The following is a 72089-nucleotide window of genomic DNA, read 5'->3' as shown; positions in this document are numbered from 1 at the left end:
CGTGGGACAAGCCCATCACTAATGTGAAACCCCCACAGAGGAATTTAGTCACCTTGAAAACCAAAGGGTATTGGTTTCCAAATTCATCTTCCGAAGGAAAATCGATAGCAAAATGTTTTCCGATTTCGACGTCGTTGCAATCTAGGTAATGAATAGATGAGAGGCTGCAGTTACAAATAGCCTCTATGAATGGAACTCCTTCGGAGTTGCAGTTGATTCTGAATTTTCCATCAGCGTGTCTTACTAACTTTCCTGCAAGAGGATAATAGTAAAAGAGAGCCTCCGAGAGTGCCACTTTGATCAATTTTGCAGGGCCAAGTTTTGGAGTATTAGGGGAATTGTGATTTTCCCATCGGTATACATGAAGGCTTTGCATGAAGAAATCGTTATCGGGAGCATTGTCAATGCTAGACAGTGAAAGAATGGTGGTAGGAGTGGGCTTTGAAGGTTTGATGAATGTAACATCTTTGTTTTCAACAGTTAGGATTGCATTCTGGTGTGCCATGGATGTAATTGAAGAAACAGTGCACAGAAATGTGAGCTTCCCTTGTTATCAATCACTTTGAACTTCTTTTTCTTCTCTCGTCACTTTCCCAACTAATTCCTCTTTTGTTCTTTCAACTCTCTGCTGTTCTACCTGAGTTCAAAAAATGAAATAACATAATACACATTTGTCATACATATAAATTAAAAAAAAAATACAAAAAGAAGAAAAAACTTGTTTGTGCCTTTCCGGGTAAGTTTTTTGGACGCTATTATAGAAATTACAGAATTTTAAAGTACGATATGAGAAATATGCTGACCAAGATCTCTATAATATAACTCTTTGTATTGTTTTTTATCAACAACAACCCTAATTGTTTGATTCGAAATTTAGTCACACATTACGCTCTTCAGTCCTCTCCACAAGTATATTATTTAGAAAACCCATATTTTATTCCACTTATGTTTTTACCAATAATTATGTGACAAGATAACTTAACATTTTAATTTGATTAAGATGAAAAAATAATACTCTTAATTTTGTTAGGAAGTTAATATATCTTTAATACATGTCACATAATTATTAGTGGAAACCAATGTGGTAGTCCTATAAGATTTAATAATTTTATTGAATGACTTTTATTGGTCTAATATAGATCGAACGTGTAGTTTCGGTTTTAGATTTTATGAACATTTAAAAGGTATATTATTATTATTATTATTAATTAATTAAAAACTTTTGATGGCCTTGTACGAAACTCAAATGCTATAATTAGGTGCCTTACATTATGGTGCAAAAGCTTTTATGGCCTGCGCGTGTTTTGAAATGACATATGTAATATAATATATTTTATAACATAACATTCTCTATTTAGTTTGGAAGATATTTATTTATTCATGTTTTAAAATTTTATAAACAATAACATACATATTTAATTTCATTGAGATCATTGTTATTAGATTTGTTGTTAACATATTATTTAAAAAGACTAAATTGTAAATTAAAAATCTAAAATTATTAACATATTGAAATACATTTGTGATAACTATATTGAAAAATAATTACAAGACTAATTTAGAACATCAACTTGACAATGTCATATGATAAATAATTTAATAATAACATGAGAATAAATCAAAGTATTTTTTTAAAATTTAGAAAACAAAATTAAACCCAAAAAGTAAAATAAAAATTAATCTTATGTAATATACAATTATTTTTAAAGAAAACATAAATGATGGTTAAGATAAGCATGACAATAGAACAGCACCAGATGATATGTTATTTATTATTCTTGTTTCCAGACATCATCTTCATCCCATCCCTCATTCTCGATCGTATAATAAACAAATATAGAAGAGAGTAAACAACTGTTAATAACAATAATAGTTACCATAGATACTTGTATACTAATATGATTGAAATATATAATATACTTTATAAAAATAACAACACCGTCTACATAGCTGTGATGATATACATGATTATTCATGTTTTAAAATTTTAAAAATAATGAAATGCATATTTAATTTTGTTGGAGTTATTGTTGTTAGATATGTTGTTAGTAAATATATAGTATAATTTTATATATCTAATTGTAATTATGTAAAATTTATCAAATGAGAATGAAAACTAATATGATAGAAACATATAATATATTTTATAAGATAGTAGTGTCTATTTAACTTCAATGATATCCTTGGTTATTCATGTTTTAAAATTTTAGATACAATAAAATTTAATTTTATTGAGATTATTGTTGTTAGTATATTATTTACAAAATACTAATTTATGAAGTATAAATCTAAAAGTGTCACATATTAAAATGCATTCATGATAACTAAAGAGTAATTACAAAACTAATTTGGAGCGTCGGTTTCACAATGTTATATGATAAATGATTTAATAAAAACATGAGAACAAATCAAAATATTTTTTTAAAATTTAGAAACCAAAATGAAACCCAAAAATTAAAAAATAATAAAAAATTAATCTTATGTTTATATATAATTATTTTTAAAAAAATATATAAATGATAGCTATGATAAACATGACAATGGAGTACCATGAGATTGTATGTTATTTCTTATACTTATTTTCTAACATAGTCTCCACACATGTTATTATTCTTGAGGGCCATAACAAAAAAAATATAGAAGAGAGAAAATGAAGATTAATAACAATGATAATTATCATAGATACTTACATAGTATAATTGTAAACTATTCAATAAAAACTAAAACTAATATGATTAAAATATATAATATATTATTATAAATTAAATAATTAATTTCTATTTTTAAATAGTGTTTGAGAATAAATAAAAAAGTAACTTTTATGTAAAATAGAGCAAAAATATATGAAAATATTAAAAATAAATATATTTTATGTCTTACACATAAAATCAATTTTTATTATTCAAAATTAATTTTTTATCATGAAGTTCTTTAACCGTTTGAGATTTTTTTTTTATCATTACTCCTACTCCTCAAAGTCAATAATCATTTATCATCTTACTCTTTTTTATTTTGGGTATTTAACCCTTCTGATAAAAATTTATTTAAATGTGTTGATGGCATCATCGAATGACGACTTTTTGACAGCTTCCTCTTTGCTAATTCCATCCAATCAAAATTTTAAGAATGTAATATTGTTATGAATTTGTCATTTTTAAATAAAAATGTTAAATACAAGTCTATATTTCTACTAATCCTCCTGCTCACGAGACAAAAGAAATATTGAATGCTTTCGAAGGTTTCGAGAAATTAAATATTTTTACCCTTCTCAGTTAAAATCATATTTTAAAATGCTCCCTTATCCCATTATAATTGTTATATAAGAAAAAAAAATCTTAAAATAATTATCATTTTAAAAAATAAAATCTATAAATAAATTAATGATAATATAAAATTAATTTTATAAAATTATTATTTTTTATCTATTTATTGATTTTTTCATGATTTGTGTAAAATAGACTATGACAACTATTATTTTAGAGATCAAGAATTTATAGAAAAATGTATTGTTCCTAACAAAAATGGCTTCAAATTCTTTAATTAATTACTCTTTATATATTATTATTTATAAAAATTAAATTTAAAGTAATATCTTTTTTATAAAACTCGATCTAGGACGATCCTATATAAAAGGATTTGACTAGAGAATTATCTCAAAAGTGAGTCACTTGTGAACCACTCATCTTTAATAGTAGATTACTCTCTTTTTTTAACATGTAAAATCAAGTTAATCACTTTTTTTGTTTTTCAGGATCATTTTCTCTCTCCGTTCTCAGCCTCTCTCACCTTTTCTTCAATGGGTTTCAGATCCAAGCATTCCTCTTCTTCCTTTCTCATGTGCTGGAAAAGTTGGTAAACTTATCCTTGTATACATTAGACTTGGGTAAATATAAAGATCGTTTAACTTGTTAAAGACTCATTTGTATTGATATGTATTTTTCTTGTGGTGAAAAGTATTGACATAAATTAAAGATAAAAAATAAAAATATGAAAAAAATGTTAATTATTATTTTAGGATAGAATATTTTTAGTGCGTGATAAAATAGAATTTGAGAAAATAAATATAGATAACAATATTGAAGAGGACACTAAAACATATATAATTCTCAAGTTTCATTCAGTTTATTTAAAATAAAGTGTTTCATTGGGAAGCTTCTGGAAAAAAAAAAAAAGTGATTACCCCGCTACTACGTGTTAAAAAGAAGCGAATAATCTGCTACTACAGATAAAGAGGAGTGGTTCATCCATACAGCACTTAATAGTTCATCATAGCTACACAAAATAAAATCACTTCAAATTCTTTAAGTATTGTTCTTATTTATAATAATTAAGTTTGAGATGGTATTTATTTATTTTTATAAGACTTATGATGTATCTTGTATTGATTATTTTTAGACTATAATATCTCTAATTAAAAGAAGAAGAAAAATATATTGATTAAAAAATAATTAATAACAAGAATAATTTAAAAAAAATTATAAATTCAAGATAAATTTTTAATCATTAATTAAATTAATTATTTTTCTTAATATTAATGAATTGAATAATTATATCTTATAAATAGAAATCGAAAAAATAACATTTTTTTTAGTCTTTAACTATTACCTTACTAAAACCTAAATTGTTATAATCTGGCCTGCATGGTCCTAAATTATAAGTTTATGCACACAAAAACAAAAATGAATTGAGTAATGATATTCATACAACGATATTTACAATAAATTATACAACGACCGCACATTAACAAAAAGTTCAAATTTTAGTTAAAAAAACAAATTCTTTATCTTAATCAACAGGTTATAAAAAAATGAGTCAAATCTTAATTTATCTTAATTAAAAAAAAGCAAATCTAGCACCAACAAAAAATCAAAAGATGGTGATAAAACTTCAGAATATGGTTAAATGGTTTTCTCTATCACATTTACATTAAGTCAAATTTACATTGACCCTTTAAACAGTTTGGATTATCAAGTTTCTGACTAAAGCTAACGAGTTAACATCAAGAAAAGAAAAAAGATTATTATTGTGCAGTTGCTGAGTTAACACCCTTCTATTCCTCCTTTCTCAACTAAGTTTCTAATGGTCACTTACTAATATTCAATGAAAGGTCCTTTACTGTAAGCCTTTCCTGTGTGATTTTGAGGTTTAATATTCATTAATACTGATTGCCACGAGATCAGTTTTCTTTCTTCTTCCTTTTTTTTTATCAGATTGTTTTTGGCTAACCTTATTAATTAAGATTAGGATTTTGTTTGTTTTTTTATTATTAAAATTTCAAATTTTTGTTGATGTGTTGTATGATTATCATTACTCAAAGGGATTTGATGAGCTTTTGTAAAAAAAAAAAAAAAAAAGAAAAAGAGAGGATATTCTTCAAACTTCAATAGATGCGGTATTTGCTTATAAAAGGTATTTAATTACTACATTTATTATTTCTCCAATTAATATAGGGAAAAGAGTCAAATTTCCAATCGAATACTGTTGGCAACATATATAATTTGTCTACCATAGTTCATCTATAAATAACACAACATGCCAATGTTATAATCTGCCTAAACAAATAATTCAAGAATTGAAGCTTGCCTTTGTGTTCAGTGTGATTCTCTTCCTTATCCTCATTTCTCAAGGTAATATGCTTCCTCCCACACTACAAGAAAATTGACTTTTAACTATTTACAAAATTTGTCACAGGAAGTTAATAATATGTAGGTAAAAGCATAATTGACATTTATCTACGAATGCTTTCCTTGTCAACTTTGAGGGATCATATTGTAACAATTTTTAGAATAGGCACTTGATAGACTATGGAAAGATGACTTATGAAAACAATATTGTTAAAGCTGCACAAAATTGAGTGTAAATTATTTTTAATTATTAAATTAATGACAAACTAGGAAAGATGACTTATGAAAACAATACACTTTTTTAGTAGACATAACCTTAACATGATTGCTCTAATAGTAACTAAGATGTTCAAAAAATAATTCCAGTGAGTATTGACTAACACAACAACCTTCTTTTTAATTAACAACATAGTTTTTTAGATAAGGCAAAGATTTTATAAAAGGCCTACATTGCACACAAGAAGTGATGCCAGAGCGGCAGAACAAGAAACAAGGAAAGGCCTAACGGAATGACACTTTGAATCATCAGCCCAAAAAAGGAGAATAGGCCAAAGCACCAAACATGTAGCTTTGAACAAACAACATAGTAGAAATCCTAAAAGAAAAAACAACATAGTAGAAGTTTACTATATACCAATTGGAATCAAGTACACAGTTACATTCATATACAAGTTACTATATATGAACTGGAATGGACTGGTCTGGTCAAGGCTAACAGGCTCAACTCAAATTCTTTCATCACTCATCACTTGACCAGTAAATTTAAGAAAAATATAATTGTTGTAATAGAGAGCTTATTTTTTAGAGACGACACACATGAACATGAGAGAAGGATGTGTGAGGGTTTTGGCGAAGGCAAGTTTGGGATTATCCACGGGTCTCAAGTTTGGGATCCTCTATTAACAGAAACAGAGATATTAGCTGGGAAGGGAAGAAGATCCGAGTATGAATAAATATTTGAGAACTTGGTTTTCTCTGCTAAAGACAAAAATAAATTATATAAAGAAATCCAAGATGATCATGAGTCAATATTTCAAAGAAACCTACAAGAATAACCAAAATATAATACCTTATTATACAGCAAAAGATTACGACCCTCTATAACTATATTTGAATCTGCACTTGATGTAATGCAACCTGCACAAATTTAGAACATATTTAATCAAGTGACTGAGAGCTTTAGCTACTATATTGGGGATTATGGAATTTTAGAAGTTGCATTCAATTTAAAAGCTTGTGTCATATGTAATATAAACTGAGTTGCATTAAATAATATATTTAAAAGTTAGTTTATATTCAAAATAATATATACATTAAGTGAATATTGATCCTGAAGAATTATAAAAGGAAAATCTCTTGGAAAAAATATATTGGAGGCTAGCTAGGAGTTTATTGAGGATTTCGAATGTTGCAGTAAATTTGCACTAGCACTGAACTTTAATTTTTTCAACCCACATCTTAGCTTGACCTGTTAAAAACACACAACAATTAAATCACAGAGGGTCCACAAATTGAAACCTTTCAAGTTCTTATTACCACGTGCAACTAAACTAACTACTAGAATTAAGTTCTACTTCAGTTTATTCAAGCCAATTTCATAACTCATTTATACAACACAAATGCTATGATGGTGACAGATGTTACTAGCAGCATACTAACCAAAATGATGTTTTAGCTTCTGCATGAAACTTGCTATTATAGATTGTACTTTAGACACCTTGGCACTATTGTCTAGAGTGATACCTGCAAATGAAATATTTTAAAATGAAAAAATAAATATAATATCTGATGTTATTGATCGACCTATAAAGGACTTTGGAAGTTGTAGCATTAGACATGAATGGGGCAAAACTAAAATCTAAACACAAGTATGCTCCTAGCTCTTTGTAATAACATTTTGTATAACTACGTTTTCCCTTCTTAGCTAAGGACTGCATAATAATAATTATTTGAAATTGGAGAGAAAGAGATAACTCAGATAACTATGCAGTTTGGATTCAGATTATTTCAATTTTCCTCTCTTCTTTTTTCTATTCTTGTCTTTTCCACTTTCTATTTGTATTAAGAAAAATCCACTTTCAAAATTTCACTTTCTATGATTGAAGGACTGCATTTATGTCTTTTTAAATTATTGATAAAGTAAACTTATACACAATATATATTTAATGTACTTTTATACATTTATTTTGAAATCATAATTAACACAACAAATACTCAATGTAAGGGCCTCGAAGAAGTTTCCTGGACTTGCCTGAAAAGCACAAGCACCTTGTACACCTAAAATTTAGCAAAAGTGTCAGAACTTTGAAGAATTCCTTGTGGAGGTTTTGTAGCTTCTCTAGTGAGAAACCATATCTTAAATTTTAAGCACTCCTTTGCCTATAATAAAAGACACATAATGAAATACAAGCCAGATAGTAACATAAATGAAGAAACCAAGTCATATTAAGCACAAATAAGAAACCACACCTTGAGATATTTCTAGGTTATCTTGCCGGTATATATCTAAATAGACTTGATTAAAGTTGATTTATAGACCAGAAAATCAACAAGTCAGATTAATAGAATCATAGAACTGGACTAGAAGATTAAGGAAAAAAGGAGAAAGAAATTGATAATATCAATTCACTGGTAATATACAATTTATAAGATCAATGAAAAATGTTATCAATTTACTGATGAGGTTTATATAAAATACTTGTTTGAAAACACATCTACCATTATTCACACACAATTTTAAGGGGATTCTAAACTGACTATAATATTTGAGCTATTATGATTATTTACAGCAGTATCAATTTCTGCCACTTTTTCTTCATGTTTAGAAAGGTCAGGGTTGTTTTTGCCAGAATCATCACCAGAAGAAATTTTAACAAATTTGTTCCAACAAAAAAATCAAATGAATAGGACTTTCAATCACAAATGCTATAATTTTTAAGTCAGATACTCAATTAATATTAATGCCAACCTAAGAATCAAGTAAACTACAATTTTCTTTATTAGTTGAGAAAGAAAATAAATAGAAAAAGGAAAAACCAGTAAAGGCATGTGGGAAGAAGAAGAAGAAAAAAATTCAATATCCAGATCTAGAAACGAGGTGATTCAATTAATTTATCCATAAGACTCACTGAACCCCACATTTAAATTTAGAAACTTGAAACCAAACGCAGAATTGGAATGTTTTGTGAAATTTTCCCTTTGATCTAGTGAGGCGCAATTAGGAATATGATGAAGAAGAAAAGCCCTCGCAAAGAGAAAATCAATGAAAGTAAGTTTAAAATTGAAACGAAGTTAAATGAAATTGACCAATCAAAGAGAATCTGGATTGCAAATGGAAGCTAGGAGAGAGGAATCTACTGCCAGTGGAGTGGTTGATGAAAAGAAGAGGATGATGAAGAACTCTGAGTTGTGAAATGTGTTGACATTAACAAAACAAATGTATCTAAGAAAGTGGAGAAAGAGAAATGGAAACCCTAGATTTGAGGGGGGAAAAAAGTGAGAAGACCTTGTGTGTTTTTTTTTAGAAGACCTTGTGTTGTTAAGTATCTAAGGGACTTTTTTAAAATAATTATTTTACTTTAATGTGTGAAGTTTTCAATCATGGTTAAATGAAATGTGTATAAGGGATACATTTAGACGTGCCACCCGTAAAAGATGGATTCATGACACGAGTTTTGCCGCAGTTACATTAGTTGTCAAAAAATTGTTCATTTGTTTTAAGAGAGTTTGACCTACACTAAAGAATTATAGGTAGAAGACTTTTGAGGTTTAACCTACAACATCTTATTGCATGTATAAATTTTATGAAATTTTATCTACACCAAGTGAAATTAGGTATAAGTTTTATAAAATTTTATTTATACTAAGTAATTGTAGATATAAATTTTTTGAAATTTTATTAATACTAAATATTTATAGATAGAAGTTATTTTAAATTTTCTTTACATGATGAATTTTAGCTACATTAAATAATTGTAGGTAGAAGTATTATTTAGTTTTATCTATAGTAATTTATGTCTGTTTATAGATAAAACCTTATCGTAGATATATATTATTTTTCTTGTAGTGTCAATATGTGAAACATTACAAAATTTATAAATAGTTGTTTATAACTCCACCCATGCATAATGATTTTAGGCTCTAGCAAATGCTTCTTGAGTGATCTCTCAATCAGTTAAATTGAAATGGGAGTTGTAGTGGAAGAAAAGTCAAAGTGGAGTGTGACTAATATTGAATTGCCTTGGATTTCAAACCGTTGAGTACATAGACCCTTTACTTTTAACTGTCTCAATTAATCGATACCGGTTATTGTCTTGTAAAATCTGGTCAAATAATTTATAAACATGTTGTCAAATTTAAAAATGCATGGGACCATTCAATTCCATTGAACCCCATTTCTTCACAGAGTTCTTGTTCTTAAATTGTAGAAAGTAACACAATGTGGTGAGACCACAGTGCTTCCAAAATACCTACATTAAAATCACCCCAAAGATGTGACGACCCCAAAAGTAGAAATACCTACATTAAATTGGCTACATGAAAAATATAACTTTTTTGCTAATATTTATAGGTTTGTAATAAATATTTTTGTACGATTTAATAACTTTCTATTAACGTTTAATAAAATTATTTTCAAAAGTAGAAATATTAAAAGTATACTAATATTTAAAAAATTAATTAAAGTTTTTATGTTTATTTTTAAACTTTACTTGACTATAAATGAAAAAGTATTGATTTTTTATGTAAAAAAATAGAGTAAAAAGATTTTAAAAATAAATATATTTTCTGTCTCATGCAGAAATAATCAATAACAGAATTATATTCACATATGCTCTTGATACAATCGATCGATGTAAAAAGTATTGTCTTAAAAGAAAAAAACTGACACTCTAACAACGATTCTACTCAAAACCGATGAAAGGTCATTTATTAAAAAAAAAATTAACATCTTTTTGAAGTTTTCCATGTCCTCTGCATCTGCCACACACTGGACTCAATCTTCGTATAACATAAAACTCAACTACAAAATAAGATAACATAATTTATCTATATAGTATTATTATGAAACAAGAAAAAAATTATCAATGGATTTTGCTTCTAGGAAATGTCACCAATTATTCCAAAAATCCAATACTTAGGAATCAAATATGAAGCAACTAATTGCATGGCAATAATCTTTAGGAATTAGGAAGCACATACAAATTATAGCAACAGCATCATAAAATACATTTTCTGAAACTCGTACTAGATATATCTTGTGATAAAAAAATATAACACAAATCTGCTTCTTCAAAAGTCATGTAGCTAAATAAATGAACTTAATTGTAACAATAAAAAGAAATAGGAATCCATTTGTCCAGAATAGCATGACGTACCATCTATATTTTCTGGTCATGAGAAGTCCATGCCAAACTCGAATTCTTCAAGCAATTGTCTTTAGGAGGTTAAAAAACCACATACCCATATCGTGTTTCCTATTCAAATCCTTCACAATTTTCTTAGGAGAGCCTCCTCAGAATGCCCTATGCAATTAAACTAAGTAGACAATGATTCAATTAAACTACAGGAGTAAATGGCCTAATATTCATCAAGAGAGGTATTGGTGTCAAAGTTACTTACAGTCAATGCTATCATGCCATCCACGATGCCAATTTTAAAAGCTTTTCCATTTCTCCTGTAAAATAAAGTTATTTACAGATGACAGATTGATGCTTTTTTTTTCTTCTATTTTTCTTACCTTCACATATCAATTGACAAAAACTTTAGTTTTGCGGTAACGAATATTATGACTCTTACGGCCACTATTTCATAAAATACATAATAGTCTACAATATTTACAATGAAAATGGAAATCTCTATACTAACAATTTCAAGTAGTCAAACTTAAAACAGATCGAAGGTTCAGTCACTCAAAAGTATAGGCTAAATATAAAGTATTAATGTATTAATCATTCAATAGAAAATTTCAGATAAAAACAATTCAAATTCCACTTTTTAAGGTCGGCAAAAGAAATAACAAGGAACCTTGAAAATACTGAATAGTCCTCAAAAACTTTTCCAGTTAGATTGTCATTCCAGACCTAATTCAACAACAAAAGGCAAACTCATGTGAGATCAAAAGTTTTCAATATATGCAATTTATCTTCTCTAGTGCTGCCTATATGAACAATGGAATGGAATAGTCTGTCAACCTTTGCTGCCTCTTTCTTCGACAGGTCATGCTTATCTAGTGCATGTAAGCTTTCCACAGTTTTAAACCTGATAGTTCAGTTCTAGGAGATACGTACAATATTTTTCATTAATTTCAATACCCTGGCTGTGTTGCTGCTTAACTTGTCATTAATTATGTTTTCTTTGTCCAATTTTCTCAAAATATTGTTTCATGAATGTAAAGATTTCACGAAAACATGATATAAACTGTTTATCCAAAAGCTGATTTTGAGAAAAATAAACTAGCTAAGACGTGAGATAGAAAGTATTTCAATAAACTAAAGACAATCTAACAACCTCAAGCACCCATCCAATATACGTGACATTGTTAACATGCTATATATTCATGTTCAGATCTGCTCTTGGCTGCAAAATTAAAAGTATGGTGAGCGGTGACGGATCCAAGACTCTAAGACAGTGGGTAAAATTATAAAAAATAAAATAAATGGATTTAATTATATAAATATAAATAAAATAAAATATAAAAATATAAAATTTTATTTATAAATTTAATAAATTTTATTTACATCCTTACACCTATGTAGGTCCACGACTGATGGTGAGAAGGCCAGGTTCTTGAAAATTGAAATATGATGGATTCGCCAACTATTTTCTCACCAACAATAAAATCCTTCCCTTGTGCCAGTTAAAAAGGTTAAAAAATAACACAAAGGTTCTTTTAGCCAAATGATCATACCACAAGTCCAAGTCTGGAATACTGAGGAGGGTCTTCCAATTTTGGTATTTTCTTCTAGCTATTACTATTCTCCTTGGGAATTGCTACATGCACTTCTGACAATCCAACCATCAACAACACCGTCAACCTACGGAGGATAAAGGTCACGTTAATGATTTTTTTTAGCTTAGATGGATTACATATTAGTTTTCTTTTCTTTTTGCAAGACATGTATTGACCAGTTTGATTTTGCAAGACAATGAGTAGTTTGATTTTGTAAGATATTTTGTCACTTCTAAGTTTTATTTTAAATGAAGTTTTAGTATATTCAACATTTTATTTAATTTAGCTGATGAATTTCTTTGAATACACAAGAAATAATTGAATTAAAATTGTTAGGAAAAATTGACAGATAGGATAGAATTTATTAATCGCCCAATTGTATCTTGCAAGGGATTGGTGAGGAACCGAATAGATATATTGCATGCTATTTGCGAAGGAAAGCAATGGATATACTGTGAGGGATTCCGGAAGGATTTGTGAGGGAATGCAGATAGATAGTTGCAACGGATTCACAAAGGATTGCTGAGTACCTTTTGCGAGCAATTAGCGAAGGATTAATTCAAGGGATTAGCAACAAATTACCGGGAACTAATAAAACACTAATTTTCGACCCAATAGTGATTAGCGACACAGTAACAAGGGATATCTTGCGAGGGTGAGGAATTAACAAGGGACAAATGGTACTTCCTCTGCGAGGCAATAGCAATTAATTGACCAAGGCTAACTGCAGCAGATTAGCGACGTATTTTATGACGGAATAGCGAGGGATCTTCCTCCGCCACCAATTAGCGACTTGGTTTTAAGAATCTGTCCTTGCTAATCCATCGTTATTCTATTTAGAAAGGAAACGTTCCATCCCTAATCTGTGATTTTCTTAAGAATTGAGTATTTTTATGGATCTAATTTGTATTTAAGTTGAGAATATGATTTCATATTTCGATTAAATGTGACGAGTCTTCTATAAAGTTCGAGTTCAACAACACTTTCTTTCATTGAATAACCTCTATTTCTCTATGCAGTCCAACTATTTGATAAAATTACATAAACAAGTGCCATCAATATAATATGACCTTCTTCCATACAAAACATATAATATGATCCTCGTGAAATTGATAATTTGATAAAGATATAGAATGCATTTCCTTTCTTTTCTTTTTCTCATTTTAAAATCAAAACGAGGAATATGGGAGTGTTTTTTTTTTTTTTTTGGTGCATTGGAATATGGGAGTCAAAATAAGATCGTGTCGCCAATGTAACTAATAGTTATCATATATATACTATACTTTAATATTCTTTTCATTAAAATAAGATTTCGAAAGATCATTTTCTAGATATCATTTCCTTCTCTTCTCAAATAATCATCGCCGCTCATATTCTTAACATAGTACTTCACAACCAAGTTTTGGTTCGTTAGATATTTTACAAGTTATATGTATTGCCGCAGATTTCGTGATTTCAGCCTGCTTATATCTTCCCACATTCAAGCATAGACAACAACGTTGTGCTTCCTTTCTCTCTCTCTCTCTCTCTCTATATATATATATATATATAAATGATTCTATGATAGAATAATTATGTTTTGTTTTTCATACTTTGCTAAGGCTTATAGGCAAGAGAGTTACAACAAAAACTTCTAAAATTGGACTAAACAAATTGATTCTTCAAGCAAAACCCCTAAAATTACGTCTAGACTAAATAAATTGATTTATATGATCACATGTTAATAATATAGGATGATAATTGCACATAGATTGTGTTATCTCATCATGATCTCATTATTCCCCTCAAGTTGGAGCATGTAAATTATATATCCCCAACTTGCATAGCAAAGAAGTGAACTGAGTGAGACCTAGAGTCTTAGTAAAAACGTCAGCTAATTGTACATGTGTAGGAACATAAGTAGGTGCAATATTGCTAATGAGATACTCGTCGCGAATGAAGTAGCAGTCCACTTCAATGTGCTTGGTGCACTCATGAAAAATTGAGTTCTTGTCAATATGAAGCGCTGCTTGACTGTCATAATAAAGTCATATAGGTTGAGAATGAGAGATACCAAGACTATGGAGAAGACCTTTTAACCATTTCAATTCTCCTGTTACAGTTGTCATGGATCGATACTCAGCATCAGCAGAGGAGCGAGATACCGTTTGTTGTTTCTTAGTTTTCCATGAAATTAGAGAGGATCCAAGTAGAATAAACCATCCATTAAGGAACCTACGAGTTAAAGGACGTCCAACCCAATCAGAGTCAGACCAACCAGGTAGTTGCAGGTCACAATCCTTACGCAACAAAACACCCTGTCCTGGATTCCCTTTCAGGTATCGAACAACACGGAGAGCAGCCTCCCAATGGGCTTCTTTAGACGCCTGCATAAATTGAGACATCACATCCACACAATATGAAAGCTTGGGTCTGGTAAAACAGAGATAAATGAGATGACCTACTAACCGCCTATACTGATCAGGATGAGGAAAAAGGAAGTCTGCAGTAAGTGCCAGACAATGATTATGTTCAATTGGTACATTTGATGGCTTAGCTCCCAGAAGTTTAGCTTCGGCTATAAATGTCCAAAGCATATTTACGTTGACAAAGAAAGATATCCCTTGAAGATCGCACCACTTCAACACTCAAGAAATATTTGAGGATCCCCAAGTCTTTCATGTGAAAGCAATTATGTAAATAGGCTTTAAATTCAGTGATAGCTTCATGATTATCACCCGAAATGATTAGGTCATCAACATAAACCAACACTACAATATGTACCTCCAGCCTTTGCAAGACGAAAAAAGAATAATCAGAAAGAGATTGCTGAAATCCGTAGTGTTTTTGTGTAGTGGACAGTTTTGTAAACCAACAACAAGGAGCCTGTTTGAGTCCATATAAGGACTTGTTAAATTTACACACCATGTCATATTGCTGAGGAAGAAAGCTCGGAGGTGGCTTCATGTAAACAACCTCCTCAAGGTCCTCATGTAAAAATGCATTGTGTACATCCATCTGATATAATTCCCAAGCTCGTAAGGCTGTTACGGCTAACATTGTGTGTACGGTTACCATTTTCACAATGGGTGCAAAAGTCTTTGTGTAATCGATCCCCTCCTTTTGACGATTGTCAAGGATTACTAACCATGCTTTGAATTGTTCTACACTTCCATCAAATTTATGCTTTATTTTGTACACCCACTTACAGGCAAGTGCTTTCTTTTCTGGAGGTAATTGTGTGACTGATCCAAGTTCCATTGGTCTCAAGTGCATGTATTTCACTTTTCATTGCGTCTCTCCACCAATTGTCTTTCACCACGTCAGTATAAGTGACATGCTCCTTTTCCTATGAAATGGATTCAAGAAAAGCACAATGTGCAAGAGAAAAATGGTTATAATTCACATAATCAGTTATGGGATAGAGTGCACCTGAGTCTGCCTTTGGAGAGGGTGAACAATTAGATGGATTTAATCTTCTGGCAGTATTTGTCACGTAATCTTGCAAGTGAGTAAAAGGTTGTTTGATTCTATGTCCTCTACCCAATAATGGCTCTATTGGTGATATAGATGGAAGCAATGTATCTTGTGTGTCCATATTTTGTAGAGTAATAACTTGTTCATCGAATCCCGCATCTAGCTCACCCCATCTATCATCCATTGTCATATCACCACTTTCTTCAATACCTCCTGTGTGATTCGTTTCTTCTATACCATCAGTCATATCATCAACAATTTCTTTACAACTCCAATTTTTAGGAGGAACATCTTTTCTGGTAATAACATCAATAGAAAACGGATACTTGGTCTCAACAAACTCAACATCTCGAGAGACAAAAATCTCTTTTGTTTCTAAGTCAAACAACTTCCACCCTTTCTTGCCATATGGGTAGCCAATAAATACACACTTCTTACTCCTACTTGCAAATTTATCACCATTCCTTCTTTGATTATGGGCATAACATAAGGAGCCAAATATTCTCAAATGTTCATATGCAGATTGTTGCCATGTAGCATCTCATATGGAGTTTTTCCATTCAAAACAGTGGAAGAAGTTTGGCTGATCAAATATGATGCAGTTAAAATACATTCCCCCATAGAACTTAATAGGAAGATTACCTTGAAATCGCAGTGCTCAAGCCACATTTAAAATATGTCTATATTTTCGTTCCACTTTCCCATTTTGTTGGGGTGTTCCAGTGCAAGATGTCTGAAAAATTATTTCACAATCAAGAAAATATCTTTTCATGCATGTGAATTTTGTCCCAATATCACTTCTGAATATTTTGACTTGTTTATGAAACTGCCTTTTAAGTAGAGCAAAAAAATTATGAAACATTGTCGACACTTCTCGTTTATCAACTAATAGATATACACATACAACACGTGAATAATCATCAACTATTGTCAGAAAATAAAATGCAAATTTGGTTCAATGGTATTTAGAATCCATGACACCAACATAGATTGTATAGTCCACCAGTCTTCCATCTCAAGTGAGCCCTCCTTTGGTGCTCCAATGCTGCCTTCTATAAAACCCCATTTTCTGGGAGCACGTAGATATATTTTCATGGCACACACTCATTTTTCATAATTCTCCCCTTAAAGTTGCACTTGAGTAATCAAATTTCTCGGGTTTCGTTGGAATTCAATTCATATGGTGATGAAGTCTTCTCATGTTCTTCTTGCTTATGAGACTCATTCTTAGGAGCCTCCTCTTCATGATGACTCATTGCCACTAAATTTTAAACAAAACCTGGTAACTCTGATACCATAAAGAATTTTATGACAGAATAATTTTGTTATGTTTTTCATGCTTTGGTAAGACACAAATATATACAAAAAAATTACAACAAAATTTCCTAAAATTGAACTATAAAAAAATTTATATTGTTAATCAATAAAAACTATAATAGATATATAACTTTTAAATACTTATCATAAAAATTAGTAAACATAACATATATTCACACAGTTTATGATTAGATATTTTAATATCAACACATATGACTTACTCTCAAAATTAATATTTTAAAGAAAACGTGTGGAATGCATTTCTTTAATGTTATTGTGACACCAAATAGTAACAATATAATATGATCTTCTTCCACGAAAAACAAATATAATATGATTCTCGTTATCAAGATTGTTACAGATATAGAATGTCTTTCTTTTGCTTTTTTTCATTTTGAAAACAAAACCGGGAATAAAGGACTAGTTAAAAATGAGATCGTGTCGCCATTTTTTTTTTTATGGAATGTGTCACCAATAATTAATAGTTATCGTATATATACTTTAACATACGAAACAAAAATATTCTTTTCATTACAATAATACAATATGATTTTAGAGGGATGTATATGGTGCTATAAATAATTTCCTTTTCTTCTTAATAATCATCGCAGCACGTTGATTTTCGTTTGAGATTTTACAGGTTATATCTATAGGGGCAGATTTCGCGATTTCGTTACTTCACATCCCATTCACTTATATTCAAGAAGCAAATTGACTTGGTATTACAATATATTTGATTTCATTTTGATAGGGAAGTAGTTGTTTATACTTCATGCAGAAAAAAGAAAATATGCTATATGTATGAGAGTGTAAATTGTAAATTACACTGTTATCCAATTAAAATATATATGATAGATTTATTGATTTTTTTGATATAAAAAGGCATACCAACAATTAATGATGTTTGATTGGTTAGATTTATATTCGTGAATAAAAAAAATTGTTTACAAACTATGCAAATAATTAAACTCATTAGAAATGCCATTACGTACTGAAAGTCGATCGTTCACAATCCTTTGAAAAAATATCATTGACTATACTCTATTTAAACCATGCAAATCAAATGCTCTCTTCTCATTCTCAAAAATTAAGTACTTAATCCCGTTGCAGTTCTTTATTCCATGTTTTCTAGCATCGTGCGATCCCTACATCAAGCAAGCTGGACCACATTGAGGGTTTAAAACTTAACTAGCTATAATATTTTGCGCGGTTTTATTTTAAATATAATTATCAAGAAATATTTTTTTATAGACAATATTTTTGTGTGTAATATGTATATCTTTCAATAAGATTAATAATACAAAATTGTTAACTTTGTAGTGAGGTTATAATTTAAAGAGAGAGACAGAAAGAGAGGCTATGCATTGAAAATCACAATTCATATATGGTAAGTTTTTTTATTTTTTTTATTTTTATAATAATTATCTTAACTGATATTAATAGTAATCTGTGATGATATAACAGTATAAAATTATTTTAAAATAGTTTGAGGAATAAAAATATTTTTAGTATATATTTAAATTCAAATTAACTCAATAATTTATTTAAAACATAATTTTAACATAAGACTTAAGAATAAAGTATTATGTATTTTTATTAATTTATATGAATTACAATAATACATGAATTTTCTTTTACTATTGAGTGAGTAAATCAAATTGTGTGAAATTATTTCAACTTAAAACTAGTGGCTTATAGCGATCCTAAATGGCTTAAATAGAATTTTTTCTAATGAATGATCCGCATGATCTATATTAAAAAGTAATATCTATTTAAATTTTATTATTTCAAAATTTAATTTTAAGATCTTTTTTCTACAAAATAAAAAAAATATTTATTTTAGATATTAAATTTCTAAATAATTACTTTTTCATAATAACTTTTTTCTTATAATTTTTATCCTAAAATTTATTTAACAATTAACAGAAATGTAATAGATAAGTCATCTATCACTGATCTGTATATATAAATAATGAAATAAAAAAACAAATATATTATTGAATCAAATTTTAAAATGAAAGACTTAGTTTGAGTATTGAGGAAATACAATTAAATTATTTTATCAAATATATTATTTAATATGTATTGTGCATTCGATTTTACTTATATCCAGCTGCGTGCCTTGTATCACACGTACTTTCTTGCCCTTAAAACATGCTTTGATTTTCTGTAACAACAGTTTTTATACGATAACTCAAGATCCGTCCCACCTACCCTCCGTTAGACATACACGATCAAACACCATATTGATAATAGTGATCATGAATTTCCTTATTCATCAGCCAATTCAATGTAATGCCACTAACTACGAACCCCAAAATAATAGTCCTATGATCATGCAGTCAAACCTGGAGTTTATTGCCACAATTGAGGAAGAAGCCATCATCAAGTCCAAAGAAAGAAACACAATTAGTACTAAGACAAAGGAGGAGGGTATCTTCCTAACATGGGAGGATTTGCAGGTCACTGTTCCAAATGGAAGGAATGGTAGGAAACCGATTCTTAAGGGTCTAACAGGTTATGCCAAGCCAGGGCAGCTCTTGGCAATAATGGGTCCTTCTGGCTGTGGCAAATCCACACTTCTTGATACTTTAGCAGGTAAATGCATGCATATATTTTTCTTTTTCTTTTTTTCTTTTTGATTTCTTGGTGGAATTGGAATATTGGGTCTTCATATTCTCATTGGTGTATGCATACTATGATTGTCAGCAAGTATAAAATTTATGGATATATAAGGATTTCCACCTTTCTCTGAAGTTTATACTTTACTTACATGATGTAAACAGATTAAAAATATAAGGTGTTGATGGAACATTTTATTTGACGGAGAAGAAAAATAGAGATATAAAGCACGGCGTAAAAACATAAAGTTAAATAAAATAAAGAGGTAAAAAAAAAAAAAAAAAAGTCACTGTACAATATTTATCTTTGTGTGAACTTGCTGATAAAGGGGTCAAATGGGCTCTCAGGAGATCAAATGGGAAGGTTAAATCGGACAAATGTTTTGTTTTTACTTCGACTTAGATTGGATTGCTACTAATTTATCCTAATATGATATGTGAAAATAGGATTAAATAAAAACATTTTTACCTGAAAAAATCATCGATTGTAATTAACTTCAATAAACTAATAAATATATACGACTATTGATTTATTAATCTAAAGTGTATTTTTTCATTTTAGAAAAGTCAAATTCTTCCCAAGAACTTTTATGTTTAGGTATTGAAGGAAGTAACACCCAAAATTTTGGATAAAGTTTAGTTTGATACATTAATTTTTAAATTATTTACACTATTAATCCATTAGAAATCATCTTGATTCAATATAATTTTAAAAATAATTATTAAAAATTCCATAATTTTATCATACATCACATTATAACAATGTAAAATATCTATATCTTAATTTTAGTACATTCTAATCAGATTTCTAATGGCTTAAATATGTTTTGTTATTTTCTCAATTTTGAGTTATTTTTGTTTTTCTCTTAAATTTTTTTTAGTCCTTCGAAAACTGATCTATTTAGTCATTCTCCTTTTAAAAAATTATACATCCCAAACATTTCAAAATTAATCTAGAGAATTTTTTTTATGAAGAAAGACTAAAAAGAGCAAAATATTTTTGAATTTCAGAAATTAAAAAAAGATAAATTTAAATTTATCAAAATAAAAGTGACCCAAATTGGATGGACTAAAAAAATATGTGAACCAATTCTAATTATATAAGTATCATTTAGTTTTTTTCCGGAGAATTAAGCCTAGTCATTCAGTTATGTAACAAAAACTACAGAAGTCATTTTACATGTTAAAATAAACAATTACTTTCTATAGTTTTAAAAATGATTCTTGGATATTTTATATGTTATTTGATACTTAGTGAAATAAAAAGAAATAGTAGAAGAAAAAGGTAAACATAATAGGTAATATATATAATAAGAAAATAGAGATGAAGAAAATTATAAATGTTGATGGGGTGTCTTTAATTAAAAAATAGTGTTCATATATCATTGTTCTTATAGTTTTAACCAATTTCAATATTATTATATAATTTATTTTTGACTATTTTTCTGAGATTTTGTGGGATTACATAATTTTCTTTTTGTTTTTTTATCCTTACATTAACCTTCTTAATTATTTGAAAAATATTTCACCAACATTCCTTACACATTACACTAACACTCCTTTATTATTTGATAAACATTACACATGGGTAGGTTGCTCGGTTGCTGTAAAGGTAAAAAAAAAAAAAAATTGTGTAATTTCATAAAAAAAAATTGAACATTTGTCTCCTTAGTTTAACTTATTTAAATGTTAATTTTTCAATGACCAATATTTCAACAAATGAAACTATAAGTAAATAGTAAAAATTATGGGGAAAAAAATAAAACTTAGATAAGATCATAGGGACAGATAGTAATGGTGTGGATCAGAACCTTAAAAATTGAATATTAAGACGGATATAAATAAATAAAAAATGTGGACAAACTGTTCAGTTTAATCTTAATGAAAATTTATGCAGGAAGACTAGCTCCAAGCACAAAGCAAACAGGGAAAATTTTAATCAATGGCCACAAACATGCACTGGCTTATGGAACATCTGTAAGTGAAAGAACATAAAGTATAGCAATCTTTGATAGCTGCCACCAGCAATCATTCATTTGAAGGAAATGTTTTTACTTCTATTTTTTTTGTTACAGAAGGAAATGAAACCTCATTAATCTCTTTCTATATTACCATGTGAAACCAGGCATATGTGACACATGATGATGCTGTGTTGTCAACATTAACAGTTGGAGAAGCAGTGTACTATTCAGCACATCTCCAATTTCCAGAATCAATGTCCAACAGAGACAAGAAAGAGAAAGCAGATTTTACAATCAGACAAATGGGACTACAAGATGCCACTGACACAAGGATTAAAGGGAAGGGTTCTAAAGGCCTTAGTGAGGGACAGAAGAGAAGACTAGCCATTTGCATCGAGATTCTTACAAGCCCCAAACTTCTCCTTCTTGATGAACCAACTAGTGGCCTGGACAGTGCAGCTTCATACTATGTTATGAGCAGAATTGCAAGTCTAAAGATAAGAGATGGCATCAAAAGGACAATTGTTGTATCCATCCATCAGCCTAGTAGTGAAGTTTTTGAGCTATTTGATAATCTTTGTCTTCTGTGTTCAGGTGAAACAGTTTATTTTGGCCCCACTTCTGCTGCAACCGAGGTTAGTAGCTTATATTTTTTTTTTCTACTATTGCATACATAGATCACAACGTCAAAAGCCAACTAGGCGAAACCAAATGCATGGATCACACGACACCCTTCGGTTCGGTTAAAGACAAATTTTTTGGAGATTTGAAATGATTATCTTGTTATAAACTCAAATTGATTTCAAATGATACTTTGTAAATTGTACTTTTTATCGAATGTAGTTTTTTGCTTTAAATGGCTATCCTTGTCCACCTCTCCACAACCCTTCTGATCATTTCTTGAGGATCATAAACAAGGATTTCAAACTGGTGAGAACATAAAGATTCCAATGCTTTAGAGTTGGCCACAAACTTATGTGGCAACAAAAGATAGTTGATTTATCTTTATTATTTACAGGATGATGAAGAGTGCTTCAACAAAACATTACCCAAAGAAGAAGCAGTTGATATCCTTGTAGGGTTCTATAAATCTTCTGAAATTAGTAACCAAGTTCAGAAAGAAGTAGCAATAATAGGTGAAAGTGTAAGTATAATATCACATTATTTCCTTGGTGAACTCAAGTCAATGAGATAACTAGTATAGAACAAGGATTTTATACATGAAGGACTAAGTTTTTTGATGAATTTAGGAACATGGTTTCATGGAGAGGAACAGAACACAGACTGCATTTCTTACTCAGTGTCACATTCTTGTGAGAAGATCTTCTTTGCATCTGTTTCGTGATGTAAGCAATTATTGGTTACGTCTAGCTGTGTTTGTTCTAGCAGCTATTAGTCTTGGCACTATATTCTTTGACGTTGGTTCAGGTGAATCATCTATCCAGGTAAAGCAGAATAGCACATAAAGTGCACCAGAGTGTGACATTTGAAGCATAACTCATAACTCATTAGAATAATTATATATGCATATTTCAGGCTAGAGGGGCCCTGGTCTCTTTTGTTGCTTCAGTTCTGACTTTCATAACCCTTCTTGGTGGATTCCCTCCATTTGTGGAACAAATGAAGGTAAAAAGGCTATTTATCCAAAATACAATTAATTAAAATAATTAGTTCCAGGCACTCTATATTCTCTTAAGTAATCCTTAAGGTATTGAAATTATATAAGTAACCTTTAAAGTATTAAAAATACGCTGCATAATCCTTCAAATTAGCCCCTAAGCTGGTAAAATATATCAACGTAAGGACTAAATTGATGGATTTTCAATATATAATTTTATAACTTTAAGGACTATTTAGGAAAAAAAGTAATATTTTAGAGACTAAATTGATAATTTACTCTTCAAATTATATTAGTATTGGAGAATACCTTTCATAAAAAAAAAAGTGTATTATTCCTAACTTATTTTTGGTGACTGATTCAGGTATTTCAACGAGAGAGATTGAATGGGCACTATGGTGTCGCTGCTTTTGTAATTAGCCACACATTATCTCCTATTCCATATATGGTACTAATGTCACTGATTCCTGGAGTGATCACTTACTACCTTTCTGGACTTCACACGGGACTTGAACGTTGCCTATACTTTTCTTGTGTGCTACTTGCATGCATATTGTGGGTTGAGAGCCTCATGATGGTGGTTTCAAGTATCTTCCCAAATCCAAACACAGGCATCACAGTCTCTGGTGGAATCATGGGAATCATGATCTTAACTGGTGGATTCTTTCGCCTGCCAAATGATCTTCCCAAACCATTTTGGAAGTACCCTATGTACTATGTTTCCTTCCACAAATATGCCTTCCAAGGATTGTTCAAGAATGAGTTTATTGGCTTGAATTTGGCTAGTGATCAAGATGGAGGTGCCTACATAAGTGATAAAGAAATACTGACGAAGATATGGCAAGTGGAAATGGGTCACTCAAAGTGGGTTGATCTTGCTATCTTGGTGGGGATAATTGTTTTGTATAGACTTATGTTCTTGGCGATCATTAAGAGCAAGGAGAAGATGAAGGCTTGAAGATCAAGAGTTAATTAAATAATTGCTCAAAACAAACCTAGGGAAGTAAATCTAATTTACTATTATTAAAATTCATATGGATTGGATCTTCACTAGAATCACTACCAAATAGGCAAATGTGGGGCTACGGTTATTTCTGAAGTTTGAACTATTTACTTGATCTCATTTTAGAGAAACTTATCATAATAAAGAAAATAATATGAGATACAAATTATCTAATAATTTTAGCTTATAGAAAACTCGTTACATTTTTTCTTCTTAAAGAAAATTTTATCAAAACATATCCATTATCTCCTGTTGTAGTCATTGGACTGTACCAGCAAACTTCTCAACTAGCGGCAACAGGGACTCTTTGGATCAAGACATCAAATTGTTAAACAGTGGTTGCGAGAAGTCCAATTTAAATTGAAACTATCAAGTTGGGCAGAGCAACGAGGAACGCAAATTCATCTAGTCTTAATTTTATAACATTAAATGTGTGAAAGATCATACTATTCATGTTCAATAGAATTAAAAATAAAATGATAGCACGATCACAAATTTACAGGATACATCTTTCTTGAAAGTTTGCGTTTATAGTGTACACTAATGCAAACATCAATAAGAGTTTTTAAAGTCTCAAATAAGTCTGAGAAAGAAATTTTAGAACAGAGGAGAGTCATTCAGCTGAGCTATGCATTCAATCATAGACAAGGGTAGAGGCGTAGAGCCAAACCCGATCTTTTTTTTATAGAATATTTATTAATTTTGTCAATAATTAATATTCATTGGATAATAATCTTTGGTGGTGAATTATATACTGAGAAAAAAATAACAGATAGAAAGAAAAAAATATAAAATAAATGAAAAATTGGAGTGTAAAATAATTTGTTTTTCTCTCTTATCGATTTCTCTCCTTTACATTGTTTGTTTTTATCTATAATATTTTAGTAGTTTATATAAAATTATTATGATGCTCTCAACTGAGATCTCATATTGAAGCCTGCGTTGATTTTATTCCTACGGAGTATGGAGACATTGTAGAGTCCTTAGAAAATGTCTAGCTTTTTCTTTTTTCGATCTAAGACAATGTGTGGCCCCGTGGATTGTTTGCCCTCCTTTAAGGACTTTGATTTTAATCGACCAAAGACATTTATTTTAATCCTTTTTCAATTCATAGAAAGAAGAAGAAAAAGGCAAATTGAAAGTCTAATGGGTCCTAAATAGTTTATTTTAGTTTGAACCTCTCCACACTCTCACAGCTACTATTCTAATTAATGTTCAAATTTCATTGTTGTTAAGCAAGCTGTTTCCTGGAAGAAGAAAAAAATCCATTGCCTTGCTCATGCATGCATGGTCTTGGAAATAAAAAAAAAAGGTAGGGATATCTTAGTTTTGAAAGATCACTAGATTTAGATTAAATTAATACAAAGTTAATTGCATCATTAATTAATTAGTCCTAATATCATCCCTTGGGCTAACAAGAAAATTTCCAGTAGCTATCAAAACATACTGGCCAGTGATGATCTCTTAATCAGGAGGCAGGTTACAGACAAAAACAGTATGACTAAGCCAAACTAAGAATTAAAAAAAAATAAACAAGTCAAATTAACTGCTTCTTACGGAGACATAATTAAGTTTAATTTAAAAGTCATATAATACGGATTGCAAGCAAGTGGATAAGTGTGATCAGTTTAATTGGTTTTAGCTGTCATTTCGCAACTTGCTTTATTAAGTTTGACTCTATTTTCAAATACAGCTTCTTCCTTGTTGATGGATCATTCACACTCAATTTCCTTTCAATTATGAAGCTACTAGGGTATGTTGCATTTCAATCAACCATCTATCTAGTCGAGTCATTGGATAAAACTTGTACCCTCCCTCCTAAATTTTCCTCTTTTTTAACTATAAAAAGTAGTTCAAATAAAAAATCAATCAAGTTAATTAAGGATGTTGATTAATTAAAAAAATCAAGCATGAAAATATTAAATGATAAATAAAACATTTAAATATTAAAAATGTAACAAAATTGTTTTAAATTTAATATTTTATAATTAATTGGTTAACAAATCATTTAAAGTATTTGTTAAATATATTTTATAAGAAAACATTTACTAAAACATAGTAACATTTAATTCAATTCTAAAAGCATTGAAAATAATATATCCTAGCTAGTTATAAAAATAAAGATTTAATTTATAATTATATTTATTATATAAAAGTGAGAGTACGTACAAGAAAAGTATAATATTATAATATTTATATTCATATTTTTTTGAAAGAAAATTATCTAAATTTAGATCCAAACCCATTATAGTTTTTAAGATAACGTTATTTAAATGACGAAAATCTGCAACATAATTTACAATTAAGAAAAGAGATAAGAAACAAAAGAAAAATGTAGAATGAAATTAATATTAATTATAATGGAAAAAGACGTGAAGAAATAAAAAAATAATTATATATTCTAGTTTTGTAGAGTACCTTTGAGTACAGGAGTACTATAGGTTAAATTGACATCCAAAAAATGTGATGTCGGTCATTGTAGGGGTGACTAAGCATTTAGGCTCTGAAATCTAAAATTATTAGCTTACTGTTTAAGCCTGTTAACTGTTATGATGTATGTTTCGCTCATTGCACAGTGCTTAATTAGTAGTTGTGAAGATGAAGTTTGGTTGCAATATTTTTTATTTTCTTTTTAAATGTTAAGAATAACACATTGAATATCATGAAACATTTTTTTTTCTTTGGATCATGAGGTGAAGAAGCTGGGAACAAATATTTTGATAATAATTCATCTCTAATCTTAACCATTAATTCAAATACTTTTAATAATAAATCTAAAAACTAATTATGGTGGTGCACCCATAGACCACTTAATGTACTTCTTCACCTTAGGAATATAGCCCAATTTCAAATGTTATTATCTTCTCTGAAAAAAATCATAGATTGCAGGGGAGAGTTAAGTGGTTCTTTCCAAATCAATGTGATTTCCGAATACTAAGCGTTTCGAACAAAAAAACTTGTAAATAATGTTTGATTTAAAAGAAGTACTTGATTGTTTTCTTACAACAACTTAAATAATTAGGGATTGATTCGCTGCGCTTTAGAACAAATAAAAAAGGAAGACAAAAAGAGAAAACAAGCCAAAATCGAAAGGTGGTAGAACAAGTCCTTAAAATCATGAACAAGATAAGCTTTTTTTCTCAGTTGTCTTGGCCTTACTACCACCACCACCTAAACAACTTGGTCCAATTGTGAAAAAAGTGGCCGAATATAAAGAATTGGACGCTTGCAAGCTTGCAGCTGTATTGGTTAGGTGACGCCCAAAACATTTTTAAACTTGTTTGACCCTTTTTGGTTGAGAATAGATGCCATGGTCCCCCCAACCCCAAGTCTCAATTGCACATAATTTAAATGTGAATCTATCACCACGCATAGCAGAAGAGAAGAAAGCCATAGGCTACGATAAATTGTACTTCAAAATGCCCGAAATTGTAAGACAGCTGGAGGTGCCCATTTCCTGCATTATTATAAGATTCACTTTGTTCTTTCAATTTAATTTGTTTTCTTTCACCTCCCTAAGGTCACAATGGGTGCGCCAATTTGATGTTGGTGGGTTTTATTTTTATCAAATATTAAATGCTCTCACTCTCCTCCAATGATAGGAACGTACAATAATAATATTGCACGTATTGTAGACCCCTTTCATAAATGCAAAGGCGTAGGTCATGAGTCACAATTTCCTAAAATAATGAGCTACACAAATCTCACTTTGCACGCCTCACCGCAACCAACCGGGTGATCAAAGCACAAGTATGAATTTGATTGAAAAGAAAAACAATGACAATAAAATAAGCGTAAAATGAAATTAAGCCAAAACTATATATATATATGTACAAATTGAAGAAAGAAGAGATATAAAATCCAAAAATAAAACTAAACAGATAATCCAAGATGTCCGGGAAAAGAAAATGCCATATTGTTCATGGAAATTGGAAGGCAACGAAATAAAGTTGTTAACTCTCCTGAAAGTTATGGAAATCGGTGTTGGTGGTATAAATCTCAACTTGGTAATATATTGCCCGCTGGCAAGCAATAATTATCGTATCACTATTATGAAATAGGCTATAATTTCTAATTTATGAAAGTGAAATGGACATATCCAACACACAAGTGCCCTGGGCAGTGAGGAGTGAACCTTGTGACTAATTCAACATCATCCAAGTCTCTCAGGGTTCTAAACTAAGATTTGGGTGTCTATCTTAAGCAAAAGAAAGCTTATTCAAGAGTATGAGTTTAGTGATTTGGCATTCACCTATTTGCTAATCTACTGTTTGAATATTTTTATGTTTGTTTTTTCTTTTTTGGACAAGTAACTGTAAAGAGAACCTTTTTATTCAATTTAACATACTTGCTACTAAAAATTATTTGTATCATTTTAACATGCTACTAAAAATATATTTTATTCAATTTATCTGTTTTAAAACTAAATGTTAATTATATTGTCCTAACATATTAGCATTAAATTTTTAAGTTTCTAACAATGAATATTAATATAAATTGTAGTTGATATTTGCGAATATAAATTATTTTTAAAGGTTCTTTTTTTTTTTTTCAATCTTCTGGATGCAATTAAATTATTATTTTTTAGAACAATCATCAATTGGATTGGATCCCTTCTTCATTGCTTTGCCTTGATATTTTGCTTTTCAACGGCTTCTGTCGTTCTGATGTGAAGGCGCCCATGCCATTACGTACGGCATGTGGAGCACCATTGCACTATTGCTCACTTTATATTTTCATTTTAATTTTTGTTTTATTTATCGTTTTCAACTTGTCATACATTGCAATTATGCAAGTACTAGTTTACAAAGTACGAATTTGGAATTAATGTTTTTTACTACGTACGAAAAATAATTTTAAGAAATATGACCAAGTAACAAGAAAACAGCAAGGAAAAAGCAAAATCACATTCACAATCTGTTTGGAAGAGAGAAGAAAAATACTGCAATAGTGCTTACAACCTTAAGGAATATGAGTCCCTTTTTCATCAATTAGATCAATTTTTATTAGTGAATTTCGTCAATTTTAAAATTATTTCTCTTCAAAATCTTTCACATAACAACTCTAGTACTAATTTCCATTTAATCCTCCTTTCAATTTCTTCTATACCAAAGAGTGGTTCAAATTCAAAAGTTACACACACAATTCCACTTATGTAAAAGGAAATGAAGATATTAGCCACCATCATAATTCATAACCATGAAAAAAGTAAGGAAAACGTGAGTAGAAATTGATTGATAGCACTAGAAATGACAATGAAGTGAGTCAAGGGCAAGTTTGGTTATTGACATTTCCTCTTCCGTTAAAAATGGGACAGGTTCGAGGATTTAAAATAAGCAAGTATGAAAATTTAAGGAGGTACTTGATTGAGATTTTTAAAAAGATTATTTTACTATAAAAAGGCCTGTAAATTTTACTTATATTATTTAATTATTATTGTTATAATTTAAAATATTTAGTTAATTATAGTAATTGATATATTTTTTTTCATAATTATGAAAAAGCAGAATGTAAAAATATATTCTTAACTCAAATATGTGTCTGGTGTCATGGTGTGGACATGTTCAATTTAGAGAGACGGGAATTCACATTCTCAAATCTGAACCTGACCCAGTTCTACAAAATGCAGAAAACTCAAATACAAATCCGACTAAAACTAAAGTTTTTTTTATATGCAAAAACAAATTCTATTTTTTTCTGTTAAAATCGAAATAGTGTTGCGAGAGTTCAAATATAATTATCACGTTTGAATAAGTCGAGTACTGCTTGAGCTATACTGTTAACGCATATAAATTATGTTATTTAACGTTTTCTTTAATGCTGTAACAAATTATAACCGATATTTACATGGATAAAAAATGAGCTTTTTTTTTTTCAGGACAAACCATGAGCTAGTTTAGGCTAAGTTCAATCCTCTTATAATAAGAATGTTCCTATTGTATGTTCTTAATAATTTATTAAATTTTATAGTGCAGCAAAGGTATCCGAAATATTCCCCTTAAAAATCAATTAATAAAAGAGTGGTCTATTCAGTTATATAAGCATTTATCATGTACATAAATTATTCGATGTGGGACTATTTTTAACATAATTATCGGAGTGTTTAATTAAAAAAACCATTGAACATCTTGAGAATTTAAAAATTAGTATTTTTATTCTATACTTAACAAAATTAATATTTAAAAGCTAAACTATTTAAAATTAATATTTTTATGCTACACTTAACAAAACCATGGGGTAGTTAGGAAGATTAAGACTATTGATCGTGATAATAAATAAAGAGATTCAGATCACTTGATATCTACGTCACAACTTAAATGGGACTTGGACATGATAGCTGTGATATCCATGCACTTATTTTTTTGTTAAATGAATGAACCTGTCCAGTTGGAGCAGACATTTTGTGGCTGAGTATTAGTACTAAGTTTGGCAAGGCAATGACGCGTGGATATTTGGCTTATCCAGTGGTTTGGTGTTAATTGGTTCATTGCAAAAGAAAATTAATTAAACTTGTATTTTCATTTATTTTATTTTTAATCTAAGATGGATAGAAAATTTCTTATTTGATTTGACACTCAGTTAAACTTTTTATTTTCGCTGAATCAGCCTATTTTGGCGCTAAAATAATATCTCTACGAGTCCATTCCTTGATTAAAAATTAAACTTTAAATCTTAAATAAAAGACCCAATTGTCTAATTGTTTGTGTAAATAACTTTTTGATACTATTCTATGGTTTCAACTTTGAAGCAGACCCAAACCTTTGTCTCCGTGTGCTGCCGACGACGTGTTTTCTTTATTTGCTACTCACTAACGCAACACGTGACCCTTTTCCCTTCTGTTTCACTCTCCACTTGCTCTCGTTTTTATCCACACACACACTAGCTACTACTATTTCTTTCTTTCGTGTCCCTTTTACCTTTTTCTGCGGGAAACTTGTTCCTATTCTCTCTTTAATTTACAACATGACAGAGGCTAAGTAAAGAAAAAGTGGAGACTTGACTTCAAATTCAAAATCCCCTTCTTCACCTTCTTTTTTCCAATGATGTTAATTTTTAATTAAGAGCAGTGCATACTACCAATGAAACATCATCCACCTTATTAGCCTCCTTAGCTTTCGTGCTACCTGTTTGCTTTTAAATCGGGTCCTATATGTCAATCTAAAATACCATGGAGCTCAATGAAACCAACTAAAATTCTCTTCTTTTTTTTGGCTAAACTTAAGACATCTTAAAATGAAAGTCTAATATTAATCTTTATATTAGCATCCATTTAAAGAGTTGTCATTTTTAATAAATATTTTTTATATACAGAGACCTAAAAATTGAACTTTTAATCATATATATATAGTTAAGAAGCAAAATTATTTGCCAACCATATTAATTACACTATGACCAACTTAAATTTCCTTTAACATCAACCTTAATCTACACATCTAGTGTCCTATAAAATATGTATTTAAAATGAAATTATTTTGAAGCAGCACTACATAAAATAATAAGAATATACATTTATTAACACATTAGGATATACAGCTTTTTCCTAGTATGTGTGATATACACATTGATACTTTATTTCCATCCTCAAAATTTCCTTCTTGTCATCATCATCTATTCGCATGCACATTAAATTTTCTTGCTTCATATGCAGCAGTACAGATTGTAATGGAATTTTTGTTTGTTTCCTTCAATTCTAACAACAACAGGCCATCACAAAACTTTTAATATCCATTTATTTCCTTGTGACATGCGTGGGCAAATTCATCGAGCCGGCACCGTCCCAACACGTTCTTCGAAATTTGCAAAACGTTGGGAGATGAAAAGTAAAGAGAAAAAAACAAAAAAAAAGGAGGAAAAAGAAAGGAAAGTGTTGTCGAAGAAAAGAAAAAGGCAAGCCAAATCAAAGTAAAAAAAAAAAAGGATAGAAGAGAGTGCTAGAGAAGAAGATCAAAATGAAAATCTCTCTCTCTCTCTCTTATTTTGTGTGTGGTGGGAGGACCATCCACCATGCATAATATCGCTATTAGTTTGGAGCTACTTTGCCAAATGTGACTATAATTCAATACGCTGACCTATTTAGGATCTTCGAATCAGCTAAGCTCACAACCTCACCCACGGGCATGGTTTTCAAAAGTTGAGATCACCTTCGGAAGCTATTATTATTTGAATTTAATTATCATGCATAGTTTAACTGTTTAAGAACGTTAAACAATTTTGTAGACTACTAGTGTTATAAATTTATGCACCATACACAAGTTTACAAACTTGACCACGTCATGCTATGCTATCCATGCACAATATATATATATACATATATATATATATATATATATATATATATATATATATATATATATATATCAGTGTTATTACAATGTTAAATAAAAAATTATATTTTTTATGATATTTTTTCATTTTCTTATAATTTTTACATGAATTATTTTTTAATTCTTTAATCAGGACTGGATATTGATTAGCAAATATATATATATTTTAATGTTAGCAATCAATTTTTTAAAGTAATTTATTCGATAAGAATGGACATAACAGGTTCGGCATTCATGTTAAATTTTACTGAAACACTCTTCCTCGAACTCTGCATCTGACGTCAATCTCATCAACCCCGATGCAGACTGCATCATACTTGAACCCATTCCAATTATATGGCTCCCATCTCACCGTTTATTCAAATCTAAGGTCGGTATTGCGTGTAAAATTCCTCATGGGGCCCACCTAGTCAGGTTCAAATTGGTGCTGAAAGGCATGCTAAAGCATTCTCGGGATTCAGAAATCAATATCAATATCAGAGTAAGGTCAAATCAGTGATCGCAATAAATAATTTTAAATTTTCTTATAATATGTTTTTTTTGGTGAGAATTTCTTATACAGTAATATTTTATTATATTAATATTCTTATTTATTCAATGTTTTTCCGATCATTTCTATAAAAGTTAACTTAGTATTCATTAAAAACTAATAGTTTTTAAGATAACTAATTTATCTTCTTTTTTTATACAGGACTAAAGGAAGTATAAAAAACATCAAATACTCAATTTTCTTTGGTTTATTAGATATACTTACTTTTTTGTATTTTTATAATATAAAAAAAATATATAAAAGTCTCTACGGAAAGATACTTTTTTATATTTCAAATTCCTTGTTCTACTCGGATTTAAATTTGAAATATGCTTTGTTGTTATCTGTGAAAATCTTTTGAAAAGTTGTGGTTGCCTTTTTATTATATTATATTTCTCTTTAATAATTTATTGCATTGACTAATTTTTTTGTATAAAAATACATTACTAATTTTAAAAATAAGTATAAAATAGATAAATATTGACAGATTTAATAAAATTAAATAAAATCATTACTAGTACTGTAAAATGGTGAAAAGCAAAAGTAAAAAAAGAAAAAAGTGGTAGACCGCGGGTTCAAAGTTGAAACGTTGACAGGCTGGCACGAGGATGGCCAATAAAAAATGTCCACGTGGAAGATCACGATGTTGACAAGTCGTTCACCATAGCTATCCTCCCTCAGCAGGTATATAAATACCCCTCCCGTCGTACTCGTCTTTATCGTCTAACTTGAAACACTCTCTCTCTCTCTTCTTCTTCTTCTTCTTCTTGCACGTATTGTTCTAATCCACAAAAATAATGGCCTTAAATTACAACATTGCCCTCGCCTTCTCTACGGTTCTCACGCTGCTTCTCCTTCCCTTACCAACCCTTGGGGAGCTCGTGCAGGAGCAGCCACTAGTCCTCAAGTACCACAACGGCCAACTCCTGAAGGGGCGCATCACCGTCAATCTCATCTGGTACGGCACCTTCACCCCGATCCAACGGTCCATAATCGTGGACTTCATAAACTCACTAAGCAGCGCGCCAAACGCGCCGCTTCCATCGACTGCCACGTGGTGGAAAACCACGGAGAAGTACAAGGGGGGAGGATCCTCTGCGCTCGTCGTAGGGAAGCAGTTCCTACACTCGGCTTACTCGTTAGGGAAAAATCTCAAAGGGAAAGACGTCCTCGCACTCGCGTCCAAGTTCAACGAACTGAAATCCATAACGGTCGTATTAACGGCGAAAGACGTCGCCGTTGAGGGCTTTTGCATGAGCCGCTGCGGGACCCACGGCTCTACCCGCAACGTCAAAAACGCTGCCCGGACAGCTTATATTTGGGTTGGAAACTCCGAAACTCAGTGCCCCGGGCAATGCGCGTGGCCATTCCACCAACCCATTTACGGGCCCCAGACGCCGCCGTTAGTCGCGCCTAACGGCGACGTCGGAGTTGACGGAATGGTTATTAACTTGGCCACTCTTCTCGCTGGCACCGTTACGAACCCTTTCAACAACGGTTACTTCCAAGGCCCCCCGACCGCGCCGTTGGAGGCCGTTTCCGCTTGCACGGGCGTTTTCGGTAGCGGATCGTACCCGGGTTATCCGGGTCGGGTTCTCGTGGATAAAGCAACCGGGGCTAGCTACAATGCGCATGGTGCGAATGGAAGAAGGTACCTCGTGCCAGCGATGTGGGACCCGCAGACTTCGACATGCAAGACCCTCGTCTGAAGACTGGCACGTGGCGATGTGTTGTGTAATGGTTGTAGATATTGGTCGTTGGGAACGGAAGCACTGAAGCAGGGGAATGGATAATAGAGGTGGTGGTGGATTCGGTTTCTGAGTGTGTTTCTAAAAATTCTATTAAACCTCTGCTTTTGTTGTTTAATGTGACGTGTAAGACGTGTAAATTCTCTCTTTGCCAAAGACTACTATAGAGGAAGAAGTGGAATGTTATATAAATTGTGAAAAACGAGGAATAAGTTTTTTTTTTATTTAAAAAACGGATGTCATGATTAATGTGATATATTTTTATTTTATACTATGTGAAGTTAGGTCTATGATTAAAATTATGATAGCTTTGATTTTGTGTAATTTTTAAGAGAAAGAAATGAGAATGGAATGGTGGGTTTTTGTATGAATTATTATTGTCTTTTGGTAAAGTAAGGTGTTGGTTGAGGAATGACCCGGTGTTGTTGGATTAATAGGGTTGGTGTTTTTGTTTGTTTATGGTAAATGAGAATAAAGATGGTGACTTTTTTTTTTCTTGTGGTGTTGGGGGGCAAGGAGACCATTATGGCGAGGTATCGGTAATGATGACTTTGGCTGAGGTGAAGTGAATCTCACTAGCTAGGTGTAAAAGGCTACAGGGGTGTCATTGTTTTGATGGTTTTGGTAGGTCCTTTTTCTTCCGCAATTATATTTCAGATAAGCTTTGATCTTGTACCCCTCGTGAGGTAGCTTTTGCTATTATTTTGTTAACAAAAAAGGTGAAAGATTGGTATGGTCTTCTTTTTGAAATATGTAGAAAGGAGATAATGGCAACGCCTTGAGCAGAACTTTCTGATGGGTGGTGTTACATGCTATGTCTCTTTCTGTTTTCCATTCATGCCAAACAATTTCTCATTCAAGAAAATTGAGAGAATCTTCAATTAGGAAAGATGGGTTTCTATCAAAAATTAAATATACTTACCAAGTTTTTCTCACTTGTTAATTTTCACTAACTTTGAGTACTTATTCGAAATCGAAGATAAGTTCTAAAGTATTTATAATAACTTGAGTACTTATTCGATCATTTGAGTTTGATTTTGTTGATGAGTGTATGTTCGTGAGAGACCATTGAATGATTGTGCAGTTTGAAATTTATAATTAAGAATTGGGCGTTTGTAGTTTATACAAATGAGTGGTTTATTTGATTTTATCCCTGCCATTTGTTATGAATTATCACTATAACTTGGACGGGTCTATGCCTCTAGATAACATATTTCTTTTAAGTAGGTTCTTTCACATCTTTGAATGTTTTCGTGAGAAAGTTGGTCATTATAGTTTTATGATGTGAAGGATATTAATTGAATGAATAGCTATAATAAGCATAGTATGTCTGATGCACTCTCTCTTTGTTAGTTGACTGTCTTTAAGAAGACACATAAGTGTAAAACTAAGTTCTTAGATTCAGTGTAGAGAGTCACGGTGTTAGGTCCCTCCAAACTCCACAGGGATTGCAATTTCAATATACTCATTGAGAAGCATTAAGCCTTTGACCACAACCAGTTCCTACACTTTTTTATTAGCAGGAAATACTATATCCAGAATTGATTAATGATAAGTATCATTCTTTTATGTTTTATCCATCATTTAAGCCAACAAAAGTGGGCCATTCTGTAATTTTCCATATCAGTAAAACATGTTTTGGTAAATTGGCGTTTATTTCGGGGATTGGAAAATCTATATGGAAGTCTCACTTAAGCAATTACGATAGCCAAATGATGACAGAAACCAGAGTATTTATTTTATCCATCTGCATGTCAACGGTGGCTCCTCTAAATAAACTCCTCAATACTACCTTTCTCTCTGTATATAAAAATCTCTTATAAAAATCACTTACTTTTGACGATTTCATTTTTTTTTCAAAGCCCATCAGAAAGAAGCCAGTACTATCAAACACATTCTTGAGCTTCAAGCCAACAAATCAACCTCCAAAAGTCAGATATCACTTTCAGTAAGAATACATCATAGGATATTCGCTCAAATATAGTGTCTACTCTTGGTGTGAATGAAGGAAGGGGTGAGGTTAGATGTTTGGGCTTCCTTAATCTCATTGGAAGGAAGAAAAAGTGATGTTTTCCTTTATTAAAGACAGAATTTGGAAGAGGTTAAATTCTTGGAAGGGAGATTCTCATCAATTCAATTGCTCAAACTATCCCAAATTATTGCATGAGCATTTGTCTAATTCCACAATCTTGTGGAGATGAGATCCAAAAAAATGCTAAATTCATACTGGTAGGTTCTAGTTGGAGAGACTCAAAAGGTATCAAGTGGATGCCAAGGAACAAACTTTGTGTAGCAAAGGAAAATGGAGGTATGGGCTTTAGAAACCTAATTACTTTTAACTTGGCTTAGGGAAACAAGGATGGAGAATGATTTCTATTCCCGATACTTTGCTGGCAAGAATCATCAAAACAAAATATTGTCCTTTGGGAGATTTCATGGGTTCCTCGCTAGGGCATAACCCATCATACACATGGCAGAGCTTATTTTCCTCTAAGATAGTATTGAAGAAAGGCAGTAAGTGGAGAATTGGTGATGGTTCTAATATCAATCTTTGGACTGATCCATGGTTACAAAGAGAGAATAATTGCTACCCTTCGTCTCCTACTGTTGTAGGGTTGGAAAATTTGAGGGTAATTGACATCATCCAACATGAAACTAAAGGCTGTAATATGGATCTTGTGAACAATATTTTCAATGAGGAGGATGCTGATATAGTAAGTAAAACTCCCCTTCTTCCACAAATTCTCGAAGACAAACTTATATGGGCAAGCACTATCGATGGCTCTTATTCAGTGAAGAGTGCATATCTTCTCATTATGGAGAAAATTCTGAAGCTGGACCACTTGGCATCAAAGTTTGAGTTGCAGCTGTTATGGAATAAAAAACGTCCTCCAAGAGTGAAAATGATGATTTGGAGAGCTTGTAGAAGTTGTCTTCCCACACGAGCAAACTTAAGAACACTTGGAGTAGAGTGTCCCATAACATGTTCCTTTAGCCAAAGAACGTGGAAACAACATCACATATTCTGGCTAGTTGCCTAGCCACTATTTCTGTTTGGAGCTACATTGGTCTGGATCAAAAAGTCCTCCAGCTGGTAGACCAGGTAGAATCCTTTGATGAACTTTATTTAATCTTATGAAGCAGCTGGATCCTCAAAACCGGGGTCGTGTTTCAATGGTGATGTGGAGTTTGTGTCGGAGAACAAATGATAAAGTATGAGAGGAGAAAACTCTGTCTGATTTTGCTGTTAATTTCTTCCAACAGTGGTCAATGGTCCAGGGCCTGTATCATGCTGAATGTATCTCTGCAACCATGCAACATGGATGCTGTTTTTCTTTTTTTAGCACGAACAATTCACTGATGTTAGCGCTTGCATTAGAGATAGTAAGGGTTGTTTTTTCTTGTTCAAATCAGAGTGGAAGCATCCTTGCTTGAAGGTAATCGAGGGAGAAGCTTGAGCTTTGTGGTTAGCCCTCACTCTTGCAAATGATCTATGCCTCATCAACATATATTTTGAGAGCAACTGCATGACTCTTGTGGAAAAAATCAGAAGTTCAAAGGATTATCTATCAGAAGCGGGTGCCCTCATTTTTAATGTAGAAAGTTTCTAATAAGCAATCAAACCTACCATCTAGGTTTTTGTTCAAAGACAAGTAAATAGAGTGACTCATATAATTGCTAGGGTGACCCCATCTTATTCTTGCCTTCAGTATGTCCTCTTGTATTGTTGTTTTGATTCTTAATGAAATACTATGTATTTATTCCTGTACAAAAAATCTCATAAATTATCTCTTGCATTAATTATTATTTCTTTTGTAAAAATATCTTTAATTACTGTAACGTTTTTTTCAATAAAAAATTATTATATATTATTAATCAAGGTTATCAATAGTGGACGATGAAAAGTCAAAATTTTATTATATAGACACACCATTGACGCCTATAACTCCACCCTAATGGGTCTTTCTTTACAAATTGTCAATGAGCAAACAAAAAACCTTATTATAGTGTTATGGTGGTTTTATAACGGTCATTTTAATAAAATTAAAATTAATAAGATAAATTTTCTCTCATAAACATTAAGAAGAAATTATTAGTTTCAAATTAATAAAATAAGCTGCAAAACTATTATTTTCTCTACCCTAAAATAATTTAAGTAAAAGGAATAAGATAATAAATTCCAATAATTTTGAAGACAATTTTAGAGAAGATACAAATTCTTAATAAATTTAGTGTCACTATATAAATTAAGTAATTTTGTTCCCAACCATGTGAGTCTTATTCTGATCAAGGTATATAAATACCAAAAATTGGTTGGAAATTTGAGTTATTTTACCATGATGAGGTCCATGGCTAAATTTGATTTTTATTTATTTATTGTGAGAATTGTAAATTCGTTTCTTAACTCTTCTTGTAAAAGTCATTGGCAGACATTTGTTTGGATTCTTTGATACATTAATTAAAATGTCACCTTAGAAAGGGACTTGTTTACACTAACAGAGACAATAACATTCTCTCAAAAAACAAAAACCAGAGAGAGAGACAACAACATTGCTGGGTACTTAAATGCCAATTGAGCATATGATGGAAGTTGCGGTGGTTAGCTAAGGATATTGTGTTTTCATGAATGATAATATTATCTCATGGAAACGTAAATAGTAGATTGTTGTTGCCAAATTTAGTACAAAAGTTGAGTATCAAGCATGACTCACAACACATGAGCTCTTGTGACTAAACATTTACTTTATATATTGTAGTTTTGCATAGTTTGAAAACTTAGGGTCTGTTTTATTTATTATTATTATTATTATTATTATTATTATTATATATATATATATATATATATATATATATATATATATATATATATATATATTAAATCCAAGAAAAAAAGCTCATTTAAGAAGAGTAGTTTTTAACAACTGTTTTCAAAAGTTCTTTTTTAGTTTCTAAAAAAACAAAAACTTCTTTAAGAGTGTATTTGAAAAATAATTTAACACTATTTTCTTTTTTATTATAAAAATAAATTATATATGAACGCTTATATGATATATATTTTTTCAATAAGTGCTTAATTAAGTTATTTAGCAAAACATACCCTAAGTTGTATTAGTTATTCTGGTATTCATGATCTTACTTGCTCAATCTCATCTTCTTTCCACACTTTTACTATTTAATAACTAGTTTTTGAAATTTATTTTACACAATCCTTTTTAAAACCTGAAAAACAAGCACACATTTAAGTACACTCTTTTCTACATTTATTCTTTTTGGTTACTGGACAAAATTTATTGTTGAACCATAAATTTTGCCAGAAAGTTACTTAAAGTATCTCCAACTATCAATTAAATTAGAGTTATTCACTCAACTAATTAACTTTATTTATGGGTCCTATTATGTCATTAACTTAAAAATATAACAAATTTTCACTCCACACATAAGAGAACCTGACAATGGGCTTGGGGATTGGGGGTGTTGGACTTACATGAGTCTAGGTGCTGGACTTGCGGGGGTGCAGGTGTTGGGCTTTGGGCGAATGTCACTGGGCCGTAGCAAGCTTGCATCACATATTTGTGGGTTACTGGGAGTCACAAAATAGAACTTGGTGTATCATATTTTTGCTCATATTTCTTTGTACCTGTGTTTAGTATTCCGTTTCAAAACTGATTCAACTTCAACACATTAATTAATTGTGATAAATCACTTGGTTAGTTATAACATGTTTGAATAAAGTTATCTAAAAAACTTCTAAAATAAGAAAAAATGAGATAAATTTCTCCATAAGCCATAATTAATTTATACAGATTAATTTGTAAAATTTTTCTTATATTAAATTTTTCTTAAAGATAATTTTTAATGTAAGTTAAGTTTAGCTTATGAATCTTTTTTTCTTATTTTTTTTTCTCTTATAGGTGGTTTAGGAGAAGCTTATTCATATCCTTGTACAACGTTGCTTTCGATTCTTAAATTTAAGAACTTGCCAGAATGAAGATGCTCTCTTATCATTTTAAAATTTTCTGTCAACAATTTCGTCAGTGATTACGTCAAATGTAACGTTGAACCATAAATTTTGCTGGTACGTTACTTATTGGGTTTTAAATTTATGGCCTACAATTACGTGTGGGCTCATATAAGTTATAAATTCCCGCAAAGTTTGTTGTGTTAACAGTAGGAGTGGGTAAGCGGGCCGGCCCGTCTGTCAGTATTGGCAGCGGACCGGGCCAGTCCGCCCTGCTTCTTTGGACCAAATAAATTAGTACGTCCCCGTCCCGTGGATTTCGCGGGTCAAACGGGTCGATCTGCGGGTCTAGTTTTAAAAGAATTTTAATTTTAATAAAAATACAATACAATACAATCAAATTAAGTTCGGTACAGATGTAAATAAAATATCAATAATTAGTCAATTACATCAATAAAATAAATAATGTCTTAACAAAAGAAAATCCAAGCAATAAATCTAAAATATGAAATTTAAACATCTCCAACAACAAATTATTCCATATTTGAAGTAGCTTGAGCTTTCCCTATCTCCACATTTAAGAATAAAACAACAATGAATCCGCCCAACAAAAATAAGATAAAAACAAATTCAAGAGAGGGAAGAGATGAAATTTGCATGGTGGTAGTGGGCTTAGGTTGTGTCGCTGTGGTGTGTCTTGAGTGTGAGTCACGTTTTGTTTTTCCTTGTAAGGGAAAGAGTCGCATGACTTGCGCGCGTGCGCGTGGTAGAGAAAAATTGTGAGGAGAAAAAGTGTTCTTAGTCTGCTACAATCTAGATATGATGTGAACTATTTTTTATAATAAAAATATATTGAAATATCTTAAAAAATATTTATTTAACAATTATTTTTAACTTAAATGATAAGGATTGATATTTTTATTATTTATGGCTTGCAGATATGAAAAAGATAAATTAAAAGAAAAAAAGATCGAGAAAATATCAAAAAGGAAGATTTTTAGCATGTTATCACTTATCTTTTTTTATCTTAATCTTTTATTTCTGTTATCTTTTATTTTTTTATCTTATCCTTTTTTATCTTTATCATCTTTTAATTTAAATTTTTTTATTTTTATCTTTAAATCTTTATCTTATCTAATATATTCTTTATCTGTTATTTTAAAAGAAAAATTTAAAGTGAAAAAGAGAAAATCAAACATGATATAATTAGGTCAGGGTCACACAAATCAAACCTAACGCGGGCGTAACCCGCGGATCCCTCGGGCCAAACCCACATAGTCTGCGGGTTAAGCGGGGTGGGCAAAAAAATATGACATAATTATGGACCGTTTAAAAAAATTGGTCCATAACCCGCACTGACTGTGGATCCCGCGGGCCAGTGCATGGACCTGAACTCGTTTATCCACCCCTAATTAAAATGGGTTCACAAGGACTAAGCATATCAAGTCCAAATTCGTGTTCATACTTTGTTTTTTCGCAGGATGGTATTATTTTCATTGTGTATAACTCACCTTAGTATTATCGTTATTTTGGAAAGGAAATGTTAACCGGCACACTTAGATATTGGTTAAGAAAATCAAAATATTTTTTTATTGTTAAAAATATTATTAATGCATTTCTAATATGATTTTCAATGAATTTCCGAAGTGAATTTCAATAAAGATTTTCTATGTAGAATTTCATCATAACAAATTCTTTGAAGACACAGATTAAGAATACCTTTTTTGAAAAGATACCATGACAAGTGATCATTGTTTCCATATGGAGAATTGTTGGCTATCATCTTGAAATGTATATAGTTGTTAAGAAGTTCCAAAGGATCAAAAGTAGTTAGAATAGCAAGATTAGTTTCGTGTATCAAATAAGTTTAATTGGTCAAACTAGTTTATAAGCTAATCAAAATAAATCAGAGAGTAAATTAGACATTGCACTATTTTTAAGAATATAAACACAAATTGGATGCATGCAGCTGCAGGATCCTAGAATGTATATTTATATGCTCGGAAGCGCATTCTCTGTCGTTGAAATTTCATCCGAACAAATCTTCATCATACAAAATATTTTTTATATATATTAAATTATAAAAACTAAAATGCAAGTTTATAAAAGATATGGAACTGCATGATCTATCATACAATTATATTACAACTATATAGAGGATCGAGTTCCATATATGCTTCCACTTTATATAAGGAACGTTGCTCGAGTCAAAATTCATTAAAAAAATGTTTTTATTATTCTTGAAGAGCAAGGAAAGATAGATACTAAAAAAACAGCAAATAGTAATCAATTATAAAATAATATACGCTGTCATTTATTAATTTAATGTTCAAATAATAAAATTGATATGTCAAAGTGGCAATTAAAAAGCCCAACACGGGCTGCTAATTAAAATATGGAAACTAGTGTTCGGCGGCTGGATTCTAAATCAAGTCTACATATATACTTTAGAAGGGAAGAATGATAGGGTAAGAAAAGAGAACAAACAATAAAATATTACAAGCAATCAAATAAACAATCGAAAACATATAAAAGCGTAAAATTTAATTGAAAAGATAGAAGACATTAACATAATTTGTTAAAGTAAAAAATTAGGTCATTTTTGGACTTTCAAAGAAGAGGCACGTATTAGAAAAAGGCAGAACACGTAAGCAACAACAGGGTACACCGTGCATGTATCTATCTATTTATATAAAATAGAATAGAATATGATTTTCATCCTTCTAAAAATTTTAAAATTTGATTTTTATTTTTCTATTTTTTGTTACAGATTTTTTCTTTTTAGTTTTAAAATACACAACTTTTGATTCTTCATGTAACCCCTAAATTTGTATCTCATTATTATTTTAGTCTAAAAAATTAAGAAAATTCAAATAATTAAGTTTTTACAATTTTTAAGGGTTTCATTTAAGTTTATAAAATTATTATTATTTTCTTCCCCATTCTGGTTCCTAATTTAAGATATTAAGTAATAATAATAACACAATTTTAGAGATTAAAATGAAAAAAAAGAAGTTAATTTTAGAAACTTAAATGAAACTCTCTAAAATTTAAGAATTATTTGAGTTTTTCTTTCTTAATTTTAGAGACTAAAATAACAATAAAACATAAATCTAATTAAATATTTATTATTTAATCTTTAATTTTCTGAATTGTTGTGCTACAAGGTTAATTTCGACATTAACTAAATGAAAGTTCATATTATTATCATGCATGACTTGATGATTAATCTTGTCATGAATTTCGCAATGCTTCATCTTTGATTCCCTCATGTCTTTTAAATGCTTGCTATATAGTATAAACCCTAAAACAATCCCCTTATGAATAAAAATGACAAAAAAAAAAGAAGAAATATCAACCTTCATGAAACTGAAACTTTGACCATTACTCGTGGGATTTCTAAATACTCAACTCATAAGAGTTTATTTCATATAAAAATAATAACAAAATATCTATAAATAACATATCAATTAAATATTTTAACAACATAATAAAGCAAAATAATAAATAATAAATTCCACAATACTTAAATAACTAAATCTAATAATACATCACTACTAGATAATAACTTACGAAGGTGATAGTAGTGGTAGAGTATTCCCATTGAGGGTTTAATGTTGTTGGAGAATAAGGATTTGATGTTCTTAGAGATTAGAATTCTTCGATTCAGGAACAACACACTAAATAAATATATGTTGAAACCTAAATATATAAAAAAAACAACCCAAAACAACATGTGGTTTGGTCTAATTTTTAAACTTGTTGACTCGCTAACTTAGTGATAAGCTCAAGAGTTTAGCGAGTTTACCTAAAGTTTATTAAAAAAAAAATTTGCACATGAATCAACTCGCAGAGGATAAGTAAACTCGTAAGAGTTAACAAGTTAATTTAAGAGTTTAATAATCATACTCCTATCACAAGCACTTCAAATTAATCCGTGTCCACAATAAATCAAACAGAGCCTTAATATAATAACACAACTTTCTCTATTAAAAATGTTATTACAAGAAATTATAAAATTGAGTGGGTCTTATTAATGATTCTTTCTTTAATTTAAAAATAGACTTACTAAAATATATAGTTTTCAATAAATTTTAATAACAATAAAGAAAGAATTAGAAAGAGAACGTTGTTAGAGTGGTGAAGAAGTTGTAGTAAATGCCAAGAAAACTCATTTTTCTATGTTGAGGGCGACTATGATTTTTTGGGAAACAAACAAGAGAACGTTCGGTGTGCTTCCTGCCATCGAAGTAAAGTCACACATATAGTACATGTAGATTTTTGTTAATATAGGTATTTACCATTTCAAACCTACATGTTGTGGATCGAACTTTAATGCTAAATAACCATTAAAAACACGTTGTGCATATTTTTATTTTATTTTTATTTTTATTTAAACAAACAAAACATGAGCGGAGAAAATTTTGAACCGCACATTCTCTCTCTCTCTCTCTCTCTCTCTCTCTCTCTATATATATATATATATATGATTTGATTTCAGACAAATCCATTGAGAAGGCTAGTCTATACTGCACTTCCCTTATTGGCAATAATAATGGCTTCCCTTCTCTCATCTAATTCTGCTGCTCCTAGTCATTATGAAGTTAATCCTAACTCAAGATTTGAGGCTACTTTGATAGAAGAAACATGTAGTGCTCAAAAACCAAAAGGGACCAAAGGAGGAGAAACTTCAGGTTGGAATAATAATGAGAGAGAAGAGAAGGGTACGTGCTTGAGTTGGAAGGATGTAAGGGTGACTGCTTCTGTGGGAAAGAATGGAAGCAAATCAATTCTTGAGGGTCTAACTGGTTATGCCAAGCCAGGGCAACTCTTGGCCATAATGGGTCCTTCTGGCTGTGGAAAATCTACACTTCTTGATACCTTAGCAGGTATGTATCAAAGTGAAGCTTCTGAAAACTTTATTGCATGAATTTTTGTTTTTGGAGGTTAATTAGCTCACCTCAGAGAATTAATGTGTTTTCTCAAATTTTTTTATGTTTTCTAGTTTTAATTGAATAACAAGAATATCATTATAATGTTTGAAATTACCACGAACAACCTTGTTGCTTAAATTTTAAAATACAATCTTATATTTTTAAGACTCAAGGGCTTGGTATTTTGGGTTTTCTAATATGCGCCTGCGAGTACTAATTAAGAAAATAAAATAGAAAAATTATTAAAATATTTATTATATAAAACAAAAAGTCTTAATACTTAACTTTTTAGTGATTAAAAGTATTTAATGAAGGGTAAAAAATTGATATTTTCTTAATATAATAATCTAGGAAGATAGTATGCATAGGGTTGCCAAGAACTTTTTCTGTTGAAATTTTTTAGTAATATATACTTTTCAATATACTCTTTGATTATTGGAAGAAATTCATGTTATACCTATTAAATATAGGTCTCACTATGAGTCATATTCTCAATTGAATCGATTTCATGTAAAGAGTGTAACAAAAAGAATATGTCAATAAAAAGTTATTATAGCATTTATTCTTGGTTTCCTCTACGTAGAAAGGAAAATATAGATTTGAATTATAAACAAAATTGGAAAAGACATTGTAGTTGTTGCTTTATCTTACTAGTCTTCAGCTGCGAATATTATTCATCATGTTAAAGTTATATTTCACGCAAATGCTTTTAAACATGAATTAGTTCACTCAAACAAAATTTTAAATGAAACTAAATAAAATAAATTAAACTATCATTCCTTAACAAATTACTTAAATTACATCGTTCTCTTAATTTAACTTGCAAACTCGAATATAAAGATGAAATCTCTTTTGAGCTTACACTTAAATGATTTGAATGAATCAGACTACTTTGGGCAAGTAGAGTGTCAAATCAAAAAACCAAAAGTCAAAACCGCCTATCCACAATTTATTATACGTTACATTATTTTCTCTCTCCGTATCAATTATCTTATCTGTTTCTTATCTTTCCATCCCCTATTTGATTAATTTAATTCATAAATCTCTAAATGAACCAACAATTTAATCTTATCATAAAGTTTCTTCAAATTTCGTTAACATTAAATGTCAACGTGACGGTGATTTTTTTTATTTTAAAATTTATAAAAGTAATAATTATTTTTAGAAGAAGACTCTTCTTTCTAGTTTGGTGATATGTTCTTTTACCATCACAAAATAATCTCTAACAAATATAACTTAACAATAAAATAATTTATAAAAATATTGTAAATATAAAAACATACATGTATCATTGTAAATTTTATTTAATATACATAACTAACATATCATCATTATCAAATAGAGTTAAATCATTCTCAACCCTTTTTTCAGTATCAAATAAAAGATTTTTTAAAATTGATTATATCCACCGCAAACCTTACATAGGTGATGGAAGTCCAAACATTTATCAGGCCAGCCTCTAATACATAGGGAGAAATAGAATGAAAATAGCAACCATAAACCAAATGTCATTGTTTGTCACCATGTTGCCATGACCACTGACGATGCAAAGGAGGAAAGGAGTAGAACAACACGTAGCACCCATGGTTCAACCCATCTCTAACAAAAAGGTAAAAATGAGGAGGATAAATGAATGTTCAATTTTTTGTGATTTAATAAAAGGTAAATTGGGCAATACTCCAATTGACAATTAGGTCCCTACATATCTGGTCCAACGCGTTACTTTTACTTTTATCACATGAATTTATCACGTCGTCTTTCATATATCACATTGTTGAAAACATTAATGAAAGCAAAAAAGAGTTGATGGTATGATTAAATTATCGGTACATCTACAAAATTGTAAACTAAATTCACATTGATTGTAAAGTATAACAAAAGCAAAATTGATCATTTACCCTGTTATATTTCCCTCATACAAGCATCATACTATGATGACGTCTTGCTACAAATTTCCATTTACCGTTTTAACTAGAAAGTATTGTGATATGAGAAGGTCTAATAGTACACTCATTCTTTCCTTCTTATCTCAAATCATATTTAAGAATTTTAATAACTTTGTAGTATTTTAATGTAAAGAACTTAAAACAAATCGCTAATATTACTCAACATATTTATATTTTGTACTTGAAATAAAAAGTAGTATTTTAATGTTAAGAACTTAATTATTTTTATGTAATGAGTGTTGTTATACCAATCTGCCAAACCAGTTCGCTCCAATAATGCCCACAACTAAGAACTGAATCTTACCTTTAAGATTTAAACTTTTATAGTCTGAACAAATTAAATGATGCTATGAATTCATATTCTAGGGAGATTAGGTTCCAACACAAGGCAAACTGGGGAGATTCTGATCAACGGGAAGAAACAAGCACTGGCATATGGAACCTCAGTACGTACACAAAATCCAAAATTATTCAACAAAAACAAATAGGAATATTAATCAAATAATTTTAAGTAGCCACATGATCAATTAATACCATTCTTTGAATCCATGCTGTGACCACAGGCATATGTAACACAAGATGATACCTTACTCACAACCTTAACGGTTGGAGAAGCAGTACACTATTCAGCTCAACTCCAATTACCTGACACCATGCCCAAAGAAGAGAAGAAAGAGAGAGCAGATTTCACAATCAGAGAAATGGGTCTTCAAGATGCCATTAACACCAGAATTGGAGGGTGGGGTGTTAAGGGAATCAGTGGGGGTCAGAAGAGGAGAGTGAGCATTTGCATTGAGATTCTAACTCGACCAGGGCTTCTGTTTCTTGATGAACCAACTAGTGGACTTGATAGTGCTGCTTCCTATTATGTCATGAAAAGAATTGCCACCCTTGATAAGAAAGATGATGTTCACAGAACTGTTGTTGCCTCAATTCATCAACCTAGTAGTGAAGTTTTTCAACTTTTTGACAACCTTTGTCTTTTGTCTTCTGGTAGAACTGTTTACTTTGGACCCGCTTCTGCTGCAAAAGAGGTTAGTAACTAGCCCCTTTTTTCTATGTACTGCACTTTTTTGTTCATTTCTAATTTTAATGTTCACTTACTAATTCTGCTTTTGTTTCATTGATCTAGTTTTTCGCTTCAAATGGCTTTCCTTGTCCTCCTCTCATGAATCCATCTGATCATTTACTTAAAACCATAAACAAAGATTTTGATCAGGTAACTAAGTTGACCATGCTTCCATGAAATTGAAGCTTTTTTCTATTTCTATTTTTCTCCGCTGCAACATAATTTTTGTCAACGAATTAACTCATAGAAATCTGACTTAAATACCTTTTTTGTTTTATTAGGACACTGAGTTGAATTTAGGAGGAACAGTAACAATACCCACCGAAGAAGCAATTCGTATCCTTGTAGATTCATACAAGTCATCTGAAATGAACCATGAAGTTCAGAAAGAAGTGGCAGTACTAACTGAAAAGGTATCCTCTAATTATGGCTAAGTAGATCTCATACCATGTACCTTAATTTGATCCAAAGTTAATTATAAATTTATTAACACTAAATTTTAATTTCATGGGATTGTAGAACACCAGTTCAACAAACAAGAAGAGAAGACATGCTGGCTTCCTTAACCAGTGCTTTGCTCTAACCAAAAGATCGTCCATTAACATGTATCGTGATCTAGGCTATTACTGGTTACGCCTTGCCATTTATATTGCATTGGCTATAAGTTTAGCCACTATTTTCTATGATCTGGGTACTAGTTATCGCTCAATTCAGGTAATAGTGGAAAAGTAACACATGATATATGACTAATAATAACTCGTGCATTATTTGCCTTTTAGTTTAGTTAATTAATATCTTCTAATTCAAAAATCACTTTTCATTTTGTCAGGATAGAGGTTCATTTCTTATGTTTGTGTCTTCATTCATGACTTTCATGACCATTGGCGGATTCCCTTCCTTTGTGGAGGATATGAAGGTGATTCAACTATTTGTTGTTTCTCAAATGGATAATATATAATTTTGTTTTCTCATCTCAATTATTGGATTTAGTTTGCTCATCTAAGTTTAAGAATTTTTATTTTAGCCTCTTGTATTTTTGTTAGTACAAAATAGTTCTTTAATAAGTTTTTTGCACTAACCCTGCTAATTTGACTGACGTGCAAACGTTTGTCTATTTGATTTTGCATTTCACAATTTACTATATCAAGTTTATTAAATTAGTGTGAAAATTGTCAAAAAGACTAATTTGATTTAAAAGAAACACTTTAAGAGATGAAAGTAAAACCTTTTCGATTTAAGATATGAAAGAACAAAATTACATTTTATCCTTCTCAATTTTATAAATATAGGTAGTTACTGGATTTATTGTTTTATATTCATTTTGCCATTGGTCCAGGTGTTTGAACGTGAAAGACTAAATGGACATTATAGTGTCACTGCATTTGTGATTGGGAACACCTTTTCAGCAATCCCATACTTGTTGTTGGTTTCAATCATTCCTGGGGCTATAGCCTATTACCTACCTGGTCTTCAGAAAGACTTTGAGCACTTTGTGTACTTCATTTGCGTTCTCTTTGCTTGCCTGATGCTAGTAGAGAGCCTTATGATGATAGTTGCAAGCATTGTCCCCAACTTTCTAATGGGTATCATAACCGGGGCTGGAATTCAAGGAATCATGATTATAGGTGGTGGATTCTTTAGGTTACCAAATGATCTTCCTAGGCCATTTTGGAAATACCCTATGTTCTATGTTGCATTCCATAGATATGCCTACCAAGGATTGTTCAAAAATGAGTTTGAAGGACTAAGATTCGCTACAAATAACGTTGGTGGTGGCTACATTAGTGGTGAAGAGATTCTAAGAGATATGTGGCAAGTGAACATGAGTTACTCAAAGTGGTTTGATCTTGGAATCTTGCTAGGGATGATTATTCTGTATCGTGTTCTCTTTTTGATTAACATCAAAACTACTGAGAAGCTGAAGCCAATCATTGTATCATTCATGTCATCATCAAGGTCTTCACCTAAGCCAACAATACAGATCATGCAGAATCCCAATGCAACTCCTTTACAAGAAGTTCAAGTCATATAAAATTGAAGAATCTGTAGGTTCAAGTGTGGAGGAGAAAAACCATTTTCATCTTCATATAGATTTGTGAGAGATCAAGAGATATTAAAAAGTCTATCGTACTCCATCAAAACGAAAGTAGAGAATATCTAGATTTGTATCTTCGTTTATATAAATGACTAGTGTTCTTAATATTTCTGCTTTCTAATCATTAACTCAACGAAATTCATAGTTAATTAACATGATGATACATATGTGGCGGAAATAGAACCATGCAAATTAGAAACTATCTTTTGTATAATTAACTACTATTGCACCGCCAATAAATTTATTAAATACAATTTTACATCAATACCTCCTTTTATCCACACATTTTTAAATTATTAAAACAGTTCCCACTCACTGTATTAAGGTTAAATAATGGTAATTATATTTTATTTAAATTTATTTTATTATAGTCAATGATTTAGGGTTCTATTTTATGGGTTAAACAATGGATCTTCTAGTCCTTGTCTTTGTCCATGTATTACAGTGAATTTTATTATTAATAAATATCAATTACGAAATTTTAATTATTTTTTTTATTGGATGAGCCATAAACTACTTTTCCATCAGTAGTATATAAGGAATTATAATGGGTTTGATCATCAATAAAATTATAGTAATCTGTTTCAATTCATCTAGAAAAATATTTTTTTTTTCAATTTTTTAATGTTTGAATAAGTTAGTAACTTGAGGGCGAACCCTGGTACAGCGGTAAAGTTGTGCCTTGGTGACTTGTTGGTCATGGGTTCGAATCCGGAAATAGCCTCTTTGCATATGCAAGGGTAAGGCTGCGTACAACATCCCTCCCCCATACCTTCGCATAGCGAAGAGCCTCTGGGCAATGGGGTACGAAGTTTTTTAATAAGTTAGTAACTTGTCTATAACTATAAAAACTGTCTAGTTGGACAACTTTTGCACTATAGTAACTTGCCTGAAATAAGAAATCAATTGTGCACTGCAGTCAGCATAACTGATGGTAAGTTTGGAGTCCCAACAACACAACAATAAAGTCGTATGAGAATTTCAAGCCATCTAACTATAGGCCAAAGAGTATGGACTCATTAAATTAATAAATGACCTCTTGCCCTACCTACCACGGTTGTCCACAAATTTGGATACAGGTTAATGAATAGCCTATATTGTAGAACATCAAATCCTATTTGCCAACTCTAGTGCAACTTAATTCTAGAGAGCAAACTAAGTTTTAGTGCAAAATGCTGAAAAAAGTTAGCAGTTGATTTCTAAGCATTTGCCTTATCAGCCATTAACAAATTAATGACAGAGAGTGTCATTCAACTGCAATCAAGCGCTCCCTACATTCCCTGCAAAGTATATTTAGAAACAACTAGCCAGTGCACAAACTAAAAATCCTCACCATGCACATATAAACTATATTGAAATATTGAAGATACCTAAACTGTACAGCTATTGATATGATGGATTCATCAATAGGCACCTCTAGAACAGAGATAAGTTGGGTCTTTTGGAACTTGTATTACGTATACAAAGTCTTACTCCAACCTAAGCAGAACTGCAGATATAGTTTGATTCCAAAGCCTCTCCTCGTGACTATAAGTTTAGATTTACACTTGTTGACTAATTAGCTAGGGACATAACATCCTACCAAAAAATAAAATAAAAAAGGAGTTAGTAGTTCTTGTCACTACTTTTTCACCTTGATTGATAGCTTCCTGATGAAGTTAAACATGTTTAAATCAATACCTACAATTCAACATATAAACAATAGCAAACATAGTCCATATATTTAATACCGAATATCCTCGCACATGTTGATAAAACTGAAAAATACAAAGTACATAGATCGTACAAAAAAGATAAATATTAGGTCGGAAACTAAGCATTCAAAAAAATATAAAATATAGATAAGAAAACACAGAGCTACTTCCCAGAGAGCATACTCCCTGGGATGTCACAATGACATACCTGGTTGCCCCTAACCTCAAGAAAAGGGAAAGTCTTTGTCACTGGAACTCCTTCCTTCGTTTAGAAGCACCTTAACAGGAGAAAACAGAGTTTAGAGAAAAAAAATGAATAATGTCTAGGATATATTAAGAAGAAACTGTATTGAGTACACGTTCATAACAGCCATCAGTACCGTAGAGATCATGTCTAGTAGTTCACATAGATGAAATATGCAAAACTATGATGATTGATTTGACAAGACATGTTAAAAAAAATGTGTGGCTAAAGTTTGAACAGGATTAATATATAAAAACATATTAAATTTCTTCTCATTTTTTCTCAAAGAAAGATGCTCAGAATATATTCTCTATGCTATAACATCAGTAAATAACAACAAACACATGATGAGATGTTTTATGTTACAGCTCTTCATACTATTGGCACAAAACTCATTGTTCAAGGTCTTATAATACCCAATGCAATATATTCCTTGTTGCAGCTGAGTTGTCTGTGAGAAGTTTCCGAACAACATAAGGATATGCAGCTTCAAAAGTATTGAAATTTGTATCTGCAGCTATAGCCAAACCTGAAATTGTTTCAAATTAAAATATGAGTTAAAAGATAATGCAAAGGAAATATTAGAAATTCAATATGATTAGAAATGTAGTATGGAACCATTCATGTATCTTTACATTACAACTTAAACTTTTGGAAATGTTGGTTCATGACATGGTATTGGTATCGAAGTCTCTGACTAATTGGTTTAGAGTTCAATCCTTGTTGATTCCATACTTCTAATAAATAGTTGAATTTTAGCACAAGGTAGGTGAACTTGTGCATTATCCACACTTCAGGTCCAAAAGGCTCTTATGTGGGTGGGTGAGAAATATAGCATAAATATTCATAGTGAATAGAAGCAGAATTTATTAGTATGACAATAAATGAGCAACCAAGAAGTAATCCACACGTGGTATTGAAAGTTTACCTTCCAATGAAGCTAGGGATCGCAAGACAAGTGTAATATACGGTGGCATGGGGAAATGATGCTTGAGTGCTACAGTCCAAATCTTTCCCAGAACCTTCAGAAAAATTCATCAAAAATTCAGTTAACTCAAGAAGTTTACAAAGGCAAAAAATAATAGTAAATATAGAAAACTAAGTATACATAGTTGATTTCTGATACTGCACATACTTTGGACATTGCTCATAGTCATTTTAGTTTTAGAAGTGTAATTTTCTTTTCAGTTATGGTTAGCTTCAGATAGTGGATGATGCATTCTATTTTAGTTAAGGTTGGCCCGAAACTGGCTAGGAATCTTATTATTTCCATATTCCTTGACACTCACAGAAAATGGTTTGCACAGTCATTTGACACACATAATTCAATTACTATTCTTCTTAAAGATGACTCTCACCCTGCTAAACTTCACATCAGGAATTCCTTCTTTAAATTCTACTTCTCCCAAGGCTTGTTCCAGTTCCTGAAAATTTAACATACATTCAGAAAGTCATAGTGTGAACATAAGTTTCAGAGTAACAAAAACCCAGGTATATGAGAATGCTGTTCTTATTTGATTTAAATATTCAATGGCAAGATGATTAAATCCTGAGATACAAGTACTATACGAGGGTAAAAAGTCTGATATTTGTCCCTGGCCTCACAACATCCATATCAACCAGAGCACGGACAAGGGATGCCCAGTCACCATTTACTATATGAATAATTGAAGCCAGCATAGCAAGCTGATGCCTTTTGTCCATTTGACAGAGCAAACCAAAATCCAGAAACCTGTCACACATACAAAGAAGTGATTTTAGATTTTTGTTTAAATCAATACCTACAATTTAACCTAGAAGATCCTCGCACATGTTGATAAGGATGGTGAAAGGTTCAATTATAGAATTATTAACGCATTAGGCAGCCACCATAGTCCATATATTTAATACAGTCTATCAAGATATAACTATAATCAACCATAGCTCCTAACCTCATCAAAAACTACAAATCCACACATTCTAACCCCTATATACATACATACATATATATATATATATATAAATGAGTCCAAATAAAGTCAAATAAAATCCATAAAACAAAAAAACTTACAAATGACTATCATTGTGTTAATGTTTCCATAATCATATGTTAGATGTTACAAACTAACAAGACAATGCTCAGTTGCTCTCAGATTGCCAGTGATGAACAAATGGAATGAGGAAATATATAATTTTGTAGGCAGTCAGTGATAATATAAGCAATTGGAAGAGTACATGTGCAAATGAACCTCCAACTTTTGTAGGCAATTAGTTCCAAAACTGTTCGGAGAAGTGTGTTAATGCCAGCTACAAAAAGCAGAATTTGTATGACCATGCCTTATCACCCTGGTTATATGACCAACCAAATCACAATTAGTAACAAGCAAATATGTGTTTCAAAAGCAAGATTTGTTTCAAAAGCAAATATGTGTTTCAAAAGCAAGATTTGTTTCAAAAGCAAATATGTGTTTCAAAAGCAAGATTTATTTCAAAAGCAAATATGAGAAGATTAGGATACGCGCGTATTTGTAAAAAAGAAAATAAAAATTGGGGTTTGGGTCATAAATATCATAGTGTAGTATTTTTATAATAATTCCTAAACAAGGAAATTTCTGTAGTAGTAGTGATTAAAGTTCAATAATATGGTTTTCAACTTAGCAATTTAGCAGCACCAGTGTATCCACAGTAAATTGTAGCCATACAAAGTGAATGTGCTGAATTATTTCAATAGGGTATACTGTGACTACACGCAACAGCCAAGCCAAACTATTTCAATTTTCATGATGCCAATTGAAATATAAGTTAGATAATAGAGCAGTAGATAGTAGATGCAATTCCAGGCCTATTTCCTATAGTTTAATAACCAAGAGAAAATAGAACACTAGCAAATTCAAATTTCAAACCTGGGTAAGCATATCTAAATATAAGAATTTAAAGAAATTGACAATTGCATAACAATGAGAATGAAATAAGTTCCAGAGTCCATCCTATCATATCTGACACTTCCAATTCCAAGTTTCAATGCCCTTCATATCAGAAATCATTCAATCATGCTCTCTAACAAAATCTAAGGAAGAAGCCAGGGATGGTTTTCAACTTAAAAATGATATATTTACATCAGAAAATGAAATTTCAACTAATCAACTCAAATACACACAGAGGGACGGGCTTTTCAGCACTGAACACATCAATGCTTAATCAAACCCCTCCACACTACCAAGTTGGATAAGCCTAAGGCCAGTTGTTTCATAAATCATATATATCAGAGATTGTCTTAGATAATTAAAGAACACTCCAGTAATTATTTCAATCAAACCAGAAAGTTGAAATAAGCCAATAAAACAAGAAAGATGAAAACATAAGGATACCGATTCGTTCTGCTGCTTGTATTTGATCAATTCCTGCTCCAACAAGCACAAATCGCGTTCGAACTCGAGTGCACGCTCCTGAGCCTCCTGCGCGCGTTCATCGGCCTCGTTCCTGGGTACAGCTACCGACCTGAGCTACAACCACTACGTACGGCACGACCTAGGGTGACGGCGACGTCGCGAGGTCCAATGAGGCCACGGCGAGAGCTTGGGTGAAGCACGACACGCGGTACAGTGAGGGTATGATTTATGAAGCAAAGAAGCCAGACGCTACGTCACAAATGAGAAGGGAAAGGCTATCATATTGTTCAAAATTAAAGACGGGTTTTACATTAACACCGTCGTTGTCTCCAGAATCCTTCAAAGACGGTGTGAACCAAACACGTCTTAATTTGTTTTCACCTAATGGATTCTAAGACGGTCTTGCAATATCCGTCGTCGCAATTTCCATTCAAAGACGTTTCTGTTACACCGTCTTCGGATAGCAATTTAAACCACGAAAATGCCACCGCCTTATTTTTTAAAACGGATTTTTTATGACCGTCGTAAAAAAGGCTTTATTTACTAGTGAACAGTGGAACACTTGTTTTTTGCTTGCACCTTTGCTGACTCAGTTTGGAAAAAAATGCTTCAACTGGGTTGGTCTTCAATTCAAACGGTACTATGACGGATAGATGGATGGTGTGATCTGGTTTTCCATTATCTGGAGTTTATGCATAGAAATAATGTGGTCGATCTTCAAAGATGCAGAATTGAATGCAGACATGGTGTGGGACATGGTAAATATTCAGGGTTGGCTGTGGATCACGAATAAAACAAAATTGCTAAGGATTTGTTCGTTTTGAAGGAAAGAAAGGCGTTGAAAGAGCCATAGGTGAAAAGGAAAGAAACTCAAACTTTCACTGGTCCGGTTAAGGTGAAAGTATTAGTAGAATTCATACGAAAATAGTGGAGTTCATGGTTGCAAATTTCTTCTCAAAATTGAGAAGAAATGCGAAGAAAGAATGTGTTAGGTTGAATGTTTCCAAAAGTAACCTTGTCGGGGCTTCTTCGACACGCGCATGAGAGCAAATTTTGGGCGAAAATCGAATATGCTGCACGCCATATATGATTATGTTTAGTAAAATCGAATATGTGCCTGCATGTTCAACTTTAATTTCATGAGGCCATGCTTGAATATGCAGTATTTTTTTCGCTTCATATTCGAATATGGTGTACATGTCTCATTCGTGGTGAGCTTTATATATATATAAAACAAAATCAAATATTATTTAATATAATAAAATATTTTAAAAAGGAAAAATAATTATATTTTGTTTTATTTCATTACATACTACATCACTTTAATTCAAAATTTTGTTTTTTTTTTACTTTATTTCACTTCAAATGAAAATTTTCATTTTTCATTTTCTTTCATTTTTTTTATTTCTCACACTTTCATATGTTTCTTTCCTCTCAATCCAACACTACCAAAAAGCATCCTTGTCTGATTAGCTAGCATGTGCAGGTTTGTCCTTGTTAGCAAAGAGTATGAAATATAGATGAAAGGTTGCACCTTGTAACTTAGGATTCATAGAATATTGCTATGCTCTGTTGCTTTACTCGGGTTATCTGGTATTTAATTATTAGGGATTCTCCTTTGTAAATACTTTGTAATCTTGACTAATCCTTAGGAAGCAAAGACGTCATTGTATGGTATCTGATGGAAGCTTGCTTGTGGGGCTTCTATGGAGGCTGGATCTTTGAGCTTCAATGAGGTCCTTTAATGGTGATTTTCCACCATGAAGATGCAGCGGAAGACAAAGGAGAAGAGGTAAGAGGCAGCGCCATCCACTAGGGAATAAGCCATGGAAGAAAGAGCTTCACCACCAAGATGAGCCTTGGATAAGAAGCTTGGAGAGGATGCTTCAATGGAGGAAAAGAAAGAGGGAGAGAAAGAGAAAGGGGGAGCACGAAATTGAAGGAAGAAAAAGGGAGAGAAGTTGAACTTTGAGTTGTGTCTCACAAGACCCTCATTCATCAAAGTTACAACAAGTGTTACACATGCTTCTATTTATAGACTAGGTAGCTTCCTTGAGAAGCTTTCTTGAGAAAACTTCCTTGAGAAGCTTCTTTGAGAAAACTTCCTTGAGAAGCTAGAGCTTAGCTACACACACCCCTCTCATAACTAAGCTCACCTCCTTGAGAAGCTTCCTTAAGAAGATTCCTAAAGAAGCTAGAGCTTAGCTACACATACCTCTCTAATAGCTAAGCTTACCTCTTTGAGATGAGAAGCTAGAGCTTAGCTACACAGCCCCTATAATAGCTAAGCTCACCCCCATGACAAAAAACATGAAAATAACAAAAAAAGTCCTTATTACAAAGACTACTCAAAATGCCCCGAAATACAAGGCTAAAACCCTATACTACTAGAATGGCCAAAATACAAGGCCCAGACGAAAGAAAAACCTATTCTAATATTTACAAAGATAAGCGGGTTCATACTTAGCCCATGGGCTCGAAATCTACCCTAAGGCTCGTGAGAACCCTAGGGCCTTCCCTTAGATCTCTAGCCCAATCTACTTGGAGTCTTCTAGCCAATGCCCTTGCGGGGTAGGATTGCATCAGTATCACTTATACTTTTACTAATTTTAATAATTATTACATTATTACATTATTTTTATATTTTGATATAAAATGTGATTTTTATTGATTCAATTGTTAAATTATGTTTGCATATTATCAATATAATATATATGAAATTTTAACAAGATTAAACAATATCAAGAAGTTAATCAAATAATTTATATTTTAGTATATTTTGAAATATTTATATTATACTGATTTTAATTTATATGAATAAGAAAACAAATAATTTTGAAATAATATAAAATTTTACATATATAATTTATGTGAAAAAGACTTTCAATTCAATGATAAAAAAAAATATTATCCAATTAAAAGTTATAAAATAATATAATAATTATAATTTTTTTAAAAAATAATCTTAATTGAATACACCCTCGTAAGATAAAGTTTTTAATTATATATTTAAAAAAGCAAAATCAACCAATTAAATTTTGTTAAAACAAATAATGATCATTTAATTAACATTCATTTAAGTCTATATATTCTAAGAGGAAAGAAGAAATAAATAAAAATTTAACGCACGATTGATAAGTGGTCATTATTTGCCATTCTTTTTGAATTTTTGGGATAAAATTTGCAGAAAAAAATAATTGGGAACAAAATTCGCGAGAAGGTCAATTTTTAAGGACAAAAGGAGCAACTAAATCTAGTTTAAATATGTTGAATTTCTATTGAAGGTAAATGTTACAAATACAACAAACAAATATTTAATATTGTATAATCTTATCCTCGTAAAATTTATACAATTTTGTCTTAAGATAGTTTAAACTGAAATGTGTTTTAAAAGGGATAATTGGTATTTAAAATGAATAATTACTTTAGAATAGGTAATAATTTTAAAATGGACACGACAAACAAAATAGATAATATTTTGTTTTAAAATAGTGCTACATTTAATGTAATTGTGACACCAAATAATTACAATATAATATCATCCTCTTCCATACAAAAAGTATAATATGATCATCGTGACATTGATAATTTGATACAGATATATAATGTCTTTCTTTTATTTTTTTCATTTTAAAATCAAAACGAGGAATAAGGGACTAGTTAAAAATAAGATCCTGCGGTCATTGTAATATTCTTTTCATACGATCGCAGAAATATTCTTTTCATTATAAGAAGATTTTCGACAGATCTTTTCGTAGATATCATTTCTGTTTCTTCTCAAATAATGATCACAACCAAGTTTTGGTTCGTTAGAGGTTTTACAAATTATATAGCGGCAGATTTCGCGGCTTATATCTTCGCGCATTCAGGCACAGACAACGTTGACCTTCCTAAGTTCCTATATACTTTAACTTCACTAATTTTTTTTTTAACTAACATTATCTCTTAAAAAAATTATACCATCAACACAATTTTCATGAAACATGCATTAAAATAATATTTTCTTTTTTTGGTTACAACACGTATTATAATATGAAACACGTGTTAAATTTCCGCAAAAGAAATCTATCTAAATAAGTGGCTTGGCTTCATTTGTTACAAATTGTCCATTCACTCACAGACCCTCTATTACGTAGCATTAATGGCATGCCTTCATGATGAATCTGTCTCATCTGCTCCTACACTTGCTTATGAAACTAAACCCCAGCAAAGTGTCATAGACCTTGAAGCCACTACACTAGAAATGGAAGCTTTTAGAGGTCCAAGAAAGATGAATAGAGGAGAAGGTGAAGGTGTGGCTCAGAAAGAAGAGATCGGTATCTGCTTAACATGGAAGGATGTATGGGTGACAGCTTCCAATAAAAAAAATGGAAGCAAATCAATTCTTCAAAGGCTAACTGGTTATGCCAAGCCAGGGCAACTCTTGGCAATAATGGGTCCCTCAGGCTGTGGCAAATCAACACTACTTGATACTTTAGCAGGTATATATACATCATCACAAGTTCTAAAGCTACTAAACAATTTCAAGCAATGCTATTGTCCATTGAATTCAACCTTATTATCAAATATGTACCTTTTAATTTATTGAAGAATAACCTAACTTTATATTTCACTCATCATTCAATATTTCTAAAACATCTTTCATTGTAACTCTATTTTTATGGATTTTATTTTACTTATGACATCAAGTTTTAATAAAAAAAACATTTTAGGAATAACTTTATATTTTACTTGAGAATACTAAAAATAAAATGATTTCAAATAACTTCTTAATCGGCGTGAAAATAATTATTTTTCCTTATGAGTTTAGAGGAAGTATTAATTAATGAGATGTGGTGCTCTCACTAAAATTAATTTTTTTAGAGAGTAGCTTAAATATTTGACTGTTAATTAATTAATGAATTCATATTTCAGGGAGATTAGGTTCAAACACAAGGCAGGCCGGGGAGATTCTGATCAATGGTCACAAACAAGCACTGTCTTATGGAACCTCAGTACGTACAAAATCTTCAATTCATCAACAAAAGTACATTATTGGACTTCTAATTAGTTTAATTAAGAAGCCACATAATATAATCAAATTCTTTCAATCCATGTTGTGACCTTAGGCATATGTCACACAAGATGATACATTACTCACCACCTTAACGGTTAGAGAAGCAGTGCACTATTCAGCTCAACTCCAATTGCCTGATACCATGTCCACAGAAGAGAAGAAAGAGAGAGCAGATTTCACAATCAGAGAAATGGGTCTGCAAGATGCCATTAACACAAGAATTGGAGGGTGGGGTTGTAAAGGCATTAGTGGAGGTCAGAAGAAGAGAGTGAGCATCTGCATCGAGATCCTAACACGCCCTAAACTTCTGTTTCTTGATGAACCAACTAGTGGACTTGATAGTGCAGCTTCCTATTATGTCATGAAAAGAATTGTTGCCCTTGCTCAAAATGACCACATTCAGAGAACCGTTATTGCGTCAATCCACCAGCCTAGCAGTGAAGTTTTCCAACTCTTCAATAACCTTTGTCTTCTCTCTTCGGGTAAAACAGTTTACTTTGGACCTGCTTCTGCTGCAAGTGAGGTAATCATCAAGAACTAGCCTATTTTATTGTCTATTATTACAATTTACATAGTTTTATTTTCTTTTCTAATTAATTATAGTATCCAATTACTTGTATTATGCTTTTATTTCAATGTAGTTTTTTGCTTCAAGTGGTTTTCCTTGTTCTTCTCTTATGAATCCATCTGATCATTTACTGAAAACTATCAACAAGGATTTTGATAAGGTAATTAAGGTGACCAATTTCAATGGCATTGATGTTTTTTTTTTTTCCTTTCAAGATTCAAGTCTTCTTAAGTGCAAGATATTTTTTTTAACATAATTGTAGTCAACAGAAATCTGTTTAAAATGCCTTTTCATTTGATCAGGACATCGAGGTGGGTTTAGCAGGAACTAGAAACATACCTACAGAAGAAGTAATCCACATCCTTGTGAACTCATACAAATCATCTGAAAGGAACCAAGAAGTTCACAATGAAGTAGCTGTACTATCTAAGAAGGTAACCTTCATGGCTTACTGCTAGATTCTCACATTACAAATACCTAAGTTAACATCAACATTAATTGGTTTCAGGACATCGGTTCATTAGATATTAAGAGAGGGAATGCAGGCTTCCTTAATCAATGCTTAGTTCTTACCAAAAGATCGTTCATTAATATGCATCGTGATCTTGGCTATTATTGGTTACGTTTCGTCATATATGTTGCATTGGCCATAACTTTAGCCAGTGTTTTCTATGATTTGGGCAAAAGTTATGACTCAATTAAGGTAAAGAGAGGCAGAGTACGAAAGAGTATGATATGACTCGTACAATAAATAAAATCGCACCGGCTTTGAATTTTGCTACTGTGCTTTAATCGTGCAATTGCTTTTGATTATTTCAGGATCGAGGTTCACTTGTTGCATTTATAAATGGATTCATTACTTTCATGACCATTGGTGGATTTCCTTCCTTTGTGGAAGTCATGAAGGTGATTTATAATATTATTCCTCAAAATATATATATTTTGTTTAATTATTGATTTAGCCCTTTACCTTCTTAATCCTTATGTCTTAATCCTTAGACACTTAAAACTCTGGTTTTTGTTTTTACTTATATACTATCTAACTAACTAACTTTAATTTCGACACCTACACTTTTTAATCTTTATTTTGTTCCTTAGAATTTTAGAGGACAAGATTAAAATGAATTAAAAAGTGTATGTATAGAGAGGGGAGACTAAAATCACTATTTTTTAGGCATATGCTAGCTTTATTAATATTCGGTAACCCTGGGGATGACAGATTCTTAACAATCTCTTTTGTATACGGGTTCTGAACTCCTTTGTGTCTATTTATATATATTGTTCGGCTGATTAAAAGAAATTACTTTTTAAGTGTAGAGATTAAAACAAAATGATTATGTAATTTTAGGATTAAACGTGTAATTAAACTTATATTTTTTTCGGTAAATATTTTGTTAATAATTATGCATTACTTGGTTCCAGGTATATCAACGAGAAAGACAAAATGGGCATTATGGTGTGACTGCATTTGTCATTGGGAACACCTTGTCATCTGTCCCATACTTGCTATTGGTTACATTCATTCCTGGGGCTATATCTTATTACCTTCCCGGTCTTCAGAAGGGATGCCAGCACTTTCTGTATTTCATTTGTGTTTTATTTTCTAGTCTCATGTTAGTGGAGAGTCTTATGATGATAGTTGCGAGCGCTGTTCCCAACTTTCTAATGGGCATCATAACTGGTTCTGGAATTCAAGGAATCATGCTTTTACTTTGTGGCTTCTTTAAATTGCCAAATCATATTCCTAAGCCAGTTTGGAAATACCCATTACACTATGTTGCCTTTCATACGTATGCCAACCAAGGAATGTTCAAGAACGAGTATGAAGGACTAAGATTTGCTTCCAATGAAGCTGGAGGAGGTTACGTAAGTGGTGAAGAGGTTTTAAGAAATACATGGCAAGTTGACATGAGTTACTCAAAGTGGGTTGATCTTGCAATCTTAATAGGGATGATTGTTGTGTATAGAGTTTTACTTTTGGTTATCATCAAGGTTAAAGAGAAGATGAAGCCCGTTGTTGTATCAATATCGTGCATGTCATCTTCTCCCAAGAAAACAATACAGGTCATGGAAAACCCCAACGCCACTCCTTTACATTGAGACTTGAGAAGTAATATAATTTTACTTTTAAAATGCATTGCAGAAACTATTCACATTGTACAATTAGTTGTATATTTTGATTGTGAATATACTGATAATTTTTTATGTGAATAAATTAAACATCATGTGTAAATAATTTAGAATAATCAAAAGAAATAACTGTAGCTCAAATATTTAGATATATAATATCATGTATAATTAAATAAAAATATTAGGTAGAGTAACATTATTTTCTGAAAAGCTTAGTAATGGAAGAAATGGAGAGAAAAGAATCTTTTCTCCATTGGGACAATGTGCATATTGGAATTCGGAAGCTAAGAAGTATACAATGGCTATTTGTGTTTCTAAATGTTATGAATATCTATCGTTTTAATTTCATTTCAGTCTTCTCTTTCTTCTTCATCTTTCTTGCTTCTTCATCGCCCAACTAGTTCCAACGACAACACCACCATCTTTTTCATCGTTACCTTTTTTGCTCATGCTTTACACACTTTGCGGTGGCCCCAACTTCATCAAACACAACAACTCCAACAGTTTTATAGTATGTGCTGCCTTCATCACGGTGGCTTCATAGCAACTCCAAGCAAAATTTAACCGATTTGTTTCAAATTGTCGATACACCGGTTTTGTCAAAAACCGCCGGAGGGATCAATCCGAGTTACACTGGGTCAAACCGAGTTGTGTTTTTGGAATTATGAGTGTGGATGGATATTAAATTTGGGGTAGAAGATTTGTTTTGAATAAGTAGTTTGAGTGGTGACGCTAGCTTGTAACGGTAACCATTGCCGCACAAACGAGCATTGGCAACATAGCCGACTCAACTTGCGTCAACCAGACAAAACAAGTTGTATCAATTTAGCATCTGCTAGGTAGACGCTAAACACTTTTGGTTTTTTTTTTTTAATAATCACTTTTATTCATGAATGTATATTTTAAAGATAAAAATATAAAATTTAATTTTTGAAAGTATAAAAAATGCAATAAATATATATTTGTTAATGTTATGTTATGTGACATAGAAAAACGAATTTTTCATTGAAATGATTATCAACATGATCATCTCTAATTATCAATATAGAAATATATTTATTATATAATATTTTCTTGATTTTTCGTCTTTCAAAATAGTCACTTTTATCCCTGAATGTGTAATTTGTTAACAAATGTATCCTTGAAATATGAAAATACAAAATTTAATCCCTGAAAGTAAAAAATGTGACAAATATATCTGGTTGTTAACTTTCGTCAGTTACCATTGATAAAATAGTCAAGATTCGAAGAAGTGAAATATGAGATATATTTATCTTTTAGTTATAGTAGATTTGACTAATTATTATAATTTGGAAAAATTTATAATGATTGATACATTGTTATAATGTTTATTTTGACAAACTGGTATAATATTTATTTTGAATAATTTTTATTGTGACAGATAAATTATGGTTCATAATCAATATTATCGTTATTATTATCTTTGTTTTAAATTATATTTGCCAATATATTTTTTAAGTGATTATTGTCATATTATGCTTGTAACGATTAGAAAATGACAAAATTATCTTTAAATTATATTTTACCCTTAAATGAAACAAAATTTCGGATTTAACAAATTAGTCCAATAGAAATATATTAATATTTATGTCCAATAAAAAAAATTACTAACACTTCCGTCCAATAATGATAACTTATTGACATTTTGGTCCAATTAAATGTATTGGCGTTTAGGTCCAAAAAATATTACTGACATTTTTTTCAATAAAAAAATATTGATATTTTCGTCTAACAAAAAATTATTGACATTTATGTTTAAAAATGGTATCTTAGTGACATTTTTGTTAAATCTAATCAACATAGTTATGTTAACAATCATTTCAATGACAAATTCGTTCCTTTGTGTCACATAAACTATTTTATTAACGATGACGAATGAAAGTTAACAGACAAATATATTTGTCATACTCTTTAAACTTTCAGAGACTAAAGTTTGTATTTTCATCTTTTAAGAACATATTTATTAATAAATTGAGACAAAAATAATTATTTACTTATTTTTATTTTTTTCATTTGACCATCTACTTAGAGCACCTTCAACCTAGAATTCTCACATAGTACTCTCTTGACGTGGATGGGTTCAGCAACTGAAGAAAGCAATTCTCCTGCGCAGAGCACCGGTTACTCTGCAGTTTCGTATAGTGGTGGTGTTAAATATATTGGAGATGTTTATTTCTTTCAGTAACCATTGTTAATTGACCGTTGCAATGAACCAAAATTTTTTTCAAGTCTAAATATAACCATTATAATGTTTAACGGTAATAAATGAATAGTAGAATTTCTTACTATAAATTGTAACATTTTGATAATGTTTTCACAAACAATAATCCCTCAATTGTATTTCCTTTTTTCTTATATTTTGCTTGCTTTTAACCTTCCTTTCAATACACAAATGGGAGATCCCGATCAATATAATCCGAATTTTTACTGCAATTGCATACCAAATTGGCAACTCCCAAATGCTTAAAATGTTCACATCCTCCTCCTCAATCTTCAAATTCTCCAAATAACCTAAACTTGAAATTTTTCCCATGTTCCGGTCCCTAGTTTCTTTCCACCAAATATGTCATATATGGGTAATCCTTATGTAGGTCAAAGTGGAGAGAGTTTTTCATTTCCAGCATCTAGTCTCATCATGGTTGATGGTGTTTAAACGATGAGCAGTGGTGGAGATTGCTCTAATCAACAAGTGCAAACACCAGTGGAATCCATACTAGAGTCTAAAGTTCTTTCATTTTCCTCCCAAATTAACTTGGAAAAGATTGCAATCAATGAAGATAATTCTGACCTTGTGGATATTAAGACAATGCAAGAGTCATTGAGTTAGTTATTAACAAAATTAGAAGATCGTATATATATTAAGGAGGCCGAAGTTCAGAACTGAGAGCGAGAGTTACTTTTGACGGAGTTTGCAACCTTCATGAAGGATACAAATGGGATAAAAGAGACACAACTTCAATATCACAATCATTTGTGCGGAATAATTAAAAAAAAATATGGGTTGTACTAGCCGTTGGAGTCAAAGTAGCTCTTATATAACATTAGTTATTGAACTTTATATATTGTTTCAATGTTCTCATTTTGTATCACACCACTTTATTTCCATAGTTTATCTTTTCTTTAATTGTATTTGTATATTATTTATTGTCTTCTTTTGTCAAATGGATCTTTATGATTCACATTCTGACAATGAGCTCGATCGAAAATTTATTGAATGTGAGTTGAGTGTCATTCGAGCCCAAGATCCGTGTATTAAAAAATTAATTGGTAAATGTGTGGAAGAAGAAGGTAATAGCTCTTCACTTATTTAATGATTATTTTTTCGCAAGTCCAGTATACAATGATGATCAATTCCGGCGAAGGTTTCAAATGTGAAGACTTGTATTCCTAGGCATTGTCGAAGGAGTTAGCAATAATGACATGTATTTTCAATTGTTGAATGATGCAATCGGAAAAACGATTCTTTCATTGTTGTAAAAATGTACTGTTGTAATTCGTATGTTGGCTCATGATCACTAGTAGATAGCATAGATGAGTATTTGTGCATTGGTGAAACCATTCCACTTTAATGCTTACAAAAGTTTGTTCAAAGAGTGAGTAAGGTACTTGGGACCAAGTACTTCAAAAGGCCTAACAACAATGACATTGAACATCTTTTGAAAATTGGAGATGCACCTGACTTTCTCGATATGTTAGGTAGCATTCTTGTAAGCATTGGGAATGAAAAAATTATCCTACAACATGAAAAGGTCAATATTGAAAAAGAGATCATGACGAAACAACTATTATGCTAGAAACAGTGGCATCACATGGCATATAGATTTGACAAGCATGCTTTGACATTGCTGGTTCAAATAATAACATAAATGTCCTTAACCAATCTAATCCTAAGGTAAAATTTACAATAAATGGAATCACATACAATAAGGGGTATTATTTAATAGATGTCATTTATTCAGAATGGGTTACATTTGTAAAATCCATCCCAAAGCCACTAGGAAAAAAAATTGTTTACCAAACATCAAGAAGCAACAAGGAAAGATGTTAAAAGAGCTTTTAGAGTTCTTCAATCATGATTTTGGGACATTGAAATATTGAAGTAGATAATGGATGCATGCATAATATGATTGTCGAATATAAACAAAATGAATATGATGCCAATTTTGATTATTTATATGATCCAAGTAATGATGTCTCTACATCTGAAGTTCTTAATAGATATCATGAAACTTTTAGAAGATATTTAGAAAGAAGAACACATGCATAAAAAGGAAATACATTATCATCTTCAAATAGATCTAGTGGAACATATTTGAGAATATTTTGAATGTAAGAATAATGAAAATAAATTTTTTTTAGTATATTAAAATTTATTATTATCATTATTTTTAATTTTCATTATATTTTATGTATTATAATTTTGAAGGTTAAATTTTATTTAATTAAAATGTATTATATATTTATTTATTATTTAATTATTGTCATTTAAATATATTAACTTAAAATTAATATGAGTAATAAAACATAAAAAATTAGATATATTGTGGGGTCTATTTGAGAAATTTTAATGAGTTTTTTGGTTAGAGTAAATTTTTGATTGAGTTGTTTAAAGTTAAAAAATGAGATAACATTATAAGAAAGTGTAAAATATTATTAAAAAAAATAAAAGAGAAATTTAGATGGAGAACTTGGTTGGAGATGCTATCAGCGTTCATTTGTAGCCGATGCGATGTACAATTAGCAAAAAATGGGAGCCATACTTAGTTTCAAGCTTTTTGTGTTAGATAGGTGGCTTTCGCAAAGCCAACACACTATAGTCGATTTAATTAGCGTATTTCTTGCCATGTTTTAATTTATATTGTATACTTACCTTCATCCCTGTATATGTAAAGAGAACTACTATATGGTATGAAATTATATCACACGATATGCACGAAATTATAAGGCGGTTGATTTTAAAAATGAAACATATTTTTAAATTGGTGTTTTATGCAAAACAAGTGGTGAGTAAATGCAATTAGTAACCAATCAGATTCATTCGTATATATACTTTCATGCAATCAAATTTCGTGCAATTAAGCATTTCTCATATATAAAACCTTTTTCACTTTATTTTTTTTATAAGACTCTCTTTTAATTATCTGGTGAATTATTTATTTATTTATTTTCCAACAATATCCTTATTTAATTAAAATAATATATCTTCAAACATTAATTATGATAAAAATAATTAAATGAAAAAATGAAGTGTAATTTTGAGAGAATAATATAGATTATTAATAAATTTAATATGATTAATTAAATTGATAATTTTGTAAAGATTCGTGAATTAGTTGAAAAAATATATAAAGATAAGATAGTATAATATATATACATTTTTAATGATATAGATAGATATTTTGACATTTTTTCTTTTTTTGAATTGCATAAACATTACTTGTTATTAATAGACATGTGAACAGCAAGATTAGACATGTTTCTTTCCTCGTTCCCGCAAAAAAGGCAAAACAAGTTCGGGTTTAGATTTTGTTATATAAAAAAATGTTATTTTTATGACAAAATTCTCCTTTAGTTTTAATTAGGTGAATATATATTTAGATATGCATATAACAAAATGATAAAAAAATTATAATTTAAAATAATTATATAATGCCTTCAATTATTTAATATTTAAATAATAAAATTGATAACACAATCAAGTAACAATATTAAAAAAAGCAAAATATGGATAACAACTCTTTACAGTCGTATAAGAATTATATTGCACAAAATCTGGATCATAAACATGTGCCTTTCATGTAATTATTGTATTGGAAAAAACATATTTAGCATTATATGCATCGCTGGATGCAGCTGCTGGATCCTATTTATATTTATATGTTCGAAATTCTCTTTCGTTGAAATTTCAACCGAACAAATTTTCATCATACAATATTTTTTGATACATTAAATTATAAAATGAAAATGCAAGTTTATAGAAATTGAACTGCACGATAAATATAGAACTGCATGAGCATACAATTATATTACAACTGGAGAGGATCTTGTTTCATATATATATATGCTCCCAATTAATATAAGAAACGTGGCAGGAATCAAAATCAGGCGACTTTAGTCAAAATCCGTGCACAAAAAAAAGTTTTTATTATTCTTTAAGAGTAACGAAAGAAAGATACTAAATGAAAAAAAAAACAATAAACAAATAGTAATCAATTGACTAGTTTGTTTAAAGTAAAAAAAAAAAAAAAAAAGAAACTATGGTCATTTTGAGATTTTCATCAACTGAATTTTCAAATCAACTGAATATTCAAGTTCTTGTCTTTGTCCATGTATTACACTGAATGTTGATTTTTATTAATAAACATCAATTACAAAATTTTAACTAACTTTTTATTGGTTGGAGCCATAAACGGTTTTTCCATCAGTAATCTATAAGGAATTCTAATTAATGAGTTTTTTCATCAATAAATTATAGTAATCTATTCCATCTACGAAAAACATTTTTTTTAATTTTTTTTAATGTGTGAATAAGTTAGTAAAACTTGTCTAATTGGACAATTTTTGCCCCATTGCATTTTTTAAAACTTCATTATCTATTTTACTATCTTTTTCTCATTTTGTGTTTTTCAAATATCATGCAAATGCACGAGCACTAGCTATTTATTATAAGCAAAAATATATTGATAGAGACAAAACCATAAGCACCAGTAGTGCCAATTGCCTAGGTTTAAACAGTACAAAAAAGGCACAGAGAAAAGAAAGAATAAACCCTGATAGGCTTCCAACACATTGCTATCAAGACAAATTATGAGGCACCAACAATGCTACCAACCAATACAGTAAGAGACATAAATACGTTACTAACTACTAAAGATATAAAATTTATCTATTTCTACCCACACATTATCGGGAGGTCTATGCTCTAATATTATCGACCGTCAAATTACTAAAAAAACTCACTGTGAATTACACCGAAAATTCAGATTTTGTCGAGAAAATTATAAGAATCTCTTCTTCTTTTTATGAGTATTTCAGTTTTTAATTTATTTTAGTAACATGAAATCAAAATTTCGTAGTTTAAATAGTGGAAAGGATGAAATTTTTACCAGCAGATTAAAATGGACTTAACCTCCTATATTACTGTCTATTTCAAAAAGCCGTCAATGATTCCTCGATAATTTTGAAGTACAGTGAGTTGTGCTCACTTAAAAAAAAAAAAAAAAAACATTGAGCAATTAATTGTAACAATAATTATAATGAGCGTACCCAACGTTTTTCTCGTAGTAATACTCCAAACCTCTTTGACATAATGTAACCATCCTTTGTCATCACTTCAAGGTTTACGTTTTGACTTAGTCTACTCGTTAAAACGAAATCACATACACTTGATATGTTGAAATCACTTTCTTTTTTTGAATGTTTTTGCATTTGAATATACTTCAAGTATTTTTTTTACTAACATTATCTTTAAAAAAATTATACCCTCAACTAAATTTTTCATTAATTATTAGATGAATTTTATGCGACTCATGTCAAATCAAGAATGCATAGTGAGTAGATAAGGCAATTCTCCTGCAACTTGGGATTCCTGCGGGGAATGCCCCATTTGGGGCCCTGCGGTCGGGAAAATTTTTCTGCGGGGATGGGAATGAAAAATCCCCGTAACTAATTCGGGGACGGGAACGAAGACTATGCTCTCCGCCCTGCAGATTCTCGTATTCTCGCATATATAGAATTTTACTTATATACCCTCATAACTTATAATATATATAACATAAATATAAGGATTAATATAATATTTTACTAATAAAAAAAATACAAAATAAAATTATCATATATATAAGTAATATCTCAT

The 72089-nt window shown here is 30.8% G+C and overlaps 6 protein-coding genes across 12 annotated transcripts in view; 4 read left to right on the top strand and 2 right to left on the bottom strand.

Moving 5' to 3' along the window:
* The window catches only part of LOC100783730 (spermidine coumaroyl-CoA acyltransferase), a 1389-nt gene extending 884 nt beyond the window's left edge, over positions 1–505 (bottom strand). The window contains exon 1 of the mRNA XM_003543872.1: positions 1–505. This exon is cut by the window's left edge and continues 884 nt beyond it. Coding sequence (XP_003543920.1) covers positions 1–505 — 505 coding nt within the window.
* An 18980-nt stretch (positions 506–19485) lies between these two features.
* On the top strand, positions 19486–24505 carry LOC100784793 (ABC transporter G family member 1). Of its 2 annotated transcripts, XM_003543873.5 has the most exons (8): positions 19486–19944; positions 21865–21944; positions 22093–22563; positions 22772–22858; positions 22947–23072; positions 23179–23373; positions 23465–23554; positions 23911–24505. In XM_003543873.5, exons 1-8 carry the CDS (start codon positions 19608–19610, stop codon positions 24502–24504), a joined length of 1980 nt encoding a protein of 659 aa, XP_003543921.2. In that variant the 5' UTR covers positions 19486–19607; the 3' UTR covers position 24505. The 2 variants fall into 2 exon arrangements, with proteins under 2 accessions (XP_003543921.2, XP_040864595.1); XM_041008661.1 differs by lacking the exon at positions 22772–22858 and having other exon boundaries at positions 19546–19944.
* A 9372-nt stretch (positions 24506–33877) lies between these two features.
* Positions 33878–35521, top strand: LOC100810770 (protein EXORDIUM-like 2). Its single transcript, XM_003541375.5, has one exon. The coding sequence runs from the start codon at positions 34200–34202 to the stop codon at positions 35109–35111; it is 912 nt and encodes a 303-aa protein (XP_003541423.1). The 5' UTR covers positions 33878–34199; the 3' UTR covers positions 35112–35521.
* Positions 35522–45540: 10019 nt separating this feature from the next.
* LOC100813462 (ABC transporter G family member 1) lies at positions 45541–51260 on the top strand. Its single transcript, XM_003541379.5, has 8 exons — positions 45541–45998; positions 48356–48435; positions 48553–49023; positions 49122–49208; positions 49340–49471; positions 49578–49772; positions 49888–49974; positions 50395–51260. Exons 1-8 carry the CDS (start codon positions 45665–45667, stop codon positions 51088–51090), a joined length of 2082 nt encoding a protein of 693 aa, XP_003541427.1. The 5' UTR covers positions 45541–45664; the 3' UTR covers positions 51091–51260.
* Positions 47302–57419, bottom strand: LOC100785321 (uncharacterized protein sll0005). 6 transcript variants are annotated; one of them, XR_001384008.3, is made up of 9 exons: positions 56439–57418; positions 55320–55416; positions 54661–54823; positions 54450–54515; positions 54020–54113; positions 53508–53620; positions 53056–53125; positions 52834–52910; positions 52489–52731 (listed from the first exon to the last, which is right to left on the bottom strand). XR_001384008.3 is itself a non-coding variant. In XM_041008662.1 (9 exons), exons 2-7 carry the CDS (start codon positions 55403–55405, stop codon positions 53072–53074), a joined length of 576 nt encoding a protein of 191 aa, XP_040864596.1. In that variant the 5' UTR covers positions 55406–55416; positions 56439–57418; the 3' UTR covers positions 52489–52731; positions 52884–52910; positions 53056–53071. The 6 variants fall into 6 exon arrangements, 5 of the variants coding, with proteins under 5 accessions (XP_006593742.1, XP_040864596.1, XP_014620744.1 ...); XM_041008662.1 differs by having other exon boundaries at positions 52884–52910; XM_006593679.4 differs by lacking the exons at positions 52489–52731; positions 52834–52910 and adding an exon at positions 47302–47642 and having other exon boundaries at positions 56439–57419.
* Positions 57420–60608: 3189 nt separating this feature from the next.
* Positions 60609–64183, top strand: LOC100785858 (ABC transporter G family member 1). Its single transcript, XM_041008660.1, has 8 exons — positions 60609–60940; positions 61374–61453; positions 61568–62038; positions 62157–62243; positions 62386–62536; positions 62608–62786; positions 62903–62989; positions 63506–64183. The coding sequence occupies exons 1-8, from the start codon at positions 60703–60705 to the stop codon at positions 64181–64183; spliced, it is 1971 nt and encodes a 656-aa protein (XP_040864594.1). The 5' UTR covers positions 60609–60702.
* The last annotated feature ends 7906 nt before the right edge of the window (positions 64184–72089 follow it).

Source organism: Glycine max, chromosome 13, assembly GCF_000004515.6.
Source record: "Glycine max cultivar Williams 82 chromosome 13, Glycine_max_v4.0, whole genome shotgun sequence".
NCBI lineage: Eukaryota > Viridiplantae > Streptophyta > Magnoliopsida > Fabales > Fabaceae > Glycine > Glycine max.
This window is presented reverse-complemented; position numbering and strand designations above follow the sequence as displayed.

What these genes read in the sequence shown, in the direction of transcription:
- LOC100784793 (XM_003543873.5), top strand. Translation starts at nt 19,608, where the DNA reads ATGAATTTCCTTATTCATCAGCCAATTCAATGTAATGCCACTAACTAC. An exon ending in ACTTCTTGATACTTTAGCAG is followed by an intron (nt 19,945 to 21,864) that starts GTAAATGCATGC and finishes AAATTTATGCAG; the next exon opens with GAAGACTAGCTCCAAGCACA. An exon ending in CAGGTGAATCATCTATCCAG is followed by an intron (nt 23,374 to 23,464) that starts GTAAAGCAGAAT and finishes TGCATATTTCAG; the next exon opens with GCTAGAGGGGCCCTGGTCTC.
- LOC100810770 (XM_003541375.5), top strand. Translation starts at nt 34,200, where the DNA reads ATGGCCTTAAATTACAACATTGCCCTCGCCTTCTCTACGGTTCTCACG.
- LOC100813462 (XM_003541379.5), top strand. Translation starts at nt 45,665, where the DNA reads ATGGCTTCCCTTCTCTCATCTAATTCTGCTGCTCCTAGTCATTATGAA. An exon ending in ACTTCTTGATACCTTAGCAG is followed by an intron (nt 45,999 to 48,355) that starts GTATGTATCAAA and finishes TTCATATTCTAG; the next exon opens with GGAGATTAGGTTCCAACACA. An exon ending in TAAACAAAGATTTTGATCAG is followed by an intron (nt 49,209 to 49,339) that starts GTAACTAAGTTG and finishes TTGTTTTATTAG; the next exon opens with GACACTGAGTTGAATTTAGG.
- LOC100785321 (XM_006593679.4), bottom strand. Translation starts at nt 55,405, where the DNA reads ATGGTCATACAAATTCTGCTTTTTGTAGCTGGCATTAACACACTTCTC. An exon ending in CTGATGTGAAGTTTAGCAGG is followed by an intron (nt 54,114 to 54,449) that starts GTGAGAGTCATC and finishes ATTTTTCTGAAG; the next exon opens with GTTCTGGGAAAGATTTGGAC. An exon ending in CAAGGAATATATTGCATTGG is followed by an intron (nt 53,126 to 53,507) that starts GTATTATAAGAC and finishes TCTCCTGTTAAG; the next exon opens with GTGCTTCTAAACGAAGGAAG.
- LOC100785858 (XM_041008660.1), top strand. Translation starts at nt 60,703, where the DNA reads ATGGAAGCTTTTAGAGGTCCAAGAAAGATGAATAGAGGAGAAGGTGAA. An exon ending in GGTAACCTTCATGGCTTACT is followed by an intron (nt 62,537 to 62,607) that starts GCTAGATTCTCA and finishes TCGGTTCATTAG; the next exon opens with ATATTAAGAGAGGGAATGCA. An exon ending in CCTTTGTGGAAGTCATGAAG is followed by an intron (nt 62,990 to 63,505) that starts GTGATTTATAAT and finishes ACTTGGTTCCAG; the next exon opens with GTATATCAACGAGAAAGACA.